General features: G+C 39.3%; 1 protein-coding gene across 1 annotated transcript; it reads left to right on the top strand.

Annotated features, from left to right (window-relative positions):
- Positions 1 to 37,311: 37,311 nt before the first annotated feature.
- On the top strand, positions 37,312 to 71,866 carry HAAO (3-hydroxyanthranilate 3,4-dioxygenase; the record flags this gene model as incomplete). Its single annotated transcript, XM_082048918.1, has 10 exons — positions 37,312 to 37,391; positions 41,036 to 41,114; positions 49,452 to 49,535; positions 51,443 to 51,549; positions 55,217 to 55,306; positions 56,008 to 56,051; positions 67,746 to 67,891; positions 69,053 to 69,121; positions 70,316 to 70,398; positions 71,788 to 71,866. 10 exons carry the CDS (start codon positions 37,312 to 37,314, stop codon positions 71,864 to 71,866), a joined length of 861 nt encoding a protein of 286 aa, XP_081905044.1.
- Positions 71,867 to 72,089: the final 223 nt, after the last annotated feature.

Raw genomic sequence — 72,089 nt, 5'->3', positions numbered from 1 at the left:
TTCCAGCCACTCTTTCCCAAGCCTGTAGCGCTGCCTGGGGTTGTTATGATCCAAGTGCAGGACCCAGCACTCAGCCTTGTTAAACCTCATACAACTGGCCTCAGCTCAAAGATCTATCTGGTCCTGATCCTTCTGTATGGCCTTCCCACTCTTCACCAGATCAACACTCCCACCCAACTTTGTGTTGTCCAAAAACTTACTGAGGGTGCACTTGATTCCCTTGTCTAGATCACTGATAAAGAGATTATCGATTCCTTCAAACCAGTCACAATGTGACAAAGAACTCCACAAAATGCACTTGTCCAGGATAGACAGGGAAACAAACCCAATATCTATAATCTCTGTTTACCAGTTTCTACAGAATTAATTAGGAAGAATACTTTTTCCTATATTTTTTCCAAAGTGTTTTGTTTGCTTGTGTTTTGTTTTTCTGGGGTGTTTTTGTTGTTTGTTTGGTTGAGGTTTTTCTGTCAGTGGTTGGGTTTTGTTTTGTGGGGGTTTATGTGTGGGTGAGTTTTTTTGTTTGTTTTTTAAATGTAAATTATCAATTCCCTACTCTACTACAGTATTTTTGCACTACCCTTACAAGGATTGAAAAAGCAAGGAACAACTATCATGACCCATTTCAGCAAAAGGGGAAAAAAAAGAAGGAGGGAAGGTGTCTCAAACATTTCCAACAGAACAGATATAAAGCTAGAATGGTCTGTTTCCATTTTATTTTTTTCTTATGTTTAGATTTGAAGGTCTGTTATATGAGAAACACAAAATCCAAACTGAAACACAACTAATAAAGGAATTATTAAAATACTTCTGCTCTCAAAAACAGATATATAGGAGACAAACAGTTGTAAGGAATTAGTTGCCAAAAATGTAAAGCTTCAATAGTTGTCTGCAATCAGTGGAAGGTTTGTAACAGTTCCTGGTGCACAAGGACAGCACCAAACAGCAGGCTGCACAAGGAGAGCATCACGCATCAGCTTAAGTGCTGCAGCTTTGCAGAAACTGGCCAAAAAAGGTGGTTTCTTTTCTCCCTTTTTAAAAGTCCTCAGTGTAACCCAAATATTCTGCAAGTGTTACATGACTCAGACTGTTATGATAAGTAGGCTTTTTTGTCTTTAAACTGTCACGAGTTTTCAGCATAATAATGTGTCTTCTAAACATTTCCAGTAGAAGAAGTGTAAAGCTGGAGCTCTGTTCCCACTCTAACCATGCTCAGGGATTTAGATTGCACACAATCCAGTCAGAATTCAAACCCTGTAATTTATCCTTCTCCAACAGTCAAAATGTGGTGACTTGCTGAATATTTCACAAAAGACAACTTTTTTCCATTTTTCATCTAGGATGATGATGGATGTCTTCAAGCATAAAAAGATTTAGCACTACCTTTTAGTTTAGATTAACTAAAAGAATTAACTTCATTCTAAGATGCTTATAAAACAAGTCTAAGGAGCCTAAATATAAAGGCAGCTGATTCTAAAGTGCTAAATACCTTTCCAAATCCTATTGAACCTTGGTTTAAATACACAGCAGTAAGTTGATATTTTTTTTCCAAAAGATTCTAGCATGCATTTATGTATTTGCACAGCTTTCACTAAGGTCAATCTCAAACGTACATGGTATGCCTTACACACTTCACATCCACCTCTTTTTGTTGTTGGGTGGGACACGCAGATAGTGTTGCAGGTCACCCCTCAGTATTAGCATTTGACTATTTGTGTATTTGGTTTGCTCTCTATGGAAAAATTCTAGTGTGATAAGTATGCCCTTATGAACACAAAGTACTCTTAAGTAAATCACGTTTCTGTCATGCTTAAATCTAAGTGCATACCCATTACAATACAGGTGCTCTTTGTAACCAAAACCAAATTAACTCCCGCTTAACCATAGAGAGAATAGAAAAAGTGAGTCCTTTGTGCATTTAAAAATAAAGTTATTTTATAATTGTCCCAAATCTATTCCTCAGCTGAACAAAAGCTTCTCAGCACAGGACAGAAGTATCAAACAAGCTGGGAAAGCAATGCCCATTCAAAGCTCCACAGAAAGATCTAGAAAATGGAAACTTCTAAACCAACTGTGTTGCGGAGCAAAACAATCTGTGTGGTTTAATTTGAAATTTCATTCTACAGAACGGCAAAAAGCTTAAGTAAAGTGGGTGGTGGAGGGAAAGTCTATGCTATGAACATTAAAAGCCTTCAGGTTTCCTGACCTGTCAGATTAGTTTACTAATGGTGAATTGTGCTTATTGCCAACTGAAGATGATAAAGATCATCTCTAGGATTTCCCTAGCACACCAGATTTTTCTCTTGCAGGGGCATAACTGAAAAGCACAGCTGGAATCAACTCAAAAGAAATCTTCAGGTGCTCATTGTGTGTCTTACAGTTTCAGTTGTGTTTTTTTTTCAGGAGGTGGAGTGAACAAGGGGACTTATTAATAGGTTTATATGAAACAAAAATTCATCAAACAAAATTCTAGTTACTTCAGCATGAATAGGAGACTTAAAAAGGTTGAACTGAAGTCAGGTAAGTTACACTAAAAAAGGTCATTCTTTCCTGTCTATATTTAGATTTTAACGTATTTTAAAATTTGAAGTGGTTCTTGGTTCCAGTATAAGTTGGGGAATGACCTATTAGAGAGCAGCATAGGGGAAAGGGACCTGGGGGTCCTGGGGGACAGCAGGATGACCATGAGCCAGCACTGTGCCCTTGTGGCTACAAAGGCCAATGGCATCCTGAGGTGTATTAGGAAGGGGGTGGTTAATAGGTCCAGAGAGGTTCTCCTCCCCTTGTACTCTGCCCTGGTGAAACCACACCTGGAATATTGTGTCCAGTTCTGGGCTCTTCAGTTCCAGAAGGACAGGGAACTGCTGGAGAGAGTCCAGTGCAGAGCAACAAAGATGATTAAGGGAGTGGAGCATCTCCCTTATGAGGAAAGGCTGAGGGAGCTGGGGCTCTTTAGTTTGGAGAAGAGGAGACTGAGGGGTGACCTTATTAATGTTTATAAATATGTAAAGGGTGAGTGTCACAAGGATGGAGCCAGGATCTTTTTGGTGACAATCAATAGTAGGACAAGAGGTATGGGTTCAAACTGGAACACAGGAGGTTCCACTTAAATATGAGAAGAAACTTCCAGAACACTGGAACAGGCTGCCCAGGGAGATTGTGGACTCTCCTTCTCTGGAGACATTCAAAACCCGCCTGGACACACTCCTGTGTAACCTCATCTGGGTGTTCCTGCTCTGGCGGGGGGATTGGACTAGATAATCTTTCGAGGTCCCTTCCAATCCCTGACATTCTGTGATTCTGTGAAATCCCAGCACTGTTCACAGACACAAAACAGAAGCCTCACCATTACTTTGCATACAAGTATGATCACGCTCATGGAAAATATCTTTTCAAGTGAAAATAATGATTTCTATCATGTTTTGTGGGGGTCTCTAATCTTCTACATTGCAACAGTGGAAGCCATATTAAATCACACTCTTGATGACATGAAGCACAGTGAGCAAGAACACTGAAACTGCCAACTGCTGGATCTCCACCCCCTGCAATAGACTTGGAGAAGTCTGTAAATAATTTGTGATCTTGAACTGAAAATACTGCGTATTTATGTTAACATACTGAGTGAATGCCAATCTGCAAGCCTTCAGCAAATCTTGCACAACACAAACTTAGTTTTCATTTGTAGACATAAATGCATATTGTAATATCTGAGTAACTTTGATGGTTCGTTTTATCAAGATCTTCGCAGTATTTGCAGTGTGCTGATACAAGACCCAGCCTAGACCATGACGTAGCATTTGAAACATACTCATGTCACATAGAGGTGAATAATTAGAGCCACAGACAGCCTGTAAACACTTGAAAATAATACAGTTAATGCAGATTTACAGTTACAAATCTTGTATGCATGTCAAAGGACTTAAAAATATGTTTGCTACATTATGAAAATGTTTCAGCATGGTTGTGTGCTTCATTTTTTAACCTATTTGAATGTTCTGCATCCTTCATTTGGTTCTGCTAACTGTCTTCTTCCCCTTTTAACCGAATACACTGAACATCCACATTGTAGGTTGCAGAACTGTATGTTAAAATGTAATTACTACATATAGACTTAATTGCTCTATTCATTCTATTCACTAGCAATCTCTTCCAAAATTTTATATCCAGCTTGGGCAGTGTACCAAAACCTCTGCCTTTAATTATGCTTGCTTTTACACAGTTGATGGGTAGATTTTCCATATGCTGTCTCTTGCAGCCCTGAGGCACACATTAATTCAGTTAGTGACTACTGTCTCACTGATGTTCCCTAGAATTAATTTCCTAACTCTTGTCTCCAAAGGTTCACATTTATGCAGCACAAGGAGGACATGGGCCAGACTTTTACAGACAGAATATAGGGAAGTCTCTGTCCATGGGATCATCCAGTACTGGTGTTTTTATTCCATGGTGATGGCACTTGGTGAGCTCTTACAGCATTAGTAGAACTGCTGGTCTGGATATAGAGCAAATTCACAGATGCTACCGCTCTTTCTGAGACATGGAGCAGCTTAAAGCACACTTTTATGTTAGGTAATTGCCAGAATATATTGAACAGTTATTCAACATAAACCCCAGTTTTCCCAAATTTGAGTACCTCTGTACCTGGACTATCACATATCACTAACACATTTCAGCGAGCAAGGCAGATGTTCACCATGTCTGCCCGAAACACCTGAATCCTGAAGCACATGAACATCCTGCCATTACGTGACTCCCTCCCCATTCCAAGAGACTTGCTTTCACAAATTGCTCCTCTGGCAGCCCATAAGGCACAAGTAATTCTAGCAAAAGGCATCTTTGCTTGAGGTACTCTGCCATATCCCTTCACGAAGCGTGCCAGACCAGAAGAACATGCTGTTAGCACGTTGCAAATTCAGGAGCGCCAATGCCACTCTGAATGGGGAAGTGATGGTTAGACACACTGTGTGCTGCTGCAGACCGTGGTTGTCTCCACGCCACCCTCTTCCTCTTTCATCTGAGTAACTAGCAAGTGACGCAAGAGAGATAGTGGAATGCTGCCACTGCTGTATAATTTGCTTGGAAAGTTATTTTTAACATTTCATGAGCTTTGAACTTCAGAAAAATCTCCTTCAAGGCTACCTCTGTGGTTGAAAACCTCTGGCATCAGAACTGAAACTCGTTGACACAGCGTGCAATGACTGCTGCTAAAATCCAACATCCAAGTAAAGAGACTAAAGAGATCTATTCTTTCTTAGTTGTGCCATGGAATTACTGGATCCCAACAGACATCCGTTAATGTTAACAGAAATTACATGAAATATTTCCACATATACCAATGAGAGAATATATCCCTAAATTTAGAACAAAAGTCTGCTGGAGAGGAAACACCCACTCTTGCTTATACAAAGAGAGAGTTGACTGAAAATTTGTTTGATGTACCATGGTACCCTGCAATTCCTTTGAGGTAATTTATGATTCTTGACTATTTCATAGCTTGTTAATTAATTCATGAAACAGTCTTCCCAGAAAAACTGAAATTAAGGAAGGACACAAAATATACCACTAAGTTAAACACCACAGAAGCAAAAACTTCCCTTCATGCACTGCAAAGAACAGTGAAGATTTCAATGTCTCCTCAGTGAGGTGTGATCTCTAGACAAAGAGCAGGATCACTGCCTGAAACCTCATTATTATATCTTCCAAGAAATCACTGCCTAAAGGAAAGTATACTAGATACATGCACAGTCTAAACCAAATTTATTCTGAAGGAAAAGATGAAATGTGAATAGTCGCTGTGACACAAAGTACCTTGTATGTCTCTGAAGACTTGAACAAACTTGACATTCAAGGTCTTCCTTCTAAATGTGTTTGGCCAGGAGAAGAAAGACAAAATATTTTAGACCTTACCTTCATACAGGGTACATTTAAAGACCACTCCAAGAAAAGTAACAGAGAAAACTCATAGGAAAGGGTATTAAAAATCAGAGAGTAGGAACATGGATTGTCATGTTACACACATAGCAGTAAAATCCATAAAGAGGAATTTTGTACCGAGCTCTCAATAAAATGTATACAGCTTGGAGTTTCTTCCTTACACAGAACATTTAGGTCAACAGGAGATTTGACAGGAGTGAAATCTGGATGTACTTCAAATAACTGGGCTGCTCAAAGTCTGTAACTTCCCTTATTCTGCCACAATGACTGTCTTGTGTTGCCAGAGAATACACCCTCCACCCTCAAGACAGCGGAGTTTCTTGCTGCTACATGCTACTAAGTGGGGGGGAGGGGAGAGATGTATTTGTTCTGTTCTAGTGAGAAGTACAACTTCTTCAGAAAACCTTGCAACCTCCATTAAGTCAGTGTTTAAAAACATAAGAAGGTGTGGGCCACAACTGAAGAGATCACAAAGGAACGTTATTTGGCAGCATTCTGACACAGCCAGGTACCTTCACTCATGCATGGGTCTGTCTTGAGAAAATGTAAAAAATATACTAAAACACAAAATTCCATATGAAATTAATGCATGCCAGTAGAGGCTGGCACAAAAGAGCAAGACAGCAGCAAACTTCCCAGAGCGAAACTTGATAGCCCAGTGTTTACCATGGTAAGCAAATCATAATTTATTGCAGGGGTGTCAAACTCATTTTCAGCATCCTAAAATTACATTTGGCCCTTTGAAGGCAACCGCGAGGCTGATGTGGCCCCCAGTGATAATGAGTTTGACACCCCTGATTTATTGTGTAGAATGATTACTTTTTCCACCTATCTAGTATCTCAAAAGTGAAGCTTGAGCACTGTGGTGTCTTCAGTTCAAAGACATAAAAAGGTCTAAGTACAAGATGAATTGTAGATCCCTTTCTGGACAATCCTACTCAATCAGACATGAGAATTAATAAAATGAGCACTGCCACCACTCCATACCACCCCCCAAACAAACAAAACAAAACAAAAAACAACCAAAACCAAACAAACAAACAAACAAAACACACACACACAAAAGACCAAAACACATACACAAAAAAAAGCCCACCCCCACCTCCCACCAACCACCACACCACCAATCAATCTGCTCTGAGACTTTCTCCTGGCTATGTCCCTTTCAAGGTGACCCACTGTATGTCTTGCCCTCCAGCCAGCAAGTCTGAAAGCCCACCCTCCCAGGCTGAGGAAATACAAACCAGTCACCCTGATAAAATAAGGAAAATTACAGGCTTTGAGTGGCCTAGCTATCTGAGGAGTATCCAGAGAATCACTGCCACTTATTCACATTAAGAAACACAAATAAGATTTATGTTTCATAATCTATAGACTACAAATGTTTAAAATATTAATTCAAGAGGCTCATTATATTAAAAGTACAGAATGCTGGAGGACAGAGACAAATGCATATTCACCACATTTTAAACAAACACTGTTTGAGCCTCCTGCTCATCAGGTTTGACTTTGTACTTGTATTAAACTAGAAATAACTTTGGCTTAAGCAGTTGCTGTGGGTGGTGTCCACCCTCACTCCCTAGCCTGAAAGCTGAGGAATACATAAATTAACATGAAGCTTCCTTCCCTTGAAGGTTTTGTTTAATTTTAGAAGTGTCAGGGAAATGTTAATGTTACATTTTGTTGCATATTTTCCAGAAGCATGTGGCATATGCCGAGAAGGGAAATAATGCAGTTTGTCATTATGACTTTACAGCCCAGAAGGAAGAAAAGAAAAAAAGGAACCGAATTAAACCTGTAATTCACAGATCTGTTAAATACTGCTCTCTGTTATCAAACTAGATTTAATAGTTTAAGGTGAATACAAGGTGCTTTTTCTGCTTGTCTGTACTGCTGATTTACTACAAACCAGTATAAAACAGTTTTCATCTAGAGAGTTTGCATGTGAAAAGTTTGACTTATCAAATTGGGAAGAAAGTTCTGACAATGGATTTGTCATTTTCAAACTAATCCTTATTTATGTGTCTTCTAATTTTAAACATTGTAGTAAGTGATAAAAATAAAAATCACTAACTGAAACAGAAGGGCTTGGGAATAAGTGAAGTCAACCAAGACATTTAAATATTTACAGATTCAAAATTTCATTAAATGGGAAAATTGTTTCCTATCCAGTTCAAGTGCCACTCAAGACACTCCTGCATAATAGAAATAAACTAAAGGAGACATTTAAGTGTGTACACACAAAAAATGAGAACTCCAATAACACATTCTGGTTTTCTCCCTTTGCTTAGGACAATGAGAAATACCTGTACAATTTTATTTGCCTTAGGCTTCATTAGAACAGAGACTAGAGTTTATCTGAGCATCAAGTTCTGACTAGTTGTCGTATTATTTCTTTTAATTCCTCCAGCTACCTTAAGACAGTCTCCTCCTTGCATCAGTCCTATGTCTAAGTTGATAAAATATTTGGTCCTCATTTTGCTTCCTCTTTTGAGGTCCACATCCAGTATAGGGAAATATTAGAAAATATACTAGCATGGTTCTTCTGGCATAAATTAATGCAAAGCTACATTTTCAACACTTTACTGTTTAAAGTAAAACAGAGATATGACTGCAAATTTGCCTGACTCTCATAGCAAAGCCAATCACTCCAATAAAAGCTTTTTTTTTATGCTGAAATGCATAAGAAAATTAATATTACAGGCCAAGAAAGGGCTTATTGTCTGTCTCTCTGTTTTCCATCAAGATTAGCAGCAAGTCTGACTGAGTTAGAGTCTACATTGTCATATTTTCTCTGAGATAACTGTATTACAGTCAATGGAGTTGTGCCAGAGAAAGAGAAGCACCAGTTTTCCACAAATATGGAGTGTATTTCAGAACATGATGATCTGAAAGAAGATAAGGAAGTAAAATTTCAATCCAAACCAGGTCGGTCTGCTTTGGTTAAACCAAGCTGCCTGTAAAGAGCATGACTTCCATTTCTTCCCAGCCCTAAAAAGATACAGCACAGCAACAGTGGAAACTGAACCCAATGCACAGCTGACATGACATGACTAAAAGTACTTCAAGTCAGAAAGCTCTTTCTTGCCCACTTCATTAGAGGCTTTGTTTTTACACACACACACATATTTAATAAATACAGACCTGTGACTCACTGCTCTATTCCATCAAAACACAGCGTCAGACCATTCTCCAAAGGATGGTTTCTTCATGTTTTCCCTCTTAAGCCATCTGCCTATCTATACCCAGAATCACTGGAGCAGACAGGTACTGACAACTACAAGTGCCAGAGATTCCGACTCGTGCTAAAAACCTTCAGACATTGATGCTGTCAACTGCTCAGAGCACCCTCAACTTCTACAAGCTTTGAGATTTAAGAGAGCTTGTATTCACGGTGTGCATTCACTTGCATTTACAAGAACTAGCATCTTACGTCTGTGGAGGTGATTTGCACCAGTGCCACTGCTCTGTGGCTGCAGCACACGGGCAGGCGCCTTGAGGGAACACAGATTGAAGGACCAGCACTTGCATCCATATACACTCATCAGTGCTGCTGGGTCTCTCTTTTAAGACTACATGACTTGCAGCTCACTGACCCACCAGCACAGCATCAGTATGTTGCAATCACTCTACTGCTGAGACACTCCACGCTACAGAAACCAGTTTTGTAGGAAGGAAGACCAGGGACTGAGGCGCAAAGCCAGGGAGAACAGCCACGAGGCAGTTCCTTGCCAACCCTTAGGCCTTCAACACAGCACCATTAACTAGCTTGCAGAGCTTATAAAATAAATTTGAATTAACATCTTAGGGAAATCAAGTGTTATTAGAGGGGCAAACATCCTATTATCTCCCCTTCATCTCAGTAAAGCAGTTCATCAGATGCTCTGCTGAGCTTTCCACAAAATACCTCCAGTGGATACAGAAACCAGAAACATGACCTTTCTCAGGCTTTCCAGCAGGATATTCCATGAATTTGGGTTTCAGACATCACCAGGCTCATTGCTGAAAAGATACTGGCCAGAAAGACTAAACCCCAGAACCCCAGAACATTCTGTAGTTGCAACTGGAAGATTTTGGAAAGAAAACAATTCAGAAAAGGAACTCCAATCCCATCATGATCATTCTCTCATAGAAGCTGGAGAAATTGCTTTCTGTAAAAATAAACAGAAGTGAACATTCTGTATAGGCTGTAAATGCCAGAACATTGAAGAAACAACTTTAATTTTGTAAGGACTGAAAGGATAAGTAATAAGTTGGCAGGGCTGCTTAGACAGTTGTGAACTCTCATAAATATTACCTACCACAAGTCTAAATCACTGCGAGCTCTGGCTTATGTTAGCCTACTTTAATATCTTACCAACTCCTCTGCCAGAGGATAACTGACCTTTTAAAGGTTTTCTTCTAGTGCATACAAGATAGTGTCAAGTAAGTGATTATCAGTTCTCGGAGAGACTGGAAATCTACAAATTTCATTCCTTATCTTTTGGACAGACCATTATCTCGAATCATGATTTATTGGCTTTTTAAGAGCTTTTTACCTTGATGAAATCCTAACATAAAGCTAAATGTTTTAGAGCAATAAGTCTTGCAATGAGTACCACTGTCCACAGAATAGATGAGTATTAGATTTATCAAAGCTGTATTATGGATTACCTAAAATAATAAACTTGTATAATAGCGAGCAACACTTTTCAGCTGGGTTCTTCTGTTTGCTAAGGTAAATTGACTGGCATACACACAAATCTACACAGATTCAAATATATATTGCACCCCCACTGATGTAGACTAAAATTAAACAGTATGATAGAATTTGAATCACCAACTTTTGATTCCTCTTCTGAATTTTCAAACTGTATCAGTATATCTGAACTAGCTAAAAAAAAAGAACACCACAGATAGGACAAAACTTAATACAATCATGCACCAGGTTGTAAAGCACATACATTGACAAATCCAGTAGCATCTATCAAGAATATAAAAAGGGCTGTGTGTTGTTTAAGTTTCTCTACTGGAAGAAGAGAAAAATGCAACCTGGAAACAAGAAGATGACTGGATCTTGGGAAGTTGCTTTAATTTTATTGAGGGGAAAAATAGTGTAACAATAACACTAATCAAATAAGATGATCTAATCTTCCTCTGAAAGACATATGGTAAAGAAAAAAGAAAAACAAAGAAGTAGAGTAGCCCACTTATATGTTTCCCCGTCTGCAGCAGAGGCCTGTGGCAAATCACTGTTGCATCCACTTTGATTTTTAACTGCAGGGAGAGAACAGTGAAACTTGGAACAGGAAAAACTCCACGGTTCCTGCAAAGGCCAGATGGAACTGGCTGCTTTCCCAAGCAGAAGAGTCTCCCTACTCCTGTTTCTGAGAAACCCTTGGCTCTGTAGATGTGCGCAGCCACACGATTTGCTGGGGCTTCAGATCTGCATGTCTTTCCACAGCAGCACTTCCCCTTGTCCATTTCTGAATTAAATGACAGAACTAAACATCAAAACTGCCATGGGGATGGCATAATGCTCTCTTCTTTGTCAGGGAACATATTCCTTAAGGTTTATGGAGGGGTTTTGTTGCTGTTGGTTTCAACTAAAGGGAAGGGTGAAATGGGTGCTAACCCATGCAGCTATCAGATGGCAATTGCTTAAAATTTCATGTAAATGAAAAAAGGAGTACAAATATGAATTGCAATTAGGGTTGTAAGTAGGACAATTATAACAAGGTTTTCTATACAACAATTTACTCTGATGCAACTCCACCCAGGATGTTGGGGGGGGAGGGAAGAAAAAAATCTGCCACAGAGTAGTATCTAATATTACAAATTCACTATCCTAATTTACAATTTTACTGTTAAGATAAGCTTTTAAGTTCCCATATCCTGCAAGGATAACAGTGTAGGCATAGCCTCATATTTCTACAGAGTCCTAATGATAAGAGTTTCAGATTGCTCGAATGTAGATATGAGACACGTGGCTTTATTAAGACTTTAAAACAAATAGTCTAGATATTAAAACCACCATATTAAAATACAGGGCTAAACAAATTCCAGAGCAATTCACTTTAATGTTCCCTGCATTTTCATGCTACACAACTGAGCCAGCAGAGTGCTCCATTTTCTCATTTGGAAGCTGTCTTCTCCATAAAGATGCTTTTCTGCTGGTAACTGGGATGTTTCAGAAGATACAAGCAGTCACTCAAGTACAACTGTAAAATCCTATGCTTCTAGAGTGACAAATATTACTTCTGCTATTCTTATTCCCACTGCAACTTTTATGTACAACTGCAGGGTGCAGCATGGCAAGACATATAGATTTTTAAATTGTAATAAGGAAAAAAGCCTGCATTGAAGCAAATACCATATTTTACAACACTTGTTCTGGTTTTGCTCAGAGAAGTTTAATATGCTAAATATCCAACTCCAAAGAGACAAATATACTTTGTTTTTTCCTCCCCTATCAGCATGAAGAGAATATTATAGCTTTATTTTGAAGGGATGCTCTTAGATAAATCCGTTTTATGTTTGTGCGATGTTGCAGCAGTAAGCTAACAGAGCCAGTGCATAGAAAATGTCAGCAGATGAGAGGACCACAGAAACAAGGTTGACCTACTGCTTTGGCTGAAAGCTAACACTTAAATGTTGATCCTCTCCATATGGTTATCACTTTCCTCATTTGAAAAATAAAACACTCTTATACTTCGTCTCTCATAGAGAGTGAAACAGAAACCATTTCTGTACACAGCACCAGAGTCCCAAACGGACCCTTCCATCAGTGACTATTACAGTTTCCTTGCCGGAGATGAAGCAGGATAAGTAATTTCCTTGATTCCATCAAACCTGAGGAGAATATAGACGTCTTAAAAATCCTTTAGATTTCCTTATTCTGTAAGACAGAAGTAACAACCATTCATATATATTATATTACATCATGACTTCATGCTATTACACTGAACAGTAATCCTGGAAAGTCAAAGTCACGGCGGTATGGGACACACTTGATACAGGGGTGACACATCTCCTCGACTTTCCCACACACAGCCTCTTCCCTATCCCTAAACAGAAGCTGTACACCTTTTTGTCTGCCAGAATCCCTTCCCACACCGAAACAGCTCCCTCCTTATTACTGCCCCTGTGGCTCAAGTGTCAGCTCTGCTCCACAGGTACGGAAAAAACATGGCTGCTTTTACCAGCTGTGCCCATCTGGCTACCAAGATGTAACCTCTGTCTGCAAACCTTGTCTTTCATCCTTGTGCCCTTAAACAGTTTTTGCCACACACAGCACAAAACAATAAAAAAATCCCAAAATGCTATGATTTACTCTCTCTGGAAAGAGAAAACAGATTTTGAATTTTCTGAATATATTTGTCCAGCCTCAGCATGTCAAACTTATTTAAAATTACCAGCCCAGTTCATGGTTTTAGCAGCTATAAGGATCTCTCCATTTTCCAAATGCTGAAGAGAGTTTTCCTAGCAGTCATTTAAATGTCTTATTTTGAAGAAGAAATGATGGCTATACAGGTCAGGAAATCATTTCTTCAAGCAAGTTCCAAAGTATGACAGGACCGAGATGCTTTGAAAGACGGTCTGCCTACTGACTTTGCCCCACTTTGGAGAAAAAAAAAAGAAAAGTAAAAAAAGGCAACCCTTTAGCTTAAAGCTGTTAATCCTTTAAAAAGAAACAATTCTTAAATTATCTGTCCTATAAAAGCAAACAGAGCCCAAGGGAGTCTTTCTGAATGGTTTACACAGCTATTTGAATAGGTTACTTCGAAAATGTATACAATATGCAAATTACCATTGCAGAGTTGTAACACATGAAAAAACATCCTTTATCCTGTTTTCTTGAACATGTAAATGAAGAACACTTACTTTGTATTCAGGAAATGTAGGCAACAATGACATATAATCGACTAAGAAAGAAGATATTTAGCAAACAAAGATCAAACTCATTGCCTTCAAAATTGCAGGCTTACTTGCTATTAAACAAACAAAAAACCCTACAAACAAAACAAAGAAAAAAAAAGGATCTGCAACACAAATTAATTCATTAGGAGTATTAAAGAGGAAACTGACGGCATCTTCTATCATACTCAGAGTACATAAAACGTAAACGTTGAGTATTCCACATGGTGCTGACCTGCCACATTCAGTTGCACACCCAGAACTCCCCCTACGGTATGAAGACTATCATCTGAAGTCATCTGGATTGGTCCTTAACTACTACATCGCCCATGTCAACTGTAATCGGGACTTGGGGAACTGCTAGATATCCACACATTCCACTCATTTTCACAGTAAGTGTTGCTCAGTATCTCAAAGATAAACCACATTATTTAAGCAGTTTACAATATCCTCTGAAAGACCAGAGTCACAAAATCCAGTATTTCATTAACATATAAAAACATGGTCATTCAGGCAGACCAGAATCAATTGGGTCATTCAATCCTGAAAAAGCACAGATAAATCCGTATTGCAGATGAGGAAGATTATTTTCATCTGTAAGATTTTATCTCTAATTCAGGATACACTCTATAGTGTTACTGAAGTGACACCATTAAGCCTGTTATTACAGTGGTGCAGCTTTTCTTGATGTAAAATGCTGTTGCAAAACAAGAGCTATATAGAGTAGAAGACATTTTTCCAGACAAAATTCCAGCAGCGGAAGCCACTGAAAGCAGCTGCCCTCCCCCTAATTGCTCATTCCAACACAGCAGAGAATCATCAACCATAGAACACCAGGCTGGAAGGGACCTCACGGGTCATCTGGTCCAACCTTTCTTGGCAAAACCACCATCTAGACAAGATGACCCAGCACCCTGTCCAGCTGAATCATAAAAGCGTCCAATGTTGGGGATTGTACCAGTTCCCTGGGGAGATTGTTCTAATGGCTGATTGTTCTCATTGTGAAAAACTTTCCTTGTGTCCAATCAGAACCTCCCCAGGAGGAATTTGTACCCATTGCCCCTCATCTTTTCCATGTGACTCCTTGTAAAAAGGGAGTCTCCATCTTCTTTGTAGCCACCCTTTAAATACTAGAACATGGTGACAAGGTCTCCCCTAAGCCTTCTTTTCTCAAGGCTGAACAAATCCAGTTCTCTAAGCCCTTCCTCACACGGCTGCTTCACAGTCCTTTGGTCATCTTTGTGGCCCTTCTCTGGATCCTCTACTAGCCTGGCCACATCTTTTTTGCATAGCGGGGACCAAAACTGAACAACGTATTCCAGGTGTGGCCTGACGGACACCGAGTAGAGTGGGATAATGACTCTGTCTCTGCTGATGATGCTGGTGATGTCGCTGTTGATGCAGCCCAGCACACCGCTGGCTTTCTTTGCCGCAGCAACCCACTGTTTGCTCACATTGAGCTTGTTGTCCACCAGGACCCCCAGATCCCTTTCCACAGAGCTGCTCCCCAGCCAGATAGGTCTGTGTTGCACTCTGGATTATGTTTTCCTAGGTGCAAGACCATGGACTTCTTCTTTAACTTCATAACTTCTTGTTAGCCCACTCTTCCAGGCTACCCAGGTCTTTCTGCAGGGTGGCTCTCCCTTCTGAAGTGTCCACTTCCCCACCCAGTTTGGTGTCATCAGCAAACTTCATCAGGGTACACTTGATCCCATCATCCAGATCACTTATGAAGATACTAAACAGCATTGGGCCCAATATCAATCCCTGGGGGATTCCACCTGTGACTGGTTGCCAGTTTGAAAAAGATCCATTTACCACCACCCCTGGGTGAGGCCTGTAAGCCTGTTCCCCACCCACCACAGAGACCACTTGTCTAGACCACAACTTGTCTAGACCATCCACAGTGCTGGAAGGACAAGCCTCTCTGAGACCTGACTTCGATTGGGGTGGGTTTTTTGGTTTTCTTTGGTTGGCTTGTTGGTTGGTTGGTTGTTGTTTGGTTTGGGATTTTTGTTGTTGTTGTTTGTTGTTTTATTGTTTAGTTTTTGAAAAGTATGTCTCATTAAAAAAAAAAAAAAATGTGCAACACTCAGAAATAATCTCTGAAGGCTGTTGAGAAAGAGTGACTTACCTCACAAACTTAATACCCAAAGAGACATGGGAGATGGATTGTCTGATTTAATTCCAGAACAAACAAAAACAAAACCAAAACCAAAAACAAAAACAGACTCCTGACATTTATTTGGCTTTCTGCAAGATCTTTGGAAGGGCAGTTAAGAGCTCTCTCCTCCCCCTGCCCCCACTTTAGGGGAAGGGGATGTTACAACAGAAACAATAGTGACTGCTTTTTACAAAGCATACATTGCTCCCTTGCATGAGAATACTAACAATAATATGTCTTTAACTGTAGAGAGCAGAAAGTAAAGGATGATACTACTCAAAGTATCTGAAATCTTCATGCCAAAGCTTTAAAATGTGACCAAGGTGAAAGATAATAATACCCTTTCACAGTACATGCACAGAGGACAGTGAATTCCAGTCTCTCAGTGCACATTTAAAGGATAAAATATAAAGTTTGCTATTTTTTTCAAACTACTTCCTCCTGCAACATTAACCAAGCAATTTGTTTTGTTTTAAACAGGCTTATGCAACTCCACTTAACTGTTGAAGAAGACAGGAAGTTAATTCCAATTCTTATTACTCTGGTCAAGTTGCAAGAGAAGTCCAGGTAGGCCAAACAGTCCCTTGCCACTGATTTCTACTACATAACATGCAACTTTTGTTCACTAATGCCTTTATGTAGGTTGGGGGGGGGGGCGGAAAAAGCATGCTTTAGACTGCTCTGACCACCAGACCATGTTCTGAGGATGTAAATAATATTCCCATGCTACTGATGTTCCTGAAAGTCTCCTATTCAAGTGAAGTTTGCATATGCTTAATGGGTTCCAGAATACTGAGCTGGTCACATCCTGACAGCATATAACTGAAAAACTGTTCATCCATCTTGGCAAAACAGTCTGGCACCTGCAATCTCGTACTTTGACCACAAAAAACAGAATCGTTCAAAATTTTCATTGTGATTCACTTAGATGACAAAAAGCAGAATTGTACCAGAGTTCAATCTAAATGATTCAGCCTGAACTTTGGTTTTACTTACACTATTATTTTGTCCTGCACGAGGGGGAAAAAGAAAAAAAAAAAAAATGGGAGGGAAAGAATAAAGGTTTCTTCATTCACTCTGATGCCAAACTCTGAAGTAGGTGCATAAACCTTCTTAAAGAGACCACTAATTTAATATATACTTGGTTCTACTCAACAGTTGTGGGGCATAATCTGCAAGAGAAGTAGGGTTCTTTTAACCTCTTCCTGAATGGCTGTAATGGTTGACCTAGTTTCCATTTATTGTTGCCTTGTGTTTTGTGTTGCCATATACATCAGTGCTAGCTGGTTGTAATGCAGTGCTCTCAAAGTGCATCTTGTGCCAAACCTAAGAATAGCTCTATATTCTCACTAAGAGAATAAAAACAACTACAAAAAAAGCAGCCTCTTTAGCAGTTTAAGATTATGTTTCTAGTGATACATCACAGACAGATGTCTATCTGGAACTAGAAAATTTTCTTCTGAAAAGGTCTCTGAATTCAGCCCTTTCCTTTAGTAGCAGGAACAGCTTTCATTTCTTCCACTGTCTTACTGGAAGTCTTATGAATCCATGGGGGAGGTGGGGCAGGGAGGGAGAACCCCTCCAATTTTGCCATAATTGCTATAAATTGACCAGACTGAATGTACAATCAAGCATGTGTGTTATATACAATGCAATATTTTTAAGTTCTCATAGACAAAAATTAACTATTAAATCTGAACCTTTGAACACTGTTAAACAGCTGATAATATTTAAAAAGGGTACATCCACTTGGCCATCTGCCTAGTTATGGGCTCTGATGATCAGGCTGCATGTTGTTTAAAAGGTATAGTACAAAAAGGACTAGGAAAGTCAGCATTTTTTTTTCTAAAGAAGGAATGGGGGAGCTTTGTAGTCTTAAAGACAAAATATGCAGTAAGTCACATCTCTACACACACGGCTCCAGTTTGAACTCTGGCATCTTTAAATGATTTGCTAATATTTTTACAAATGAGAACACTTTTATCAAACAGCCTTCTGGTGTCTCAAAGAAGTTACTAAAAGAGTTAACAGAAAAGACTTAGGTGTACTTGCATTGCTTTTTAGTATGATGTTTTCTTATGCACAGTGGTATTTTCCATATGAAAGCCTTGAGTCTGAAACAATACCCAGTTATCATAATCTACTAAGACCTGTATTTCAGAACATTTTAGAAGGGGCTTTGGATTACTCTTTAGCTGGCAGCCTTCTACCAGCCTAAAGTAAGAGTTGCAAAACCACTGCTGGCAAAATAAAGTTACAGAGTGCAATGCTGCCATCTGCTGAAAACTGTTTGTCTGAATGGTCTAAGTACTCTTTCCAAAGATTCAGTTACAGCGTTTGAACACTCAAAGCTATTCAGACCTGTTTAATCTTATCAATTTGAGGAAGAGTAACAAATATTTTTGGATCAACCATTTGTGCATAGAGATGCAAAGTCAACTGTAGTCAAGTATAGTAGCTCTACTTCCCTCTAATGGGAAATGGGATGGCCACCCAACACCCGGTAATAGCCTGCATTTCCCATGTGCTGCATACAGTGCAGCACCATAGGCTTCCAGAAGGTTCTCCCTGTCAGCAGCAGGCCCCAAAAGCAATGTTTCGTGCTTAGTGACAATTCTGGAATAGGATATTCAAGCCTGCAGGTTCCTCTGGCTATGCACAAAGGAAAGATGCATGTCAGGGTGGACACCATCCCCTCCAGCAGCCTGGGCTGGTGTTCCATTTCACAGGGCTGCAACCAAGGGTGGTAGACTTGTTGGAAAACTCAGGAGTCCATATTTTTAATTGATTTTTATTTCCCTACATCTAGTCATGGATGACGAGTTGTCCTCTCCTCCAAGTGACAGATATGTCCTACTGCAATTGCCAAAATTCCCATCCAGTTTGCCAGGAGACAACACTTTTCATCTACTGGCCAAAATTAGGTTGTATGGCTAGCAAAAGGTCACTACAGAAAAAAAATGAACTCATGTGAAAGTACCACAATGTCATTTTCACTATGATCTAGATTATCTGCAGTAACTTTAATAAAGGTACACATACAGAGATCTCATATAATATGGTCTGTCTTGCACAACCACTACCCACGAAGCAGTCTGACATTCATGCCCCTCTCCTCTATTGTTTGATTAGCACTTCTCAGATAAATGAGACTAAGGAGTTTATCCAACACTTTAAGCAGACGACAGATATTTTGTTCTCAGTTCACCAATATAAATCTGAAATAACTCTGCTTAGTTGAGTGAATATGGACCTCAATTTCTATCAGTGTAAACAAATCAAGAATGTGAGCCACTACACCAAATTTAGTCCCACATGGCTTTACCAGATACAGATGCCTAACAGCACAAGCCTGATTTGTCTGTGCCTTGCACTGAAGTAAACAGGAACAAAACTATAACACTACCACATTGGAATAGTACTTGACAGTCACTGTGAACAGACCGTAAGCAATCTAATGGGGAACACTGAACAGAAGAAATAAGTCTTTTCTATATAAAGGAGAACAAACTCATCAAATAAGGAATAGTACACAGCCTGCCCCTTTGTTACCATCTCTCATTTCTTAAAAAAAATCCATTGGAAAAAATGGGTCTCAATCATATAATCTAATTTGGTAGAGCTCCACAGTAATTATGATGGATTCATGCTGCATCACTTACATTGATAAAAGGAAATTACCAGGAGATTCCAGAAGCATTTTGCAGAACTTAATTCCAAGCATAAAAAATCTTAAGTGCTCCATTGATGTCTGTCAGTTTGATTAAGGTATGAATCACATACCAAGAAATACTATCAACTATGTATTTCAAGGCAGTTTTAGTTCTAGCAGTAGCATGAAGAAAAGGCAAAAAAGCCTTTGCTCAGAGATTAAAACATTCATCCTTTACTTCATTTTCTTATGGGATGAAGAAAGCCAAATTTTAGGAAAAAATTAAACGTTAGTCAAAAAAATTAGATGTAGTAAGATGACATTTTACACTTAAGTTGATAATTTGTGAATGTTACATTGTTTGTCACAGACACAAGATGAAAAGAGTTTCAGTAAAACAAGACACAAACAGAATGGGTGGGAAATGCAGTCAACAGCGACACTAAGCTACAGCAAAAACTCATTTACTCTGAGTAGCTCATAAATACCCACTCAGTAAAGAATGAAGAAGAAGCATTTTTGCCAGATCAACACTCATGTTTACAATTCCAAGCCAAGGAAACAGTAAAGACAGTAGATTTGATTACACAACAGAGAGAAACAGCTTTTTTTGGTGGTTCTTGTTGTTTTATTTTGTTTTGGATTTTTGTCCACAGTGCAACAAAAGCCAACGCAAGCTTGAAGCTACAGCCACCAGTGCTACAGGACAAAGGTTCAGAGGTCTGAAGCCACCTCAAGGTTTCTTGCAGACCACCACCATGGTTCGACTGATGAATCATATTTGAACTGACCACTAACTAGGACTTCATGGACCTTGGTGGTCCATGAACACCAAGAAAGTATCTGCCCCTGTTAAATCAAATGATCACACGAGATCCAAGTGCAGCATGTACAGAACACAAGGAACTGAAACATTAAAACACAGGGCCGAGTTCTCTTACTATTTCAGCAGCTGCAGTTCCTCTAACAGTGGTGTGGGTTTTTTGTTTTTGTGGGGGTTTTTGTTTGTTTTTTTACCAAAAAATCCCAACCAAACAAACAACATCAAAAAACCCCACCTCACACAGAAGCTAAGCCAGATGGCCAAATGCTGCTACTACTAATGCTGCTAACATCTCTTCAGGATTATTTATTGAATGAGACAGCTAGGACCAGCAATTTCATAGCTTGTCATCACTACCAGTTTTCTCCCCAAGTTTGTCTGTATCAGATATAGTTTTCTTTCAGGATATGGCTTGCTAGTCTCCAATGTGTATTGATCACATCTATTCTAAGATTATTATTTAGCTAATGTGAGTACAATTGAATTTAGATGTGTTGTTCTTATTTCAACTATATCCAAACCACAATTGTTACTGGAAACTTCTGGTCTATGTTACTTTCCAAATTGACCCTTAAACCCTTAAACCTCCTTATATTGTCCAGCATTTAATGCAGTAAGCTACAGGAATTTCCACCCCATTATATAATGGATTAGATTCCAGAGAAAACAAGCAACTTAGGAATAAACATTCCATATAAAAATTGAATACAGTCTGATTTGTATTTCAAACCAGCATTCAGTAGAGACATCAAGGAATTGTAGTTTTCCAGTTATCACACTGCACAAGGAAGCAACAGCCCACCATGGGCCACACCTTATCAATGCTGCTGGACGTTGTCCTCCACAACTCCTGGCTCTACAACGGTCACAACACACTCATAATACCCCTCCGCATTGTGAAAAGACTGGTACACATTAAGCCAAGACAATCCAAGCTCCAACAGTAACTAAAAGATGCCCAAGCTAGAAAAGTTGCTGTGCCATTCACCTTAATTTGCAGCTCACTTGTGGAAGGAACCTGTTGATTTCTGAATGTCCTCCGCATTCCAAATGAAGCAAATGGAAGCCAGATCACCCAGTCACAGTGCTAGCCAAACACATCTGTTGGGACTACCTTGGCTCTGTTTTTTGCCAGAAGGGAAAAAAAGTTACCCTATCAATGACATGCAAGAACATTGCTCAGATGTTCCTCTGTGTATAAGGCAGGAGATAAGCATTGCCTTATGTCGGCAGCCAAAGTCATTTAAATACTAAATAAAATGCAAAGTAAAAGATGAGAAAAACAACTTAGTATAAAGAAGTTCTCTTCTTCCAGTGCATGATGCATCTAGCCCCCCCCCAAAAAAAGGCTTTTAGAAGTCAGCTCACAGCCATTTATTAGATCATATACCAAAGCAGCATTATGCTGATTATATCCTCCAACCCAACAGCCACAGAACAGAAAGTCCCCTCCAAAAGGAAGTGTGCCAAATGTATTAGTCTTCACATGATTTAGTGGTCAGTGCACACACATACATACAAAGGAGACAATTATGGCCTTCTGATTTCTGGTGTCATCCAGGAAGATAATTTCCACAGGTTTAGTAGTGAACGTTACAAACTGCTGCTGTTCTTCTCAGCAATTTTATATTGTGGTTGTACTTCCATTTCCTTTACTATGTGTGCATGAACAGGAGGCCTCTCTTTGGCCTGAATTATTTACCCTATAATTTGTGCTTCTGTTTTCAACTAGTATTTACTGCTGAATCATGCCAAAAATCACACATACTGAATATTGCAGTGGGTCCTACTTTAAAGCCCCATGAATTTCCTGGTTTCCTTGCAGCCAGACATAAGCTTCCCATTATTTTGGGCCAATCTTTATTCTCTTATGGAACCTGAAGCAAATTCACTGACATCAGCAAAAATGCACCCATTTGTATTAGGCTTTAATACTACATGTCAAAACCAGGCTTGATTCCTTGACAGTTTGGCTTTTACTTTCAGAGTTATTTAGATGACAGAGGCTACTCCTGCAAGAATACTTCATATACATTACATCTGCAATGAGAGGCCTGTTTGCTAGATAACCTTTACAACATCCAGCTGCTTAGAAGCAGGTAGACAAATATCAACATCAGGTAGGCATCCCTATACAGCTCTGAAAATTTGTCCAAGTGTTGTAAGAATCTTGTCAAAGGGCTACAGTTATTAGGAACCTGAAGACAATAGGACAAGTACCCTACTTCTCTACTAACAAATTTGCCTTCAAACACAAAGACACACCATAGCACTCCTGGTACCCCCAATGAAACACATCTCCAACTCCAGAAAAAAATAGGATTTTCAAAGATACTATAGGTTAAGAACTTAAGAAATAATGACACGGCCACACCAAACATTTCCTTTATCATAATAAATAGTGGGGGTTTTTTGGCTATGTTATGCTGCAGGCACGGAGTAGCTAAATGAGAACAACAGACGCAATCAGATACACCCATCAGTCACAGCAGTATTTTAATCAGATGTAGGCTACCATAGGCTTTGCAAACAATTCAGCACTAGCAGTTAAAATTTCAAAGCTATTAGGGACTTAAATATATATGCAAGCACCTATGAATCTCAATAGATCTGAATGTAGGCATTTTTTTAATGGCATCAATTTCACTGGGACACAGCCACTAAGCTTAAGTGACTTTGTAAGTCTCAGGAAGAAACAAGTAACTCCTGACCAAGAGCACCCTCAAATCCAGCATCAGTTTCCAAAACTCCCCTAAATCCAAAGTGAGGCAGGCATATTTTCACTTTTAAGACACTTCCAGCCTGCTGCAACAACGCATGAGTTTTCACAAAAGTGACACAGCCATTTTCCAGAATTTAGCTCACTGGCAAAGCTACACAAACTTGCATTATTAACAGATTTTTAATATTGACTAGCCTTCATACATGCTGGCACAAGCCTGATGTGACCTTCCTTAAAGACAGATGTATGTCCTTCTTTAAACAGCACGTAGTGATTAAAATGAAGATGTATAGTTAACCAACTCTCATCCCCATTCCAATTAGTAGAATACATGGAAAATAAATGCAAGCAGTGAACTGATTCAGTGACCTTGCAAATCATTTTGGATGTTCATGTTTATGATTAAATTGACAGCCTCTCTTCACAAAACCAGAAAATCATCTAAGTCTCTATGTTAAATCATCTAGCCACATGATCTGCAGCACATTTGCCTCTTAGGAATTTTATAGACTTTTCAGAAGACAAATGTTTAAAAATTGCTGCTTTATCCTCCCCCCTAATCTTCATATGTGTAACTTTACAGTAAAATTTCTTAAGGTACTTCTTAGCACTACCGTAAATCTGCTATCCAGTGTATAAAGATTTCTCAACTAAAGCGGGCAGCATGGGCTCAACTACCTCCTTCAAGGGGGGCATCCCTCCTCCAAAATTTTAATTACAGACTCTGACTAACCCGTGCCATTTTAGCCACTTCCCCAGCTTGTTCTTTTTTTCTGGGTCTGGTTTAGTTTGTTTTGCTGTGTTTTGAGATTTTTCCAAGGTTTAAATATTTAGGCTGCACCAAAACTATTTGAAGAAACCAAGAGTCTTTTTTCCACCTTAAATGCAGAGCCTAACACAGCAAACTCAGCATAAGCAAGAAAATTAAATGGGCACAAAATCCAGCCCTGATTGTCCATTTCCTTCCTTTTCCAAACCAGAAAGCTGAGGCCTCTAGCCCTCCCAACACCAGCTTCCCTCCCTAAAGAGACCAAGGGGTCTCTTACATTGCCAGACTAAAGCAACCACATAAAACATACTGAGAAGAAAAACCTGCCTCTTGAGATCACTCTTTGCTCAAGCAAAATGCACAGGCCAGTTTGCTTTCTACAGCAACTCCATCTTTGCCTGGCTTGACTGACTAACACATTTGTTTTTCACTGTCCTAGGTAGCACATTCATATAGCTATAGCCAGACAACCCTTTTTTCTTTTTTTTTTTTTTTTTGAAGCTTCCTTACCTATGTTCTTCCACCTTCTCCCTCCTCCTTTTGTCTCCATCCCTTTTCTCTTCTGTTTTTGTTCCCTCCTTGTAACATCCCCTTCCTTGATTTTAGAGGCCAATGCATGAATTCTTTCTCTTTACGAGTTTGCTTTTCTACTGATCTTACATGTTTTTCTCACTTCTCTTCCTTCCATCAGCTTGCGTCAGCACAACTATCACCTTCATCTTTCAGCCCCTCACCAAGGAAGCTTCTGACTTTATTTTTTTTTTTTCCCCTCGCACCCTTAAATTATCTTTCTCCTCACAAAAGTAGCATTTTTCTACTTGGTTTAAAAGAGTCCTTCCCCACCATCTTCAAGCACCTACATTTTGTTCCTCTCCTCCTAGCTGCTGGTTCCAAGCCAAATACCTCCAGAGCATGGGCACCTATGGTGGGAAGTAGCTGCCTGGAATTTAGGCAGCACTACACAAAAGCCTCTACCACCAGCTATACTTTAAAAAAATCTGTTCCAGAGGATCTAAGCTGCTCCTGCTATGCTGGCACTTCAACACAGTACATGCAGACTTAAAAAAAACACACACACAAAAAAAAACTTGATACACCCTAACCACCTCTCTTACTCCAAACAAAACTAATCAATAGATTTTAATTTCAGAAAGGTCTTCAGGATGTTACATACAAGGGGAGGTCGGGAGGACAAACTCAAAACCCAAACACATCTATGCCTCCAGTGCACTTTGTTTTCTAAGCAACCCTTGGAATTTTTGCCTATTCTCTGCTTTGCACAAAGGAGCATTTGGCAAGTAATTTCTATTTTTAGGATGTCTGGGAATGCTTTGTATTTTTTCTTTTTCACTTTGTGGGACCACAGTGCCATCTATTGGAAAAGTTACAAAGCACAGACTCTCATTGGCTGTTTATTCTGTCAAGTTAAGAATAAAAATATTTATTATTTCAATTTCAAAACAACCAGGCGGGCAAAGTCTTTATGGTAGGCTTTTACAGGCATTTTTTTAGGATATACAAGCCCCAGTATTATGGAAAGTGGCAGACTGATGCACCTGAAAGAACTTAGTTAAGCAAACACTTAAGAAACACACAAACACCAAGACTGTACTAACACGCCAGAAACAGAAGTTTCCACTTTTAGAAGTCAGGAAGGGCTATCCTGCATGAGCCTGTCCTTCCTTCTCCTTGATTCTGCATCTCCTGTTCTAGTTTGAGCCTGTCAAGGTTTGATTGTGGGGTGCAGATGTATTGTTAACCCCCTTCTCCCCCCTTTAGCCCCTCCCTATCCCCGCTTCCCACTAAGGACAGGCAATTGGGAGGGAAAGGAGGACAGAGAGAAGAGTGTTGGAAAAATTAAAAAATGTTTTACTAATGCTGCTGATAAAATAGAGAAAATTATACAAAATATACAAAATCAATCTTGAAAATCCCGGCAACTGCTCCAGCAGATGTAGGGCTGGCACCCGAAGTCCTGGACTGGACGATGCAGCCAACTGGAGCTGGATTCAGTCTGTCACTAGGCCTCAATTTGCAGAGATGACTCGTAAGGTCCTCTCCTAATGTCGGCCATAGGCAAAAGGAACAAGATCCTTGTGATCTCCCACTTTTATATGAAGTATCATGTGAATGGGATGGAATACTTGGTTGGTCAGGTTTTGGTCACCTGTTTCAGTTCCCTGCTCTCAGGGGATGTGCATCCATCCTTATCATATGATCTTGCATACCATTGCTATTTCTACCAAAACATGTATCTAACTTTCAATAAAGCACAGTTAGTAAGAAGACTTTAGCTGACAGAAAAATTCACTAAAAGAGAAACTTGTTTTTAACAAAACCAGGACATTCCACCCCTTACAACATGCCATTCACGGCATACTTAGACCTTATCAATACAATCGAATTAATCATTACTACTATGCATACACATATGTACACATATACACAGGTGTAATTCATCATTCTCTTAGTCTGTGGACCATCCTTTGAAAAGTTACGTTCATTTATCATAACAGTCTTCCAAGGCAGGAAAAATGGTACATCTAGTGCATCTCATGACCATTGTTTGTGTGTTAAAAACATCAACTTCAAAGAAGTTGTCAGGCGCCATTTGAAGAAGCTAGCTCTGGTTTCATCACCGCTGTCTTGATCTGAAAGACACTTATTAAACACTGTTAGTATGGCAATTCACATCATGCAGTTCAGCATTGAATATCTTCACCTAAAATCAAAACCCCTTGAGATACACACTGAACTTCTCCATCCTTAAGTATTAGCCACCAGGTGCTGGCAGGTCCCTGGGCAAAAACAATCCCATGAATGGGCTCGCCTTTGCCTGAGGCAGGAGTAACCCAGACTGCCTTTCCTAATATATTTTTCATGTGTACTACAGGGACTTTATCTCCTTCTACAGTACGTAGAATTTCTGATTGGGCAGGCCCAGCTCGATTGGTTGATCCTCTAGTGTTGACCAACCAAGTGGCTTTTGCTAAATGTGAATCCCAGTTTTTAAAGGTTCCACCACCCAGTGCCTTTAGTGTAGTTTTTAAGAAACCATTGTACCTTTCAGTTTTCCCAGAGGCTGGTGCCTGATATAGAATATGATATACCCACTCAATACCATGTTCTTTGGCGCAGTTGTCTATAATACTGTTTTTGAAATGAGTACCATTATCTGACTCAATTCTTTCTGGTGTGCCATGTCACCACAGAACTTGCTTTTCCAGGCCCAAGATAGTATTTCTAGCTGTAGCATGGCGTATGGCATATGTTTCCAACCATTCAGTGGTTGCTTCCACCATTGTAAGTACATAGTGCTTACCTTGACAAGTTTGTGGAAGTATAATATAATCAATCTGCCAAGCCTCTCCATACTTATCCATACTAACCATCACCTCCCATACCACACAGGCTTTAACCGTTTAGTTTATTCAATTTTGGCACAAGTTTCACATTCATGAATAACCTGTGAAATAGTGTCCATAGTTAAGTCAACCCCTTGGTCACGAGCCCATTTATATGTTGCATCTCTGCCTCAATGCCTTGAAGCATCATGGACCCACCGAGCTAGGAGAAGTTCACCTTAATGTTGCCAGTCCAAGTCCACCTCAGCTACTTTGATCTTAGCAGCTTGATCTGCTTGCTGGCTGTTTTGATGTTCCTCAGTGGCTCGACTTTTAGGCACACAAGCATCTCCATGACGAACTTTTACAGGCAGGCTCTCTAGCCGAGCAGTAATGTCCTGCCATAGTGTGGCAGCCCAAATGGGTTTACCTCTGCGTCGCCAGTCGCTTTTCTTCCATTGCTGTAACCACCCCCACGAGGCATTTGCCACCATCCACGAGTCAGTGTAGAGATAAAGTACTGGCCACTTTTCTCATTCAGCAATGTCCAAAGCCAGCTGGATGGCTTTCACTTCTGCAAATTGACTAGATTCACCTTGTCCTTCAGTGGCTTCTGTAACTCATCATGTGGGACTCCACACAGCAGCCTTCCACCTTCAATGTTTTCCTAGAAGACAGCAGGATCCATTTGTGAACAGTGCACACTGCTTATCAGTCTCTGAAAGTGTATTATATGGTGGTGCTTCTCCAGCACGTGTTACTTCCTCCTCATCTGGAGACATCCCAAAGTCTTTACTTTCTGGCCAGTCTGTAATAACTTCTAAGATCCCTGGGCGATTGGGACTTCCAATTCAAGCTCGTGTGATTAATGCAATCCATTTACTCCAGGTAGCATCAGTTGCATGATGCGTAGAGGGAACCTTCCCTTTGAACATCCAGCTCAGCACCAGCAGTCAAGGTGCCAGGAGAAGCTGTGCTTCAGTACCAATCACTTCTGAAGCAGCTCAAACTCCTTCATATGCTGCTAATATCTCATTTTCAGTTGGAGGATAGTTGGCCTCAGATTCTTTGTATCCTCAACTCCAAAAACCTAAGGGTCGACCTCGAATTTCTCCTGATGCTTTCTGCTGGAGGCTCCAGGTAGGTCCATTATCTCCAGCTGTGGTGTAGAGCACATTTTTAACATCATGTAGGGATAAACACAAAGCCTGTTCCCAGACCTGATTACTATTGATTCTCCAAGATCAGGCAATTGTTAGATCTTTCCAACTTCTACTTTCAGCAATAAGCAACATCCACATGAAGTTTCTCTGTATCTATAAGCGAGCCTTCTTTCTTTCCACCGTCAGTAGGAACTCAGAGCAGCCACAAGCCTGCAGAGAATGCATAGTCCGTACTCAACATTAAATTAAAAGCAACACAAATTTTAAGAAGACAGACTTTTTTAAAATGGACCATGGAAGGATTGTCAGAGGAGTTAGAGTGATGCAGGTCTGCAGGTATGCCATCCACACCAGGAAAATTAATAGAGAAATAAAGAACATGGCATAGGCTAGGAGCAGCAGTACAGAAGACTCTCCGTAGGGAAACATGTCCTCCCGAGGACACTTCCAGAATCACCTATGGCCTGTCCAAGCCCCTCTCCAGCTGACAGCAGCCCCCAGGCTGAGGCCAGGGCTCCCCTGAAAGGAGAGCAATGGACTCTGGGCAGTGGCTCAGAGAAAAGAGAACAGGTGCTGGCAGTTGTTTTTCAAAGCAAGTGATAGGACGAGAGGAAATGGCCTCAGTTTGTGCCAGTGGAGATTTAGACTGGATATCAGGAAAAAATTCTTCACAGAAAGGGTTGTGAGCCATTGGAGCAGGCTGCCCAGGGAAGTGGTGGAGTCACCATCCCTGGATGTGTTTAAAAGGCATTCAGATGAGGTTCTTAGTGACATGGTTTAGTGCTAGAGTTAGGTTATGCTTGGACTCAATGATCCTGAGGGTGTCTGTCACCTGAAATGATTCTATGATATATAAAAACCATTGCCAACTAGCATTAAAACATTAACCAACAACTAAGGACCAAACATTAACCAACAACTAAGGACCAAAAAGCCATTGCCAAAAAAAAAAAAAAACCAAACAGAACCAGCTTAGTGTAAACAAAAGCATATACTTTCTTTTCTTCTTCCTGTAAGACACCTAATTTTCAGGAAAAAGTTGCAAAAACAAGCAACAGCCCAGGACACTACCCACTTCACCCTGTCAGAGATGGCGATGCCGCGGCAGCGGGGCCATGGCTGCCCCAGTGCGGCACCACACAAAAACAGGCTCCTCACACGCCTGGAGAAACCGCACCGAGGCCCAAACCTCATCCCCCTCCCTGGGCACAGCTGCTCCCCCGGGGACACCCGGACTCACCAGCTCCCCAGGGAAGGAAATAAAAGACAGTCTCACTAAACTCAGCTCCAACATAGCACCCTTCTTCCTCAGGCTCTGTGAGGGTTCCCTAGCACCAGCCCCACAGCAGTGACTTGATGGGGCCACCCCATGGCCAAGATCACCATGAGCTGCTCTGCTCCATTATGGTTTATTCCACCTTACTTCACAGCCCTGACTCCATCAGGAAGTCCATGTGCTTCAGCAGTGGTTCACTTTGTTTTGTAAATACCCATTAGATAATAACATTCTGTTGCTGTACAGGGATTTCTAGTAAATCTCTATAAATTATCCTGATCTAGCATGATTTTCAGTGTGAAATTCACATCTCGGAGTAAAAGTCAGGGTAGGATCAAGGGAATGAAGGAGATCTTGTGGAGAAGGCCACAGCACCATGCAGCTCTCATTGGCTGCTCTCTGGCACCTCAGAAGCAAGTTGCAAAAAAGGTGTGAATGCAACAAATACCTGCTTTGTTCACCTCATATTTGGCAACAATTGCGTGATCACCCCCCCCAGCACACCACATCAAGACCCCAAATGCAACCAGCAGGTCCTCCCTTGGGAGGGAGGGCAAGAGCCAGTGCACACACACAGGGGACAGGAGACAGGGAGGCCAGAGCAGCGCTGCCTATACTCAGTTTCTGAAAAAAAGGTAGTTTCTGTCCAGGGAATGGAATCCCTCTCCCTCTGCTAGTTTTGTTTTTCCCAGTTACACCAAAGCAGAATTTTCATTCTTCAGTATTTCTAGTACTTCTGCAAAATGTTCATCCATACTGTCTGTGCTCCTCAGCACAGGGACCTGGCATTCCTGCATGAAGGAAAAAACATGAAAATGAATTTTATTTACCTTTTGCTACGTTACAGGTCTCTCTTGTTGATTTACACCTCCTTGTACTGATATGTCGTACACCTCAGGCATGACTGCACTGTCACTGAAATCAATAGCAAAGTTAATACAAAATTCAGAGGGGACAATGTGGTAACTAGAATAGGGAAAAAACGGCAGTTTAAAACCTTGAAGTGCTACTTCAGGGAGTTAACACCTGTGATACAGACATGAAGGGACTGATTTGAGAAACAAAGGCACCTCTGGCTGCATGACCCCAGGGTCTTGCTGAACTTTTTAGTATAAATTGCACTGTTTCAATCGTAGATTGGATGTCAACACATGTTCGCCAGATCTGGGCCTAAACGCTCAGGCAGTGCCCCCCAGCTTTCTCTTTCAGGAAGCTGCCCTTTTCCTGTGGCCCTGTGACCTCTCAAATTGTGAAAATAAATCTGCAATTATTTGAATTATTTTCTTTCCTGCTGTGGCCCACACATTTGTAAAGCATTGCCAAGGCAGTGAGCAGTTACAAAGACTGCTGCTGCCCAAGCAGGCAAAGTAAGGGGAAGATTTCGTTACCCTTCAGTTGTAGTGACCACACCAATTTGTACTTGCACTCTGTACTGAATAACACAGTATAAAATAACCTTTATTTCCTGCAAGTTCACACAAGCAGCTTTTACTGGGAAAGCATTTGTTGTTCCATACTGAAAAGCTTCTCCGAACACACCAAACTCAGGCTGATACATGAGCCCATGTCTATATAACCATATACAAGCAAACTTTAACTCAAACAACCCACCCACCCCCCGCCCCGATTGTTCCAATTGTGTGCTGCTGTGACCAACACCCGTGGCTCCCCACGGCAAGGCCCGCCCCACTCGCAGACCCCACGGCCGCAGCTCACCAGCGCGGGCTACACGCGCGGGCCACGCTGCTGCTGCTACGGCTACACAATTTTTCCGTCAACTTTTTTTTTTTTTTTTTCTCTTTCTCCTGGCGCGTGGAGCCGAGTCCCAAAAAAAGCCCGTTTTCCCTCTCAAAAAGCTCTGTGCTCCAGGTGAGGCTCGAACTCACAACCTCGGCATTGCTCGACTTTGTACTGCTGTATAAGTACCGCGCGCTAACCGATTGCGCCACTGGAGCCCTGACACCAACTCCTCCCGAAAGCTTTATCAAGCACTCGCCTGGCCCGGCGGGGGAAGGGTAACCTGACGCCCTGGGCTGCTCCAGGTCTCTGCCTGAGCCGCGCTCGGCGTTAATGGCCGCTAAGAGCAGGGCGGAAAGAAATGAGTTAGTGGCCGCTGCGCCGCTCGGGGAAGGCGGCGCCCCCGAGCACGAGAGGAAGGAGATCGGCGGCGGCGCCCAGGGCAGAGCCACTACACCCCCGCCTCCCCGCCCGCAGGGACGACGGGCCGCGACAGCGGGCAGCCCGGCCCCTGCGCCGCTCTGGCGGGGCCCGCCGTGGGGGGCGGGGCAGGGAGCGCGGCCCGCGGCCGGCCTGGTGCGGAACCACCGCCGCCCAACCTCCGGCCTCGCCCTCTCCGCCACCCCGGCCATCGCTGCCTGCTGGGGCGGTCCCCGCAGGCCCGTGGTCGTGCTGGGGCAAACCTGCTGACGGCCGCGGGTGGAAGGCATTAGGCTGGAGGTCAGCGAGGATTATCCTCATGCTAATTCACACCGGGGGGGCAATAATGCACTCGTCTGTCGTGCTCGGCTTCAGGCCAGAGAAAAACAACTAAGTACCGCCAATAAATGAATGTCCCTGTCGTATCACTAACTGCACGCCCTTTAGCTTGGCACAGTCCCCTTGCTGCTCCACCAGCACCGTGCGCAGCACCAGGGAAGCTGCGGCACTTTCCAAATAAGTAATACGGGTTATAAGGAATCCTCACAAATTGGTTTTGAATGATGCTTAATAGAAATAACCAAAAATACTGGGGTTTATCCTGTATGGATAATTCACTAAGGAAGCACTTTATCTCTGGACTGACTTCATTTTACTTTACTGTAGTACAAGTACTTTGCTAAATACGGAGCATCCATAATATAAAGACATCACATATACGGAGTGTAAACTGCTTGTTTCAATACCTGAAGGTTTTGGCTTGCTATTTCTTAAACTTCGAGGATGAAGGTAGGTGCTCTGGTATGAAAATCCTGAATAGATCTAACAGACTAACATTACTTATACATGGAAACATTACAGTGTATATGATGTATTACATGCTTAGAAACAGCTATTAGAAGAAAACACAGCCCTATGCACATCTGTTGTTAAAGTATACTGCTAACATGGATTTATTCCGCAGTCAGACCTGTCTTTAAGTGGCACAAGATGGTAGACATTCCATGGCCTTTAAAAATGAACTGTTGGTGGCCCAGCCGCAGGTGACGGGCACTCAGTCGGGTTTTAAGTAAATAGCACTGATCTCCAACTCCTGCTGGCAGACGAAGTGGCAGTTGTGTGTGACTTCATTACTCCTCCCCCCACCACTTATCCATAAATGAGCTGAAACCTTTGGAGACTGTTTTGAATGGAGGCGAGGTGCTTCTCACTTGTCAAGAAAGTTGTTCCGTTGCTGGTAATATTACTGTGGGCATTACTTAGAATATGTTTTGGTGCTATACACCATTGACAGGTGAAGTAACATGCAGTTGCTGTCTCTGACCATTGATGAAGGTGGCTGGCATGGAGGAAAAGAGAAAACTGACAGTTCATTTCTTGGAGAAATCTTCCATCATCACATAGGTATAGCTGGTGTACCAGAAAATGGCAGCTGCCTTCACTACCCTTAGCAGTGCATCGTTACACTAGAAACTAAAATATTCTATCCCACACAAAGATTGTTGTGAATGTAATTTCATCCAAACAATTACTTTTTTGGGAAATACAAAAATGTCAGGAAGAACCAAAGCTGAAGCTATGAATGTACAGACAGGCTTTTTGTTGCAGATTTAACCTCAGACTCAGGCAAGAGGGAGGACTCAGTGACTCTAGTTTTGGTGTTTATATAGATGATAATCACTGCTGCTTGTATTTTAATCAGCCTTCCCATAAAAGTAACAGTGATAACCGTGAAGTTTTTTTTCGGGGGATCTTTAACTCTTCTGTTGTGCTACATAATTCACGTGCTTCTTATTTTTGTCACCACAGAGTCCTTGATAGTATGTTTATGGATACAGCAGTGAAATTTGGCCACGTGAACTAGTTTGTGGGAACATAACTCTGCTTGGGTTCAAGTAGTAGGTTTGTTACTGATTTGAATTTGTTTTCAGCAACTATGTAGGGGTTTTTAATTCATTTTTTTTAAAGTACGTCATTTATATTCTCAATGAACAAACAGAAAAAGCACAGAATTGACCTAAAATAGCAAGTGTATTTAGCTGGGTGAAATGGATTATTTAGTCATATTTATGTCCTCCTTTTTCCATGTCTTCACACTATTAAAAAAAAAAAAAAGGATAAAAAGCAAAAGTTAAAGCTGTCCTAATGCCACAGGAAGTTACTGCTTCCTGGTGTTTGCAGAATCTCCAGATTATCACTTCAGTGTGGGTCCATTATTTTAACACCAATGTAGATAAATCAGTCTCTGTATTGCACAGAGACAGAAAGACAAAGTTGAAACAATACAAAAAGGATTTTGTCCTCAGATTGTTGGTGAATGCAAACCTCTCCTGGTGAAGATTATTCAGAATACTTCTTTGCAGTAGGTATGAAAAAACCAAGGCTTAAGAGGCGATTTTCACAATGCTGTCTGTTTGCAAGAGTAGAATGGGCAGATCAAAGCAGGCAGCCTCCATACCTGCTGGCTCTATGGTGTGTTTCCCTCTCCCCTTCCAGCAGTTCTAACTATTCTAGGCCTTTATGAAAAAGAAAATTATATTGGGAATAACAGAAAAATGACCGACACAATAGCTTTAATACAGATTAAAATTCTGGCTGACAAAACTGAATACTCTTAACTAGAAACACAGTATTTAGCTCATGTGCTTTTTTTTTAACATATGCTGCTTGCTGGACACCAGCTAATAACTATGTCTTTAATAGGTCTGGCGGTTGAGGAAATTAAAAAAATAGGTGTTGTCCTAAACTCAGTTTTTTAGTTTTTCCCACTAGCACTTTTTTTCCTATACCCTCAATGCAGAAGATTATAGATTATTTTTGTGTAGCACTTTTGTGCCTCAGTAGTCTTGTGCTTCTCTGGCAGCAAAAGCTGGCAAATTGAGCCCTTACCTTTACAGAAAGGGAAGGATCTGAGCCAAAAGTGAGAGCAGAAACCCGGCTGCTGGAACAGGCTTTGATGGATGAGAAGAGTCATTGTGAAGCAGACTGGCAAGAAAAATCCAGGCCCCCGTCTGGTCACGAGATGCGCGTATTTGAGTCCCACAGAGGCTGCAGCGCTGGCTCTTTTCTTTGCCTCTCCAATACACAGAAATAGGGCTTCATGGCCCAGTACTTCCAGGCTATATAGACTATTTCTTAGCCCTCTGAAAAAAAAACAATGTTTCCTTATACCTGTCAGATGCATGAAGAGGCCATTAACTGTGTTTTTCAAAACGTGTTTATTTCAGAAAGTCACAGAAAATGCTACCCCGTGATAATAACCTCAGCTTCATACTGATGGTGAATTTTATAAAAGAACTTCATTTGTTTCCTCCCTGAGTAGGTCTAGCTATCAGGTTTTTATACCTCACTTGAGTCACCAAATGGATTTATCAGCCTGCATCTGAGATTATTTTCTCTGCAGGTAATACTACCTTTTATTCTACTTACTGGAAAGAAGTGGAGACTAGGGATTAGAGTAGGGGTGGCAGACAACAGCCCTGTGGTTAAAACCAGCGTGTTAATGGTGTGCTGAACAAGGCCTGGCCATGTCAGTTCCAGGATCTGTGTCTTTTTCCTGCTGTGGCTTTGTACAATCTCTTGGTTTTCATGCCCAGCAAACTGAATCCTGCTCTACAACACATGTTGCTAATGATGAGGCAGAGCTTTACAAAACCATGGTCATTAAAATAGAGTGTGTTCAGTTCTCCTGATCTCACCAGGCTGGGTCACAATCCCCTAAGTACATTTTAAACAGAAGATCTCTTTTCTTTGCAGCTAAATAGTGTGCCAGGAGCCTACAATACAAAAAGCACTGAAATGGTCCTGTCTGTCGGTCCAAAACCAGGCCTAATGACTTTGCTGTGTATGGGTGTCTCACCACAGCCATTCCGATGGTAGAAATGTTGTGTGCTAAATAAATCATGTGGGGTTATTTTTATAATTGAGTTAAATGATAATTACTTTATGCTTATTACCGAGGAAATTATTGCCAGTCCTATTGTGATTGTATTAATGTGGTAGAACTAATTTACATGTGGAAGTTTTTATCCCAAAATAAATGGTTTTTGCTCTTATCAAGTATATAGTTAGTTTAAACTAAACTGCAAGGAAGTGATAGCAATGAAGGTAAAACAGAGTCACCCTAACACATACTGGAATAAAAGCATGGTATGAGTTCAAAGTCACAATCCATTGCTTTTTTGCATTGGAATATTATAATGGCATAAGGTAAAGAACTCCCAAATTTGTACTGTTCCAGCATACTGACTCTTCAGTCCAGCAGCTGCACTGCTCTTATGCCATGGAGGATGTACTGCTTAATTTGAACACATCATTATAACCTTATGCATGTTCACCCACTAAGCAGAGTGTAGATATAATCAGAAGACTAAGCTGTGTCAAGAGCAACTGAAATGTACTAAAATTCTGTCATGTCTTGAGGTTTTTTGTTTACCACCTATTTCATGTATTTCAGGTCTGAAAATAAATGTTTATACATTTACTTATTAAACAAGGGGGGTGGCAGGGAACAGAGTGAGCAATCCTGTAGGAACTACATAAATGTTGAAGAGCATCTAGTGAGACAATACAGTCTTCTACAGATCTGGAATGCCTGGGAGTTTTCAGTTTCTTGTTTGCCTGATAATTTGATAACAATATACTCCACTTTCCCAAAGGACATCACAGAACCCCGTTCAGCTCTCCAACATGCCCTGCTACAGCCATGGCCAAAGTGGATCCAATTAAAAAGGGTATTTATGGACAGTTGCTTTTGGTCTTACAAATGCAAGAGACATCTTTGTTTTGTTATCTGGCAGAATAAAATCACAGTATTTTCAAACACATGCCCCTAAATATTCAGCCTAACAAAATTGAGGAGAGGAGGGAAAAGGAAATGGGGCTCTTATCAAGCCTGGAACGCCTATATATAGTTACACATGCTTAAAAATACTCCTTATATATATTATACATAACTAAACTTTGAGCAACTGCTCTCAACTTGCATATAGCTTTGAAACATGTTCCTATATTAGACCTGAAGGGTATGCATGCCCCAGTCTTACCTGTTTTCCTATCAGTTTGTCTATGTAACAAGGCAACTTTTGTAGAGCGGTAACATACACACTCCAGTTGATGCAGTAAAGAGAATTAAGAAACCTCCCATGGGCAGAATAAGTCTCTGATGAAAATACGTATTTTAAAAACACCTGTCAATTATTAGCCAAGCTGCTGAAGCATTATTACCCTTTACCAAGTAACCTTTGGCTGATGGACCTGTCCCCTTTGACACTCAGTCCTGAAGACACCTCTTCCACCAGCCAATCCCCAAGCTCTGAAGCTCTGGGGATGGAGTCACATGCAGTTTCCTCACCGAAAGAGCCCTCTGCAAACCCTAACATCTGCCTCAAAATTTTCATAGCTGCCACGCCATGGAGCTTCTTGTAAATGTGAGAAAATGGATAGAAGAAAACAAAACTGCCTTTTTGCCACCTGTGTGCAATAAGCTTATGTAAGTAAATGAAGATTATTTTTTTAAAAAAATGCAGTTCTTAGATACATAAATATTCTTAGCTGTAAGAGGAAGGTGCTAAAATGCATAAGTGGTAAATATGAGTAAGGAACTGTAGTTCATCTCAGACTGCAGAATGTGGTTTCAAAGAACAGAAAATGACTGAAATCTCTTTTGCAGTAACTCAGCAGAAGCCGTAAAGATCAGCTTGAATACAAAATATTTGCCTCAACTCAAAGTCTCTTGTAGGCAGTTAGGCTGAGTTAAGGGAATTTGTGTCAGACCCTGTGACAAAAAACTCATAGAAATAGAGGAGATGGCGTCACATTCGCAAATATATTTTGTCCAAAGATCTAGATACAAAGGCTTTCATGAGAAAGGATTCTCTCTAAAGAGTGATATAAAAACAGGTTCTATAAAGAAAATTAAAAGCATTTTCCCTGCTTTTACTTTTTTAAAAAATCTTGCTTTACAATTCTAATAATTAAAAAAGCATCAGAGAATTTGCCTCTTGCCCTACCCTGAGTTGCTACAACTAATCAAAAGCTGAATGGGCAGTACGGTAGCAATGACATTAATTTCCATTCACAGTTTCAAGGGATACTTTTCAAAGTAATGGCTACAAGACAAAGGCTACAACATCCTTCCTGAGGTGTCTGTGTTGAAACTACAGTTGCATGTTTAACTGAGAAATTATGAAACTTGAATCACTACAATAGTTTTACAGTGGGAGAGAATGAGGAAAGTGTCTTCTCCTTATGAGTGTTTTCATTTCTTTCATTTCCAAAATGGATTTAGGAAGCGTTTTGTAAAGTTCATCCATTTCTAAAGCTTACCAATGATGGTGGTAAAATTTTAGTATTTTACATATATGGAATAGTCATGCTTTTCTTTCCTTATTAGTAAGATCAACCTTTTTGTTATTACTGCACTGTTCTCTACCTCCTATCAGCAATTCTGTGTAATCCTGAAGTAACTCTGGAACATGACATCTATCAGAGCTCTTCCCCATAAACACTGCAAGAAGCCACAGTGAAACAAGTAACATTTTTTTTATTATGAAAATTGCATAGATCAAAAAAAAAATCTATTTTTTCAATCTAGCTTCAGCCTATGGAGGAGAGGAAAACCATCTACTAGGTGGATTCTGAGTCCCTCACCACCTGTTCCTTGTACTACCTAAATGTTATCAGGATTTACCAAAAAGGTTTTAGGTGGTTTTCTGAGAACTGACTAATAGGTTTCCAACATTTTTTCAAAGGCTTGATCCTTTATCTGCTAGGTGGAGATAAGGCAATCTGCTCACTGCCTTCTACCTGACTGGAAGGCAACCACCTCAAAATATTTAAGTAACTTATGATCATATGTTTCAAGACAGAATTAATGGTTAAAATCTAGGTCTTACAGCAAATCAGCAGGACTTTTTGTGTCTAAATTTGTTACGGCTTTCAAGCTTTTATTCAGGTGTGTTCCCTACAGTTGAGAGGATCAAAAGTTTTAAGTACCTATTTGGAACTTCAAAACAAAGTTTCAGTTCCTGAATCACTTCCTGTTTAGAGTTTTACCAGAGTCAAGAAAAGGGTACAATGCAAGAGCTGCCATTTAATTAGATATATTTTAATGACACTATCTTGCAAGTTGAAATGCTTTTTAACTTCAAGAATGAGCACATAGTGCAAAACCAGAACCCTTGGCATAGCCGATTTTTACAAGATAGCTGTGACATGTTTAAAGCTTTTTTTTTTAAATTCAGACTACGATACTCACCATAAGGACTCCTAACGGTGGTCATGGACTATCTGATTGATGGTCTTGAAATGTTTTTAGAAGGTTGCCTGCTGGTACCATTTTCTTGATGCGATTAAGAAGAGAAATATAAGAGTATATAAAACTTAATAGACCACTGATTAGCACTGCATTCTAAAAATAGTTCAATCAAGAAATTTTTCATACCCCTGAAACTTTTGTGATACTTTAACTGCATTTTGTCAGTCTTCTCTGCAATTACTTTGTGATTTTTCTCCTTAACTTAATGCAGCTATATTAACGAGACAACTTTATTTAGCAATATGGACAAACAAGCCTATTTGAGTTCCTGCTTCTATTTCATAGCTGGAATTTTTTTGTGGTGTCATTATATAATTCTTAATGATAGGAATGTTAAATCCATAGTTGCCTGTTTATTATGTAAAACCTGCTAAATCCATAGGGTAACAGAATTAATGGTAGGCTTGTCAAACAAAAAGTTAAGCAACAGTGATTTTTAGGGCAATATTTTCACTTTTAGGTATTGAACTATTAACAAAACGGTATGTGTTTCTATTAAAAATTAACTAATTTTAACAGTAGGCTACTAGATACCCATAGATTGTGTCTTATTTTATTCTCTAGGGTTGATTTTCATTTCTTTCATTAATTATTTGGTGTGTTGTTACTGGTTTAGTCTTCTTGCCCTTCTTTAGTAGAAATGTTCATTAATGCAGAAGTACTACAGTGTGTTCTTGAAAACAAATATTAAATCTGCATGGTACAACCAGTTCTGATTTCAGTTCCTTATTTTAGGATACGGGCATGAAGCCAAGTGCTATAACATATGCAGCTTCCTATGGTGAAAATAGCCAATTTAAGAATTGTAATCTAATTTCATTCTTTAGACTTTCATTCGACCAACTGATTTGTCACTGTTACTTGTTATTTCTGCTTTACAAGTCCCTGTTGTGTTATTCATTATCATTTAAATACTTTTCCAAGTAAATATGATAAGGGTAGCAGATCAAATAGATATGTTCAGCCATTCAGAATAGCTTATTTCAGTCAAGGCTTACGAAGTGCTGACACAGAGCCACATGATTCTGTGTTACCAGGATCTCCTCTTAGCCCAAGGATTGCCCAGAATCTCCTCCCCGAAGAGTAGAGGTCAACACCCCCAGTTAACACCTCAGAAGAGCTTAAGGACAAATTTTGAATCACAGCTAACAGGCCTGATTTATAGGGTTTTTTTAGAAAATGAAAACTTGCTACCTTACCTACTCATTAGTCTAAGTGGACTGGTAGATAATTGGGGTGACATCTATTCTTTGTGACAGCTGAGAGAAGTGCTCACTGGGGCTCTTGGAAGGGGCAGAGTTAAGATAAAGGACCTGAAGCTCCTTTTCTGAATTAGCCACAACCACAACAAAACCATTGTATAAATAGGAGAGAAATTAGCTGATAATTCCTACCAGTAGTATCTCTGGTAATTCTACCAATGTGAGGGACAGGGGGGAAGTATGTTTTTACCTTTATTAATATTTAAAAGTGTTTTACCTTTACAGAATCGTGATCTGATCAGCTCAGGTTGGAAAGACATTTTCCTGTCATTCCCGTCTCTTATGTAGCATCCTTTATCTTTGCAGTTCAAAGCTTTCTCCACAGCTGGTAACTATCATTGTCCCCTTTTCACAGCTGGAGGCCTCAGGTCACCCAGAAGGACACTGGCAGAGCAGAGATACATCCAAGGTCTTTTGAGTTCTTGTTCTGGTTGTTGCTTGTCACTCAGCATTGTTTCATTGACTAACTGTCCTCAAAGAATTAAAAAAATCAACCAACCAAAAAAACTTACATTGTGAGTGGAGATAGCTTTAAAATGTCACTTTCTTTTCTAGGCATCGCCATCAGTTAAATGTGATGTTTGTTGGAGGGCCAAATGAAAGGAAGGATTATCATATTGAAGAAGGAGAAGAGGTAACCTATAGGGTGGTTATATCTTGCTGGTTTAATTGATCTATAATTATTAAAGAGCAACTAGTTTTGAAGCTACAGATTAGCAATGCCAGGCTCAGTGATGTTGTATTTATTAGATCTATTCAAAGACTTAAACAGAATCATTCATCAGAACCATACACCATCTGTGCATTTCCTTTGAAACAAACACATGAGATCACATCTATTTTGCTGTAATTCATTTCCAACAGGAAACTAGAGAAAGTGTCCTGACACATCAAAATGTCTCATTTCAACATTTTGTAACAAAACTTTGGAAAGGTAACAATATTTTTGAAGTGCTGTTTTGTCGCAAAAGATGAATCTATAATTCAAAGTATTTTTGAGACTCAAAAATAAAAATTATGTATTTTGATTGGCTTGAAATTATGTTTTTTTGGTCTTTGTGGAAAAATACTAGCATTTTCAGCTTTCATTCAGGTTTGGTTAAAGAATAGAGTCTCTAAATATTGTTCAAATCAGTACCCATCTCTTCACATCTTCTGAATCAAAAGCAAGCCATCCCACCACTTTGGGTTGTGAGTAGCCATTGTGCCAAATGCAGAACATAGGGAGAAAGAGTAAAAATCTATCAGAATTATAACAATTTATATCTGCTTTCTTTATTGCCTTTTTCATGGGATTATCCTCTTGGCCTGAGGACTCCCCTGCTTGTATGAGGGCAGAGGTACCACAACTGGCTCTGAAGGAACCCTAAGAGGATAGGGGACAGTAGAGACCTGGCAGTAAGGACTGCAGGATGGGAGACAATTTGCCTTGCTTTTCAGCAGAGTAATTTGATTTTGTGTAATTTCAATAAAATTTTGCCACTGGTTTTAAGTACCTTTGGGAAACCCAGGCCTAAGCGTCTCCATAGACCGTTCCAATGCCTGACAGGAATGAGGCAAGCCAGGTCTCAGGGAAGCGTGTGTGAAGTGATTGTTGCTAAGCAGAATTCAACGTCCATCATATATTTACAAGGACATTCCAGAGGTACTTAGCTGAGGAAAACAAAGCGTGGTTTTGTCAACATTGTTACATCCCTGGGAAAGGAGCGATCACGTCTGTAGGGTGACTGCCCAGAAAGCCCTAAGGAGGACATCTCATCTAGACACCGCTCTTATGGCATATTGTTAATGCATAACATTAACAAAGAGTGAGTGAATTTTATTATCAAGATCAACAACATTAAGGCTTGGTAAAGCATAAAATGAAGGTGGGAGAAGGTATCTATGGAAGTTAATGATTCCAAAAATTTTTATCTGTAACTTAACCTTTTTGGTTGTATCAAATCAAATTGTTTTCTTGCTCTGAATAATTTGTTGGAGCTCTAAACTAAGAATGGAACACACAAAAAACTAGCTGTAGTTTAACGGGTACGCTAGCCTGTAATACTAAATATATTGGTTTGTTGTTGTCATTCTTGTATTTTTGTTGTTGTTGTTGTTTTTCTCCTTGTTGGTTGGTTGGTTTTCTTTATGGTCTTCTCTCTGCCTGCATCTCTGACCCACTGGTCCCTGATCCATCCTGTCCTGTTTAATTTTTGAAATTTATCTCCTCTTCTCTTCCCTTAAAATGAAAGTCAGATGAATATGATTTACTTCCAATTTTTTTTCTCTCCAAGTTATGCACGTTTGAAAAGACTGTGACCTACTTTTAATAAGCCTAAACCCATTACATGACTTTCCAACAGTATAAAGAGTTAGCCATATCTGTGAAGGCATAATCTATATCAATATGCAACAGTATAGTAAATTATTGATAATTCAACTGGATATAATATTTTTTAGGTATTTAGCTGCCATTTACATAGCAAATTTCCCACAATTTCCCAGCAACATAGAAACATAAAATTCCTATCAGATAGGAAAACTGACAATATGCACCTCAGAAGTGCTATCACCTACATCTCAGTTTAAAATATGGGCCAATTTTGTCCACTTTTAGGGAAATACAATATAGTCATCAGTTGCATTTTATCATAGCTTTTACCAGACACAATTGCACTTTCCTGTGATCTAATTTAGACCCATGTTTTTCACTAGTGAAGAATTGTGAAGCAGAGAGTATCCTAGTAAAAGGGCATATTCCTAAATTAGATTTGGGATTTTAGTAATAATAATAATCATAATAATTCCAACTGCAAAACCATGTTCAGCTCATTATTTTGGCAGGCAAAAGGTCATTTATAGTTCTGAGTGATAATTTGGAAGACAAACTATATAGACATACTGTTAAAAGGAGAAGACACAATTGCAAAAACCGAGAAATCATTTACGTAAATTTAGCTGATGATATTCCACTAGTATTATAGTGAAGACATGCTGGTTTAGAGAAGAAAGTTAAATTTAGGATTGTTTATATCTGTTCACTCATTATTTTATGCCTGTTACCACAGAGCTCAGTGTGCCCTGTGGCACAACTTGCACTTGTCACGCTGCAGTTCCCAGCAGCGAGGGGTTCACACGCAGAGATGAGGGCACAGGAGCATCCTCCTGCTGTTCCCGGCTGGTGAGAACAGCATCTTGTTAATGTGCAGGTGTACCGGGAAGATCAGTTCTGACTGGCTAATTATGAGAAAAAACAGAGGCTTGTTTTGGACTCTCTTCAAAGCCTTTTAGGATCGTCTCCTAAACAGTCATTTAGGCTAAAATGACAGCTGGTCTAGCACATTTTTTTTTCCTCCTCTCAACAAGCAGGAGTTTCCTAAATATGTAACTCAACATTTTCTTCCTTCTTAGATTTCTCTGCACTACTTCACATCTTTTTTAATTTTCTGTGTGCTATTTATTTGCCATTCTTCTGCATGGAAGTACTGCCTCATGCCTGAGAATTGTTTTCCATTAGACAGGTTTTACAAGGAGACAAATCAAGCTGCACCTTACAAGAGATAAAACATTCACATTCTTTGGCTTGACTTTATCACTACATCATATTCATTCTTTTTCCTAGTTATAATATTAAGTTCTTCCTTGCTCCCTTCTCCATCAGAACATAAATAGAGTCAAACAAACATCTACTTGAACATTCTCTGCCTCTAAATCAGACTCACTCTAAAAATGAAACTGAATTGCTTTGGGAAATGCATTTTCTGTTGTCAAAAAACCTACTGTGAGAACGCACCTAATATAGCTATACAGACAAAACTTTCTAAATATGCACTAAAAAGAAAGTGTTTTGTGCTATATAGCTAGTTTTGTGAGGTTTTCATATGAATCACTATTCCAATGTATCTTGTTTGTCTAGAGAACTCTGGATTATGTGGACTAATGTCTACAATTCATGTAGACATACATTCACTTCTCATCTTATCTTGTAGGTTCATCATACAACTTCCAAAGAAATAAGTGTTTCCTAGTTCAGTCCACCACTTAAACACAATGTATTTCAACTAGCCAGCTTTGATTTCTTAACAGTTTATATTCTGATGTTCAGTCTACATAAAACTGTGCAGTTCCACGCAGAGAAATTAAAATCAGCCTTTCATCTACCACCTGCAACACATTTGCATTGGCACAATATTCTGGTTGGTTTTAAAAGCCCTGCATCTCATTGTGCTGTGTGTATTTTACCCTGAGTTTCTGCACTCAGCATCTCTGTTGTTTCCTGTGGGTGCAGCCACATAAGTACTGATGCAGCCCCACAGATCAGAGCCCTTACACTGCAGTCCTAAAGGGGACTCTCAGAACAGAAATTCCCTCTACTTTGATCATCTAGTCCAATCCCACTGCTGGAGCGGGAACATCCAGATGAGGTTACACAGGAATGTGTCCAGGCGGGTTTTGAATGTCTCCAGAGTAGGAGACTCCACAACCTCCCTAGGCAGCCTGTTCCAGTGCTCTGTCGCCCTCACCATCACAAGACTTGGCTCCAAGTTCTGACAAATTACCTGCTTAAATGAAGCCTGACACCTTCTTCTAGCATATGCTGCTCTCTAGTCAGCAGCTCTTCCCCAGCAGCTCAGTTCTCCCCTTGCACTGAGTGGGGATACTGGATGCATAAGGCAGAGGGGGAAGAGGGGCCAGGTAAGCATTCCAGTAGGTGGTATTGCAGTGCTTATCTCCCAAACAAAACTGAGACTATGAGTTGCAGCAAAGCAAGAGGAGCATTTTTTCTTATTTACATTAAAAACCCCACACATTTATCTGATGAAAACTCTTTGAATATTTTAATAAGAAACAAAGCTATTACAAGCTAATGAGAGTGATGGTCCTTTTGCATCAGATAGAGATTGTGTCTTCAGACATAAGTTTGTTGCAGAAAATTGTTGGGATGAGTCATGGCTAGTACTTAGGTTTCAGAGATGACATGTAAATAAGCAGAGGGGGAAAAACATCCCACAACATAGTTTTTTCTTTATTCCTCATTTGTTTGCCTTCTAGACTTCTAATGGCTAAAACTCCTTGTGAGGAGAGAGGGAAAAAGTTGTTCTGTGCTTAAATAGATCAGTCACCACTGAAGTCTGGAGAAAACCCAGGCTCTACTCCCACATTAAAATTGGATTTGCTTTCCAAATTTAGTACTTAGCAATCTGACTAGCCATACAAGCCAGGATATGCCACATCAGAGCCCAATCCCAGAAGTGGCTGAGCAATCCCAAATACCACTTTCAGAAGCAGGCAGTACTCAAAGTACACTGCAAATTGCAGGTCTCTTTAGAGGTCTGTGAATAAGTTCTCAGCCACAAAAGCCATCACAGATTTCTGGGCTCCCACTTCTAGGCCGAATTTGATATCAAAAGTGGATCTAAATTAAATTACATATATTGCTGTACATAAAATAGACTTGTTTTATAATTGGCCTGTACAAACCAATTAGAAATACTGCGTTCTTCCCCTACTATGTACTTTGTTCTTTAATAGGATATACACTCCTGGGTGAAGAAGCAATACAGTTGTCACCAGGTTAATATGGTGAGGATGATAGTGCTCTTTTTAAGGATACCCATACTTTCTACTGCTCTGTTCAAATGAATTCCTACCAAGACAAGCAGCTTCAGTGATGCTTCCATTGAAGGAAACAGTGAACTCCTACATCTTTGCATCTTCACAAGTGCCTGCATAATTTATTTTATGAGTTTGCATAATTGAGTGAAATACCCCTGTACAGACTTGACAATGATTCATCACTGGTCATGCTGTCTTTCACTGCAGCTTCACACAATACTATCAGGTTTGATGCATGATCAAGAAGCATGAAGCAGACTAAGGAACAAGGATGTAGTTCTCCTACAGAAAAAGAGATTTTATGAAAAATTAAATGAGTCAAAAAACAAACTGTCAAGGGGCTTTCAGTTTAGTTTTCATAAGCCTAACTGCAGTTTTAATTATCATACCGAACAATGTTATGAAAAAATGTTCTGTTTAAGGTAAAGAATGACTTCTAGGTGGCTCATAATTTCTAGAGGTAATGTGAGAATTAATAAGAGGAAGTGTTTTTAGTATCATCTGAATGAGAACATGCCACATAGTAAGCAGTAAAGCTAAATGAAAGGCAAAAGTCTAGAAAAAATGAAAGGAAAAAAAGAATAAAAATAATGGTATAAAAATAAATAAAAATAAAAATAAAAGGTATAAAAATAATAAAAAAACATCCCAATAAGCACATTTAGCAACGAAAGGGGTAAAAAGACGGGGGAACAACCTTTGTTTCTTCCTTGAGCCACATTCTTCAACCAGAAAGATGAATCTGTGCCTCATTTTGTCCTGTTATGCAGTAGTAATGTACAAATCTAGGCTTTCTGCAAGGCTACCATATATATTACGTGTAAGAAGAGACCTTGCCATTAGTAAGATCCTAATAGAGTAAAAATGTTACATATTTTTTCAGTTTTTAGTACTACTGTAGAGATTGGATACCAGATTATCCTAGTAAAAACAAATCAATGGGGAAATCTTATATTTTGAGGTAGCCTGAACTCTACTGACTTTCTATCTATATTTGCATACATATTTGTGTATATACATACATATACACATGTGCATACATCCACACACATCAGTACTTCCTTACTCAAGCCTCTATTTTTCCAGGAGATACTTAGGAAAAGGTTAGATCTGCCCAGAAGGCAAAGCTCTATCAGCATTTAGAAAAAATAACGTTCTAGCAAAAAGACAGTACAACATGATATTGTCAAACTGTCCTGTGAAATGGGCAAGGACTGTAAATCACTGAGATATTAAACAGTTGACAGTTTTCTTGATAAAAGTTCAGAGTACAATATAAGCACAGCAGTAGATTCAGTAATTACTGCCACTTGTATTAATCACAGTTACATCAGATGATTTATGGATGAGTGAAGTACTCAGACATTTTTTAAAAGAAATTTGAAGACTAGACCACAATTTACAGTGAAAGGCACTATTTAAATTCAGTCAGAAAAATATTTTTATTGCCAATGCATAGCCCACCTCATTCCTCCTTTCCCATTGCAAAGTGATTCTTTTAATTAAAAATGTAGCGTTCAGAATCTTTCCTTATGACTGCAATGCTCAACTACTGAACTGGATGGCCCCTTTCCCCTCTCCAGTCTTTCTTTACCAGAAAGTTTCCATAGCCATGTGATTCACGGTCACAAGCAGAATAAAACTCTACGTCTGTTATCCCTTCCCTCACCTACATGTTCTGTGCATGTGGTCAGTAATAGCTCCCTCAGTAGCTATAGGGAAGATAACACCCCAAAGCTCAACGTTTCAAGAAAGGATTTTTCAATTTCAGCATTGCCAGTGCCATATTACCAATGGCCTGTTTGATAATCCATCAGGATCTTAAAGTCTTAGATGAGTCTTTTCTGAGATGAAGGAGGGATCATTTCCTCACTCAAATGACTTCATGCTGTACAACAAGCAATTGGCCTTGCCCCGTGTGCTCTGTAATGAGGGCTACTAAAGCATTTTATACAGTCATTCAGTAACACCGAAGAAAATGACAAGAAAAGAACATGGGAAAAGGGAGTGCAGGGAGAATAAGCAACCAGGCACTGTGGCTATCTAGGCAAGAGTTATAATTTATCAATCTTGATGTCCTTGGCACAGGGTGACCTTTTCACTCATGTAAGAGCTGTCAGCTTGAGCCCCTTTCCAGCACATCTTCAGGTCTCTCTACTGCTTAATTCCCTTTGCAGTATATTTATTCTTTCTTATGTTCATAAAGGCATTTATTGAATCCTTAGGTACATGTATCGATCAGTATTTCAAAACTATTTTGTAAATAACCCTGATTCAAGGAACTGATTAAGTTTTTCTGATGGTGGAAAATGTCAGGTTCAGGGGGTTTATATACTTTGATGGTATTTATTTTCCATTTTTGCGAAAATTGTAGTGAATTAATATAACTGATGTTATTTTCATTATAGTTCTAACTTCTAATCGAGGTTTCAGACAGTTTCAGCTGCACTAGCAGTTATATGAATTAATCTGCTTGGTTTCTAGGTATGGCAAACAGAACATGAAAAGTATGTAAAATCTTGGCAGAGAGTGGCAGAAAAGTTAATTTTTTTGAAGTGTTGTTTCTTTGTATTATATAAAATGAGGAAAAATGTGCCCATTGTTCCAGGTCAAAGAGATCCCTGCTTAGAGACCATAGCACAGTTCTGCCACAAAACATGAGGCCAGGCCTGAGCACCTCAGAGCCCCCACAAAGCTGCTCTGAAAACAGAGCTGTGGAAAGGTCACTGAAGTCAGAATTATGGGTTCAGCGGTTCTGTCCTTATATATGCTTCGAATGTAATCCTTTAACAGACACAGTAGGAAGAGGAGCAGCTGTTGCTGGGCTTCGAGAGTATTCACAGAAATTAAGCAGAACAGTTTCCAAATGGGCAATTATTCCCATATGAGAAACTCCATTAATAAAAATGAAAAAAGAAAAAACAAAAACAAAAAAACACACTCGAAAACCTATGCATGCATGTTTGGAACTTATTTGGAAAAGTGACATCTGATTGGACTGAATGTAATAGTGAAGACCCTGCCACTTCTGACCTGAAAACCCAACTGAAATGAACAGCCACAACATCCGACCCCTACAAAGAGTAATCCCCAGGAGTAGACACAGCTCAGTGGAATTCCATCAGATGCACACAATAGCTCTACAAGCAGTTATGGACCTCTTAGATAGATTGTCAAATGTATGTAAAATAAGGGAAATAATAGATATTCAGTTACATTTTCAAAAAGTCTGTTATTTATTGTTAGGAAAAAATCTGCAAATATTTGCAATTACAGATGGAATGTATTTGTTTATATACCCTTTATTATACAGAATAGGAAGTACAGAATGTTTTGGAGTGGTTTCGTAAATGTTATTTTTCTATTCCTGCAGCTTTTTTACCAGATTAAAGGAGATCTGTGTTTGAAGATAATTGAAAATGGGAAACGAAAAGACATTGTCATCCGAGAAGGGGAGGTAAAAACAGGGTTGTTATTCTGTTATTGTTGTACATAGGTATGTTAAATGAATATTTTATGAAGTATTTAAAGATCAATTTATCTCTGCTGTGTAGAGATGGCATGAGGATTAAAAAAAAAAATCTTGAATACAGCAAGTTCCCTGTAATTAAAAACATATTACAATACACTCTGTTCAACATTTCATGCTTTCAGTATCAGGGAAAAATCTCTGGGGGCATTTGAGATGCCCTTTTAGATAGTAAGGAATATCAGAGGAGTTAATAACATGGAATCTGCCATGTGAATTCCAGGGAACCAGTTGTTTGTTTGCACACTGTCAAATACATACTGCTTACCCACCCGAACACATCATTAAGCAAACTGCCTAGAACTTGGAAAGTTAAGAGATTCAGTTATGCTCAGCCTTTTTCTTTAGTCCTCACAGCTACCCTTCACAATATGAGAACAGTTTTAAAAGAGCAATTTAGGGATAAAATTATCCAGCTGCACTCAGTTGTTATTCCTTATAGAACTGTAGGATCATTTGGGTTGGAAGAGACCCTCAAGATCATCGAGTCCAACCATTAACCTAATACTAGCACTAAACCATGTCCCTAAGAAGCTCATCTATAAGTCGTTTAAACACCTCCAGGGATGGTGACTCAACCACCTCCCTGGGCAGCCTCTTTCAGTGCTTGACAACCCCTTCCATGAAGAAATTTTTCCTAATATGCAATCTAAACCTCCCTTAGTATAGTGTATATATATATATACACTATGTATAGTATAGATAGTAGTATAGTATAGTGGCATAGTGTAGTAGTAGTGGACTTGATAAAGCATGGATTTCAATGCTTTCAATGACAGTGTGACTAGATACTTTACTTGGTGTTCCTGCAAGTTATTACATGTGCTACAGCTGCCACTCATTATTATTGTCACATACTTGAACTGCACTCAGTCTTTGAAAGGGTTATTACATCTAGCGGGGCCAGCCTTACAATGGAAAACATATTATACCCAATAGCTTGATATCATCAAAAGTATTACAACATTTTCAATCAACAGATCTATGTTTTCAAACCTATAGATGGTGAGAATCTGGTAATACATTTCACACTGGAGTACATCCATCTGAGATCTCAGCATGTACCAGAAGCATTAATGAAGAGGAGCACACTATCCTTACTGAGTAGACTGACACCAGTCATGGTGGGGCACTGTCATTAGCTCTGCTTTGTAGACAGAGAAATTGCAATGACTTGCCCAAACTTGGCTAGGAAATCCATAGCACTGAAGAATAGCACAGGCTTACCACCTTCCTACATAGTCAGATAGCTGCCAAAAAAATGTTTATTCTCAAACTTCGGTAATAGACTTTTCCAAACCAAATGTTGTTTATTCACTTTGTCACTTGCATGAGTAAGTAGCCCCTCATATTTTTTGATTGTTTCTGGAGAGAATAACACTCCTCATCATGCAATCACAGGTGCTCACTGTTTTGGAGGGATACATGTGGATGATTAGTTTAGACATCTTGAGTTGACAACAAACTTTTATTTCCATTTTCATTTCTGCTATTCAGAAATTGCAGTAAATTTATAAATTCCAGATGAGTAACTTATTAGATTTTCATTTAGACTGTGTGATGCAATGAGGATCAAACCAGGAAGAGAGCACCTGACTGCCATAAAGGCAATGCTGATTGCAGAATCAATTGTCACCATTCACTGAGAACACACGAAACAGCATCTCCTCGCCTATTGGTACCAAAGTGGGTGCAGCTGCAAAGGAACAAAACAGGATCAACAAAGAGCAGGGAAAAAGTCGGGCAATGAGCAGAGGATTTTGCAGGTTGAGGGGCAGAGGATGAACAACCCAAAGAATTTCCTGACACTGATGCTTTCCCATTTTTTTGAACAGATGTTCCTCCTACCTGCTAGGATACCTCATTCTCCTCAGAGATATGCAAACACTGTGGGTCTTGTGATTGAGAGGGCAAGATTAAAGACCGAAATGGATGGGCTCAGGTGAAGTATAAACTATTGGCTAATCTGTTAGGATATGTAATATAAACTAATTTATCATGTCAATACAATACAGTATTTTACTTTCCTGATGCTTTATGAGATTCATCCTGGCACATTTGTAGCAATTACAGCCACACATCTATTTATCTATGCACACACATAAGCAGAGGTATCATTTAGCATTTGATTTAGCTAAACAAGGAACCTGTTGAAATGTCTTTAAATGCATGTTATCTACTTACGTATAGCATACTCCTATCACCTTAAGTTTTAAAATCTCAGAGTTCTGTAACAATACAAATCAAAAGAAGATTTTTTTTTAATCAGTTCCGGCAAGCAGAACATTAATTCCTTTGTAAGCACTGAAAGCAAAAAGACAAAGAAGAGGTTTCTTGGCAAGCCTGTGGGAAGCTGGAAAAAAAAAGTCAATTTCCTTAACACTAACCCCTCTACATTGTACACATCTCTGCCTGGCTTTTATTGCCTCATGAGACCATCTTCAAATAAATTAGTATTTTACTTTGTATTCTAGTAGGAGCAGGACTAAGCTTTGTCCTGTGGTCATACAGAATTCGAAAGTCCAAGAAGGCAAGTTGCAGCAGTAACTTTAGCCAGATTAGAAAAGATGTTTAGATAATAACTGGATACAACTGACCAAAGAGAGTTTACCGCTGTTTGTGTAATCTATAATGACTTAAAACTGTAGTAATATCCATACTGTTTCTGCCCTTTTGCCTACAGTTCTGTTTGTTGCATGGGCGGTGTCACAGCAGGAGGATTGTGAATGTGCAGAGCTAGAAATATATACTTTTTCATTCAAACAAAAAAAGTCTAAAGAAAGGAATAAGAAACTAAGAAAAGAACTATTCAAAAAATCACCTAAATGGATTCCAAGCAAAAGACATATCCCGTTCATTTAAAACATCCTTAATCTATGCACTTGTCCTTTTTTATTCTTTCATAACAGGTCTGTGAATCATAAGCACTTGCATTATTAAAATAAAAAAAAAAAAGAAAGAAAAAAAACCCTTATTTTGAACTAGAAACAATTTGCCAGTCATTCAGATATCAATATTTGTACTAAAGGAACTTAAGTAGCTTTAGGTAACTTTAAGTAAAATACCCTATCTTGTATATGATGTCTGTGAATGGTATGAGTCAGAGAAATGCTGAATGGCTTTTTAGCGATCCCAGGTATATCTAGAGATTTACACTCTAGTGTAGTCATGCTCTTGAAGAGAAATTAAACTAAAAGCGTGGTTTGCAGGTGGAAAAAATAATTGGTTTTTAGTGCTCTTGTTTTCACACTGCCTGATGAACAAAAATACCTGAAGTTTCGGAAGTGAACCATCATGTCATACTTTTGAACCTGCATTGTCTGTGAGCTTCTGGGAGAGATGGGGATTTACAACCAGAACCTCAAATCTTCTCAAATTGTATTCACTCTCAGTCACCTACAGCAAAGACTGTACAAGAGGAAGTTATAATGAACTTTGAAGTATGCTGACTCAAGCTCTAATATCACATTACTGGTCCATTATTTACCATGCCTACAAGCCTCGGTCATAAATCAGAGGCCTCAACATGCCTATTATTGTACAAGTGAAGAATAAGTAGCCTGTCCCAGTGTTTCAACCTAAGTAATAATTACATGCTTTGCACTGTAAGAAAAATGAACTAGCTAATCTTAATCCTATGGCAAACAAGCGCAGAAACAACTCAGGTGGCTGTTGGTTGTGTGATTGGTTTCTTTAACACCTGGTAAGGTGCAAAGTCCATCCTAGCTGCAAAGCGTTTTCCCAGCAGAGACATTTGTAACATCTCTGTTCTCTGCAGATTCTCTGTGTTTAAAACTTGTGCTCATAGCACAGCTTTTTTCATTTTAGAGGCATTAATAACGTTACTCTCTTCCAAGTACCCCGTTTTTGCAAAATGTGAGAACCAGTATAATTATATAAGCTTTGCTTCCTCTCTTCAAACACACATTCCAGTCACTTTAACACTGTCGTGGTTGAACCTCAGCTGGCACCTAAGCACCACCCAGCCACTCGCTCAATCCCCCCAGTGGGATAGGGGAGAGAATCAGAAGAATAAAAATGAGAAAACTCATGGGCTGAGATAAAGGCAGTTTAATAGGTAAAGCAAAAGCTGCACATGTAAGCAAAGCAAAACAAGTGATTTGCTCACTGCTTCCACGAAATCAGGGCTCAGTCGCATGTAATCATTACTTGGGAAGAAAAATGCTGTAACGCTAGATGTCCCCTCCTTCCTTATTCCCTGAGCTTTGTATACTGAGCATGATGTCATATGGTATGGAATATCCCTTTGGTCATTTGGGGTCAGCTGTCCCAGCTGTGTCCCCTCCCAACTTCTTGTACACCCCCAGCCCACTGGCTGGTGGGGTATGCTCAGCATTAAGGAAGACATCCCTGTACTCTGAACATTGTTTCCAGCACAAATCCAAAGCCCAGCCCCATACTGGCCACTATGAAGAAAATTAACTCTATCCCAGCCAAAATCAGCACATTCTCCACCCCTTGTTCCACACCATTTATATCATGCTCAGGTCTCACACTATCCAGTACATTCTCATTACCCACCACCATCCTTCCCATCCTTTGATGTAATACACTGCTACCATTCTCTTCGTCTATGCCTGTGTAAAATGTCCAAAAGTCTCCACAAAATATCCATTGAGTTCATTTAGTCCATGACATTGGGGTCTGTCTGTTCTGGTGGTCACTCAGGACAGGAGAGGTGGTGAGTTGCTTGGAGTTATGGGGCACCAAACGCAACTCAGGTCTGGTCACTGCTGCACTTGCACTGCTCCTTGTAAGGCTTGTCCTCTAGTGGTTCAGATGGTTTCTGCTGTAGTGATTCCTATGATGCGAACTCAAATCATGGGGCACAAAGACACAGCATCTATTTACAATCAGTCACAATATGAGTGGCTGTACTGGAGCATCACTCCCCGGCTACTCCATGGAGTCTTCCTTTATTTCTGTAGGTAAATTCTATATTTTCCATTCCATAGATTACAGCAACCTTAACCTATTGATCTCAGCACAGTTAATTTATTTCTTAAGACATAAAATACTGCAAGGGAAGCACTAAGTTCCTCTTCACATGGGTGAGGCTAAACAACACTCCCCATACTTATGCAGCTGACAACCATCCATTTTTTTTTCAAACAAGTCCATAAGCCACCTTGTATTCTTATCAGTCCATGCGTGGACAACATGCAAGCCAACTCTCTTAAATATGAGCATTTATCTTCTAGCTGCATGGAAGCAATTACTGGAAATGGTATTTGGGGCCGGTTATTTTTGCAATAACTACATCCACAATGAGAGCTATTGGTCCCAAGGGACTACAGCACCAATCGGTTTCTAAGACTAAATCTGGAAAGCTCACTCAAGGAATTTGGTGACCTATCTGTGGCTGATCAGCAGAACTATAGGCCCCTCAACAGAAATTTGAGCATTCCACCCACCAGTCATCTAATGAGGGAAACAGAAAGCTTTCCTAAATAAGCATTCTTCAGAATAAAGTACTCTAGGCTTCAGAATAACAAGCTCTTACACACATCAAGTAGCTATTTTCTTGGAAAGTCTGAAGCTGTGCGATCAGTTAATAGAAGGACTGTCTAATGTTTTTACTTTGTCAGATACTATGTTGGTGAATCAACTAATGTCCTCTTTGAAAAATGGTTTCACTGTGAAGATCTCGGCACTCAGCTTAAACCAATAATTCAAGAGTAAGCTTTTCTTCTGCGTAAATTTTAAAATAACAGTTAAAATGATTTAATACATCTTAGTCTGTGACTTGCATGGTTAATTTTCTGTTTATGCTGTATTTTACATAGACTTGTTAAAAATTAATTGCTGCTCTACAGATTTTTAATCATATCTTGTATACCTCAAACTCTTTTTTTTTTAATTTAAAAATCAAGTGTTCTTCAGATCTATCTGGAACATAAATTTTGAACAAGTGAAAGAACATTGCTGCTAAGTGCAAAAAGAACTGAATGAAAAATTAACACTGAATTGATGGTAGGTTAACTAGGTAAAACATTAAATTGCCTTAGGGCTTGTTTCACTCTTGCTTTACTCTAAGTACTTTTAATCGGTATTATTCATGAATAATCAGGACATTGGCAAATTTGGTAGAGAGATGCTTTCTAGGAAATTTGTGAATGTCATCATTAACTCATTGATTTGTTAAGCAGTTGCTAAAAGTGAACACGGAAATTGGTTAGTGACACAAATTTTGGAAGACTTTCAGACAAACCCTCTATCAATAAAATAAGCATAGTCCTGTTGAGTACATGTGACACCACTTGAGGATCTGGCACATCCATTCTCAGCACAAAGCTTAATGGCCAGCATTACTGCCTGGGTTTTGTTAACCTACGCAACATGACTTTTTTTACTGGTGTTTAAATGTTTATTATTCCAGGTTTTTCAATTCAAGACAATATCAAACTGGGAAACCAAATCCAGGTAATGCAAATTTATTTCAGAATTAGAACAATTATTGTATCTGATGGAACAATGATAATTCTGTCCAGATAAAATGACTAAGTTTCAGGAATTCCTTTTAGTACCCTAGCCACAAATAAAATCCATGTACATGATTACCAACAGCATCTTGGTTGTTCATGTGATGCCATCATAATGGCCTGTCAGGTAACTGTACAGTGCAACATCTCATTATCTCTACCCTTGCATGCCATTTAAGACTTATACTAACAAAATTTCATTTCTGACTGTGCAGAATGAGATTTTTGTGAGTTGAGTCTACACACTCTATACCTACTTGTACTCCTTTGTCTATAACTATACACTGCCATCTGCTCTCGGGAAATAAGTACACCTAGAGAAAAAGAGATATTTTTAATTCATGTAGGGTCTGATCCATTTAACATTTTATTACCATGCCACCTTGCCCTATTTTTTTATTTTGCCTCTGTTTGTGGATAGTGATTGCAACTTCCACAATGGAGCAGATACTCCAGTTGTAACTCTACTCTTGAGTCTGTTAGACAGAGATAAAGGACACAGAGTGACTCTTAAAGAAAACTATTAGTATCTTTTTGAATCAGATCTCTCAAACATGATGGTTGCTTCCTGTATTTCAACCAAAGTCTCTATTGCAAGGATACTTGCAACACCACCTTCAATGGGAAACTTGTTTTGCTGAAATCTTACAGAACTGTTGGCTGACAGCTCTACATAAACATTCAGCATGTGTATGATCCATTGCTATTGATAAATGTAAACAATGTGCAAAATACCACCCACCTATCTTAACTATGTGCAAAAGACTTCACTATGTGACCATTTCTGCACCTGCAGGAAAGTTTCTATGGACTACTTGCAAATGGTTTAGTTAGGAGCAACCTGGTTAGTTCTGCTGCAGAACTACTTGGAGGGTCTCCATGACTTTGCCACATCCTTAATGAACACGTGAGAAAGTACAAATCAGCGTAAGCCCAGCAGAACCTGCCTGCGGGATCTCCAGGACAGCCCGAGATTCCCACCTGGAGAGTTCCTGCACCAGTTAGTGAAATGCTGTTCAGTCAATCCTGTTGCTCAGCTAGGTTTGTTGTTTCAAATCAATCTGTTGTCACATCTATGCAGATGACTTATTGGCGGATATCCTGCACCAACCAAGAAACTTATGGCTCAGGTGCACTGCATGTGCACACATAAACAGCCATAATACCCAGTTACACCACTCTTACCACTACATGATGAACTTTAATATCATCCTTCAGTCACACTCATAACTTCAATTCCATAGCTCTTGCTGCAAGTTGAATTTAGTTCACCTCTCCAAGAAGTTTTTGGAACCAGCTCTCCTTCATCTCCATGTTCATTCCCAAATATCTTAAGTAGGATGATTTTTATTAATTACTCTATGAGAGGCAAAAGTTCTAGTGAAGCATTATTTCCACGTCTATCCCATTTCTCAGCTTGATAGTCACCATAAAAATGTCACTGCCTGCCATCTGAGAACAAAGTTCAAGAACAAGCTTCTTACTCAAATCCTAAAATTGAGGAAAGATGTTTTTTGCATGAGCATCACCTTTCTTAAAAATAGTTGACTAAATGATCATCACCAAAATGAAAAGTTCACAGAAGATACTTATGTATGGAATAGCAATCTTACAAGCCTTTGCAATTAAGAAATGGTAAACCAGTCAGAAACTGTGCCCAAAAGCCTTCGCAGCTGAACCAGATTTGGGCATTGGCTCTTTGGCTGACTAGGAAATGTACTTCTCAGAAAAAGGTTCTGTTTCTTACAGACAAAATATTGTCATTTTCAAGATTTTACTTTTTTTTTACTTTCACCAAAGTGAGTTATTTTAATTTGAGAATGTCACCTGTGTGACATGTTTGGGTGTTGGTGGTTTTGTTGTTGTGGTGGTGGTGGTGGTGTGTTTGGTTTTTTGTGGTTGTGTGTGTTTGTTTGTATTTGTTGTTGTCGTTGTTGTTTTTCTGTGTGCATTTTTTTAGGTGTGTTTGTTTGTTTGTCAAGTTTGTGGGGGTTTTGTGTTTGTGTTTTGTTTGGGTTTTTTTGCAAGGGGGTGGGGGTACGTAAGGCAGGTGCTCTCTCTCATTGTGTGTTCATACAGTGTCTAGCAGAGACAAAATAATTTCAAATGAAGCCTCTAGATGCTGCTGTAATAACAAAAATATCTCACACATACTGACTATCCTTGTTCAATACAGTGATTTCCAATAAGCATCCCTCACCAGTCTGAGCTAAGAGCTTATATGTCAGTAACAAATTAATTATAGCAGTGCAGAAAAAAAAGAACATTAAAGATTTATATTGTTAATATTTTTGCAGATTAGAGCTAAAGAACAAACCTGACAATCAATCAGAAGCTATGATACATCTTGAAACTTTTTTTAAACACAGAACTCTGAGACATTGTTATTGATAAATCCAGTACAGAAGCTTTTCCCTTGTAATTTATTCAGAAGCTGTAAAAAGAGCACAAGGCATGAGAGATTTCCATTAAAGCCAGGAAAAAGAAAAAAACAAGTAAATGTAGTTATTTTGCTCAGAGGTCAATACATGTTTTTCCCCTGAATGGCTTCTCCTCTTGGACTAGCTGCTAAGTCAAGGCAACAAATATTTGAAATGCTTATGGCTTAACTCTTGCTATAAGAAAAAAAAAAGATATAAAAGAAAATCAATGAACAAAGCTACACGGCTTTCAGCCTGGGGAGGAGCTCCAGGTTTTCAAACTTTAGTTCTCATGGACAATAAGAAGCTTAAAGACTCAGTGATGTCTTATACATGAGGAAAATACCCCAGATTTTTAGTTACAGAAGTTTTAGCTAGCAGCTCCTGTAAATAACTGAGATTTGTGTTTAAAAAAAAAAAAAAATCAAACAAAGTTTGACTGAAATATAAGTAAGCTGGTAATATGTTTCTTCTGGAGGCATATCCAACTGATAGAGAAAAAAGGCTTAGATTTATTTCTTCAGCATCTCTCTTTTTCCTTAAGAGGCAGAATTCAACAACCAGCACGACACTTGTAACATGCAACAAGCTACTACCGCTTTCTCATGACGTTTCACTCAAGACACGTTTAAAAGATTTGAGCTGGCCTAGGCGGAGGACTGGGTTTCAGCCTTTTTTTATTCCCCAGTTTCTCCTCTGAAAATCCAGAAACCCCTCAGTTTAAAAGTGCCAGCTGAAACACTCTCAGGTTCATCTCTACATAAGCCTGAACTCGTGCCTCTCCTTTTTAGAGAGAAATGGAATAAAATTGAAGAAAAACATCTTGAAAGAAACCCTTGACTGCAGCTCACTCATAGGGGAAAGCTATAAATAGAATCAATCAAGCCACAATTGCTTTTAAAAAAGTAAGTCCAGGCTTTATTTATGGGTTGTGGCTCAGCCAACAATAGGACAAATCCCTCTGAAAGCAAGGTACTCAGAACATATGAAGAGGCAGAAGAACCTATTAAAAAGATACATTTTTCTAAGAGGGACTCAAATACCAACAGGTGAAATACAATCAGAAAAAATATATTCCATGCAATCCTTACTTGAGGCATCTTCCCTGGAACTGTTTTGTACTAAATTACTGGCCTCTTCTGTTACCACATGTAGAAATAAAGCCTGAAAAAACTCTTCCCTCCTTCTGTCAATGAGGGTGAACATATTAGGGTATAATCTAAACATGGAATACTCAAGATAGTTTAATATGGTTTACATTACACAATTTTTGACATGAGGAATCACAGTTACCAAAAAAACTCCTGCTACTTTCAGGTGAATCAGACTAGAAGCAAGATTCTCACAAGGTTTCAAATTCTTCCTAATTTTATAGTCAAGAGGACAAAAGAAAGTTCAGACAGACAAACCCCAGTTCTAATAAACAGTGATGGCTGAATGTTGTTTGTAAAAGTGTCCAGAAATTCAAAAGTTTATCCTGCCGTGCTCATTGAAATAATCCAGGCTCCCTTTATGGGATATTTTATGGGGAAAAAAAAACCAAAACAAAACAAAATAACCCAAAAACCACAGAGAGAAAAGACTTTTCGTAAGTTTGGCTTTTTTAAAAATTATGTTTAAGAACATGAATGGCATAGGGTAGAATGTTAGACTTTTGTTTATCCAAATTAAGCAATCTACTTCTAATCATCAGTGAAATTTTAATTCTCCCAGAAGTTTTATTGTCAGCGGACACAGAGACATATAATACAAGTATCAGTCCTGTGGTGACTTCACTAGCAAAACTTTCGTCAGTTCTAGAGGTATCTAGGGTAATTTACAGTCTGGACTTAAAATCTGGTTAGTATTGTCAGAATACAGCACAGTACTATGCTTGTGATTCAGAGCAGATAAATGCTAAGGGTCTGAAAGAGTATGAAAAATTGGGTGCTTTCTTCTGTCAGTTGGAGTAGGAATACCATGGGCATGGTCTATAAACAACTGTTTTCTGGTTTTAGTAATGCTATTAAAAAAAAGCTGTAAGGGTGAGCTCAGCGCTATAAAAATCTGCTTCTGTACTGTCATCCTCTGTAGCTAATCCAGTGCAACCTCTGTAGACAATATTTGCTGTTCAGTCTTGTTTCACTGGTGTATAAAAACAACTAGATCAACAGAGAAGAGTGTTAATAACTGAAAATAGGAAAAAGCTAAGGAATAAAGATTACTGGCTAGTGAACAATATTAATTCAATTAAAACTACCTCAGAAAACTAAAAACAGGGAGAAGAAGAAATTGTGTCTTCTTTTACATTAGGGTAAACATAGGGCCATTCTTCTGACCTTAAAATAACCGTATAGACACTTGTGCATTTCTGCTGTAGGTACATTAAAATAATTCTAAAGAAACTATCATTGTGAGGTTTCTGTGGTTTCTTTGTGTGTGTGGTTTTATTTTATTTTAATATGAATCATGATTTTGGAAATGAGTCTTATTTGCTATGAAGCTCTTTAGAAAACAGAGTATTTGATTCTCTTTTCTCATATCTTTTAAGTACTTCAAACATCTAGATAGATTGCTCCTTCTCTTCTGTAATATGTTACTTACTTCTTCTCTAAGTACTTGTAAAAAAAGAAATGGCATTTACATATTAAGGAGTGTTCCTCTAGGGAATTTATTGTGCAATTAGCCACCAAGAGGTCTCTAGAACTGAAAAGTATTCAAACTGACACACAAACATTTTAAACTAGCTAGACCCACCATAATTGCACAATTCTCTGAGACACCGTCTCTATAACTTTATCAAGAACTCGAATCTAGTCCTTTTTTTAGGTCATCCTCATTGTCTCTATTCTGGCAAAGATGCCCACATCGGTACGCTGCTCATCTTTATCCCCTCACACCTAAATCCTTTAAGCAACTTCCAGGTCATGTTCATATCTCTCCTGAAGCCCACCTGAACTGCAAAGGGTACATAGGTGGAATAAAGGGGCAGAATACACCAGAATACACAGAATACAATACACCATGCAACCTCTAACTGGCTTAATTCATTTCCCCTCCCTTCACATTTAACAACTTTCCACACCACACCGGTCCTAAATGAGTATATGGTCAGTAGTGGAGATTAAGAGCTCAGATGAACCAACCTAAGTCAGCAACATTTAATACATAAATAGAGTCACAACATCTGGAATGTGGCCACTATAATTTGCCATGTGAAAACTTCTACCAAATTTTGTAATCCCAAACTATAATCCAAAAACCAGGACTGCAGGCTGCTTGTTCTCTGGAGCCAGGACCTCTCCCAAAAGTTCATTAGGCTCCCAGAGCCCAGAACTGCTAATGACAACATTCACCAAAGGAAAGTCTCCAGGAAGACTGCGGCTTCTCCCACAATATTCTCAGCTGAGCCTCCTCAAAGAGAGGCAGAACATAAACTGTAATATTGTCGAGCTCTCCTAATGCCTCACCATGGGAACCAAGGCACTACTGACCCTTAGTACACAATGTATACAATAAACCTACCAGGGAAACTGGAAGAAATGCCCTATAAATTTGTTTTCCTTTCTGTTTAGACTTTAGTGAAAAATATCTAATATTTTTAAGAGCTCTAAAGCTCAGAGCAGTTTCACAGCAGTTTTGTCTTCTCTAATAAGATGGCTTCTTTCTTCCTTATGCTCTTAAATGCTCCCCAGACAGCAACATTTGAAACAGAAAACTCACTAATGGAGTCTGTCTGACATTTTCACTAGTGTTTCTAAGTCTATTTAGTAGTAATAGCTCACACATGCTCTACAAATCCTTATTTCACACATGTAGTGAGGTCTGAACACTTGTTATAATGAAATATCCTGTTCCTCTTCCATGGTTGCAGAAGTTAAGCACAAAGATGATTAATGAAATGCCCACAGTCACATAAAAGGCAGATTCAGAAACAAAAATTAAGATTCCTGATTTTGGGATTGGAACAGTGGTCAGTATTTCTCAATACAATTTATAATTCTTAATTACCTAGCTGTATCATGAAGATCCTTTTAACAGAATAATGGGCTAAATCTTGCAATTTTGTTGTTCTAATTTATTTCATTCCTTCTGGCTGGTGATATCTCCTTTTGAAAAAGCTATATTTCTTTATTACAAAATATTTTTTTCAAAGCTTTCCTCAAACTTGCTTCAATTAGGGGAAGGAAAGAAAAAAAAAAGTGGTGTTTAGTTTCCAGCATAGATTTAATGACACAAAGAAAAATGTGCCTAGAAATAATTACAGGGACAAGTCATAAATTAGCAGTCATGCCAATTCTCAGGGCATGCTACAAAAACAAATACAGTTACATAGGGAAATGTATGATTACACCAAGTGCTGTATTTTCAGCTAAATGTTTCTGCATCTATACTGAACAACAATGAAATGAACCAACTACCCCCAAAGTAATCAGTCATTGTCAATGCTGGATTTTTGTATGGAATGAGCTAATTACATGATTTTTCAAACCTAGATGCCTGAAATTACGTCCCTCAGTCCACAGGTTTTCTCTGCAGAGGTATTAACTCCTACTAGTCTCATTGACATTCCTGTTAACATTGAGAATAAAGCAGACTGTTCATAGGAATTAGGTAGGCACATGTGGGAAAAACATCCCAGGTTTTATATTATTGCTGTCATTGGCAGTTAAAAGTGAAATGCTGCAAAACTGTTGCATCAGAATTGTTCATCATGATGTAGTATTCTTTAATAGTTGGAAGGGATGATTACAAAGTGGACAGAAATAAATGAATACATAATTCTAACATAACTTATGAGCTCCTTATCCCTAGTCTGGACCATTTTATCCTCAGTTAAAGGATTACAAAACAAAGAGGATATAACTGCTCCACTTTGGCTAAGGATGTCTTTTGCTTTCACAGAGGGAGACACCATTTGCAAGGGACTTTCTCACGTTCTTGCATGGAGATGGGGCTACTGCGTGCAGGGATAGACTGTTTCTGAGGCAGCACAGGGTGGAGGCACTTTCATCATTAGTAAGAACATGTGAGGTGATTTAAAGATGTGAAGATTTTTCCATCTAGAATGTGCTGCCTAGAAGTGAAGGATGGCATGCCACTGGAAAATATAGTTTTTCATAAAGCAAACATGTAATCAGTTTGAGAGTTGACACTATTCGACATATTGTATTTCATGTGCTTTATTTCTCTTTGCAACAAATCACAAAGGAACAAGGTTTGCAAGGGAGCTATGGGAAGAGCCTGGGGATACTAGTGCTCAAGAAAAACACTCTGGGAGAACAATAGTCTGATTTCTTGACAAGAAAGCTTAGGCACGTCACTGGGGTATGGAAGGGGGAGCTTCCGTGTAATACACAAGTTTGGGGTAAGCAAATATACCTGCATATACCTGAAAGGCCAGTGGTAGTCCTCTTTTACCTGTCCTCTTCATTGCTGTCAGAAGTACACTACTCACAGCAAGTTCAAACTCTTCCTTAGATGGCCTTGCTTGAGCCATTCAATGGCTATTTTCTTGGAAGCTGTTCTCTCCATTTTTGCACAGCTTCATATTCTCAGTCTCAGTATGGTCTCTATTGTTTAACTGAAATCAGCTTCCTCTAAAACCTGTGAATTCCTTTTTAAATATTTACAAATTCATTCAGTAGATATCATGTATTTTTCAGCTTCACATGATATCATCACATTCTAATTTAAAGCTGAAAAGAGCTATAAACCCCATAAAGAACACATTGCTATGATAAGAATATTTAATAGTGATGATCTAGAAAAAGAGACTTTACTATTGAACTATTTAGATGGGTCTCCTCAACATGTAAGACAATATTAGATTTGATGTTCCACTTAGCGATACATCACTTGAAGATAAATACAAAAGAATTTGAGCTCACTAGCTTAGAATTGCTGTCTTCTTGCACTTTGCTGGCATATTTTTACCCTTATCATTATTAAATACATTGTCTCTTTGTCTCACAGTACTACTAAAACATAAGAACTCTAGAAACACACCAGCTCACACTTCTTGAGATATTGTTGAAAGCTAATGTACAGGCTGAGCAATATAATCCATTAGGCTGATAAGGCACACTCAGTTCCTTTGGGAGCACCAGGCTTCAACTCTGATGTGTGTGGGATCGCAAAATACTGGATCCCCCTCATGGTAGCTCATTAGCTCGAGTTCACAAGGGCACCTGCAGCTTTCAGCATCATGGAAGGGATAAGTCTCAGGGCTAAATGAGGACTCAGTCAAGTAGGCTATTAACAATGTCACACATATGTCATACACTTCATCATCACAGTGCTTTCTTGTTTGTTCTGCAGTAACAGGTAATCAAATCATCGTATTGGATCACATTAAAGGTTCATTTCATCCAGACTCAGTTTTCAGATGCTGTTGTGCTATTACTGGCCAAGTGTCATTAACATCAAAATTAGTAATAAGCTAAAACCACATCACAGACCAGGGCCTGCTGACAAGTGTCACAAGACAGCTCTTGTCCCAAAGACTCAAAGTCTAAATAAAAGTCCACCTGTGCTTGGAAGTAAATGAAACTGTTAGAAAAGTGCCTGTACATCACAAGCATCACTCCATAGTAAGTGTAAGTTGTATTACACTTTACACTGGCCCTAGGGATGCATAGGCCACTGTTTACTGTTGTTGGGTGCGTATTGTCCCAGTTGATCGGGACAGCTGGAGTCAGTGATCACTAAAAAGAGGAAAACTAGCAAAATTATATCTATGGGGAAGAAGTGACAGAAGCTAAATTACAAACTTCTAAGTTTATTTTTCATTGTTAGACTTGTGTTGCTTCTTGGTCATAACACAAACAAGTACACTGGCATTTTTGTACCCCAAAATCCTTGCAACTCATGGGGAGCGTTCATAGTTCTGCTTGCCTAAAACATCACAGTGCCCACCCTACAGCCTTGGCTTTTTGCTGTCCACTCCCCAGCATATGAGATCCAAACTTGCTTGCTAGCTTAATGCTGGAACTTTTTACCTGTGGAGAAGATACAACTCTATGAGCTGATCAGGATACCCATGGCATCTTGGTATTTGTCTCAGCCTACTGGGTGCTATATAGCTTTTTATTTTTTTAACTGTCTCAACCAGGACATGCATTTTAGTGCCAATGGGTAACCTTTTTGTATTGCAAAAGGCTTTTCGAAATTCAAGAGTGACCTATTGTATTCTGGTAACAAGAAAACTCTTCATCTTCATATTACTTTAGAAGGTAAAGATTGCTACTATTAATGAAACAAAATATTTTAAAATCTTTACAGTATTTTAAAATTGCAATGAGTACCTTCTGATAAAATCGTCTCCTCTGCTGTGTGTGAATATATGTTATAATATTTTAGACCATTATTTTCTATCTTGCCTTAGTCAAAAAACAACTTTCCAATACAGCTATAGTTAAGCATATTCATAATTTAAGATAAAAGTATTTAAGTATATAAGTATTCCTAATTACCTATAAAGCAAATTTGATGACCTCATGAAAATTAAGGAAAAAAAAAAAAACAAGACCAACAAACACCACCACACAAAAAAACCCAATCAAACAAAACCACAAAATACATATTGCAGTATGAAAATAAATAATCAATGACCTTGACACTACTTTTTGGTGTTATCGAACAATAAAATGTAGAATGTTCAGACTAGATTTTGTTAATGTTTGCAGGCCCATATTAGAATAAAACTATTGTAGATATTTCCTTTTTCCTTCTGATACTTCTTAATTTCTCTGGAGGAGTTTGCTTTTCAGTAAAAGCATGTTAAGTATTTGAATTAAAAAATGTAAAATAGGATGCTTTTTTATAAATTAAAAAAAAAAAACAACAAACACCAAACTTGGAGGCAAAAAGCTTTCAAACAAAAAATTGCTTCTTTTGCTGCAGATTTCTTCAGATTGCTTTCAGTATTTCCTGAAATATGCACTGCTGAGACAAAATTTGCAGAAACATTTTGATTTCTTCCATTTAATGTAGTATAATGGAGAAGAAATTTGAATGGCAAAACCTGTTTCTACAATAAAAGAGTTACCATCCCACCCAGGTTGTCTGCAGATGGATATAGATACTTGGTACTTACTGTGACCTGTTAAACAGCAGTAGCTTATTCAGTACGCTGCTATCCCTTAGATGCACAGACTTTCTCACATATTGTTCAGAGACTGCATACAAAATGGCCTTCCATGAAAAACTGAATTGATACATTCAAACCACTGCAGAGCAGTGAAATACAACTTTAGAAAATAACCAGAAGAACACTGTGTAATGAAATACACTAATACTTCAAAAAGACCTACTCTATTACTAGCACCGAGACTAATATTTGGCTGCAAGTTTATTCCCTCAATGCATTTGGGAGACAGCCATCTAGTGAGTTTTTCCTGCATCTAGTTGCCATTATTACTTGAAATTACTCTATGGTCGTTCTCCCATGGCATCTCAGAACAAACTACTTAGGATCACCAAGGCGATTGCACTGTCTCTGCACTTCACTGTGAGCTGGTAAATAACTAAAGCTGATTTCATATACCAGCAACATACAGAACAAATCTTGAATTTCACCAGCTACACTGAAATTGCATTCAGTTCTCCAGCTATTTAAAATGAAATCAAAGAGAATTAGTGGAAATTAAATACAGCTACAACTCCAAAAACAACACACAAAAAAGGCATTTTATAAAATTTAAGATTGCAATAACCAGTTTGCTTCACTTTGGTCAGTGTATTTAAAAACACAGATGAGAGAAGAAACATAAAAGCCAATACTAACTGTGTAAAAAATGGAGAGTAAGCTGGTTCTATGGGCCTAATTCCACTTACGTGGGGGTATGTAAGAGGTGACTCTGGAAAGGCTCAGAGATGGTACACCATATTTTAACAGTGCAAAGCTTGGCCTGAAAGAGAATGAAGAGCATGCCAGGAAGAAGTTGGTAGTCTACCGCATACTGTTTGAATGCATTTTTAACAAGTGTGGATGCACAACAGTTCTGACATCAGCTTCAAAGAAGCAGCTTCATAAAGAGACGCAAATAACACATGCATCTTACATCCTCAAGCAAGAAGTCCCGATAATCACCATAGCACTGTTTGCTATTACAACTGACTTCTGGCTCGATGATAACTGTAAATTGAACCCTTCAGGCTGTAAACAACAGTAAAACATTTGCAAATATCAAGGAAGGCAAGCGTTACTGATAGCCCCTCTGCCTTGCTTACAGATGAACTCCTGAAAGAAACACCTTTCCCACTAAATTCCACTTCTGTTATGGAGCCATTTTCCTTCCAAGGCTGGTTAAATAACCATCAGGGTGAAATAAAACAGAAGAAATCCTTGAGTGTGTTCGGAGATAAATTTGAAACAGAGGTAGGTGGGGTCTAATTTCTCTGAAAGATGGGAATATTTTTAAAGGTCAGAAAATAGGTGCCTGTTGTTCAGACAGAGGGAGTCCAGGCCTGGGAACAATATGCAGTCAGCAGAGAAAATTATGCAGCCCTACAGAAGAACTCAGTCTCAGCCTGCCCTGCCGTTTGGGGTGTCTGTCTGCCTCTATTGATTTGACTATTTTAGGGCAGGGGCTTCCTAGCTCAGATACTTCCATTTGCAGAATGTACCTGAACCTTATTTCCATCCATTTATTTTGGGATTAAACCATCTCTCTCTCTCTCTCCACATCCCTTACCCCCCCCCATATTTCCCAAATCAGAAATACCAGCATGATGCAAATGCTACTCACAAGTGTGTTTGGCTTCCCTATATGTTTGAAGAGCATTCTTGGTAACAAGTCTAATCCGTGTGTGTAAATACACTTTTTTTTACTCCTCCTTAATCTACATAAGGTGGAAACAAGGAAAACTGGACGGCACCAGAGAGCTGCACTTTGCAGTTTAGTCAACCACAGTCTAGCTCAGCTGTCACCACTTGATATCTGTGCCATATGCATGATGATAGTTTACCAAACATATTCTTTCCCTGGGTTACCTGGAGTCACACTCTGAAGAACCCAATATATTTGACAGCGAAGTGTCAGAAAGAACACAGAAAGAGCATATAATGAGAAAAATAAGGTCCGGTATTCAGCTTTTTTAAGGTTAATGGAAAAATCTTTTTATTGTTAATGGAAGAATCTTTTTTAATATTAATGGAAGAATCTTTCCTACTTCCCCAGGCTCTTGACAGGGCCCAGAGTTCATGAGGAGGAAGTGGCTGTTCCAGGAACAGAAGCAGGAAGGATATAGATGCAAAGCAGAGAGTGGGAGGAGGCAGAAGGAATATATAAGTGAGGATGCAGGGGACCATAAGGAGTGGCAGGTGTGATCAGTTCCCTTTTTATCAGTAGGAATCAATATGAGAATACCAAACGTAGCATGAATTTTAATGTCTGTAAAAGTAACGTCATCTTCTATGAATATTTTTCTGTAAAAATAGAATGTTTTAAATGCTGTAGGAAGAAGAATATGTACACTTTGGTCACTGGGATTAATCAATTACTTTCTTGCCTGATTTTTTGTTTGTTTGCTTTTTAAGGTTATAGTTTATGGACCAGGAACAACTGAGAAAAGTAAAAAGAATTCAGATATCTGGATATGGCAGCTGGTACGTGACATTTTGCACTTGTTAACTGGCAAGTTCATGTTTCAGTTCAAAGCAGACTGAACAGTAGTAAAGCCTTCTAGCACCAGCAACAGAAATTGATATGATTACCTTCCTTCTCATAGAAAAGATCATCAACAGGCACCACCCTTCAGCTTTGAACTATGATTAAAAATAACTAAACTCCTGCCAACCTAAAAATAGTCTCTCCTTGTATGTTGAGGACAGAGACACTGTCATCCTCCATCAGGTCTTTGTGGGGATTTTAATATAACTTGCCTAGGGTATAGCCTGTAAATACATCAGAATGCCTCCAAGTGATAAAAAAACATCACCTGTTACTTCGGCCTTGAAGCATTTGTCCTTGTACTGAAGTCAAACTGGAATCAGGTAGACCAAGATAATATTATAAAAATCCAAGAACTTGTTTATACGAAAGCACAGTGGTAGGTGATCCAGATGCTCTTCATTCAGCTGGCTTGTGGGAAAAGAAAAAAATGGCCTGTAGGAAAAAGAAAGAGAGAGAAAAGCTAGTTTTCATTTTCAGAAGTGAACTAGTTTGGGAGGCAGATATTTCCATCAGTTCTTGTTCTGATGAAATCCGTGGGGACTATCAAATACTAATTCAATACAGAATAATCTTGAAAGACATTTGGTTACACTGCAGCTTACAGCAGCCTATGCAGTCAAGCCCTTGTTGCTGGGAAGAGCCTGGCTTCTCTGCTCGACAAGATAATGATGAGTCCAGTCCAGTGCAGACGGACTCCTATTAGCGATTTCTGTCAACTCCCTGCTGACTCGTGAACTGCTTTTCAATAGTTAAAAAGATATTAGGAATCCAAAAAGTAGAAGAGGAGCTTGAAGTACTCCAGGAGGTTATCTCTGTAATTTCCACAGCTGTAGCAGCTTGCAGGCTGCTAGGTTAGATTGGTAGCAATGTAACCCCAAGAGTCGGGCAACAGGTTGTTGCTTTATGACGGGGAACAATGAACCATGAAGAATGTTTTTATTGATGCTAATAATAATAACAGTGCCAGACAGGGAGGATCAGCTGAATAATTAGATAGGCTTCATGAAACAAAGCAGGTTTGAAGTGCTCTTTCGGGGGGAAGATTTCCATACTTCCTGTGGTATTTTCTTTCTGCTAGTGACAAGACATGGAAAATTAAAAACTGGTTATCTGTTCTTTCCCTTCAGGAGGGCACATCGAGTGTTATCATGGATGGTAAAACGCTGACTCTATCTGCTGGTGACAGCCTGCTTGTCTGTGCCCAGTCTACGTGAGTGGAGATAAAGTAGTTCAACACGTGATTTCCCAGCTTCCAACAAGAAGTTCTGTGTATTTGTCCCACACCAGCCTGGGCATCAGCTGGGGCAGAAACACAGCATTTGAAAATGCAGGACTTAGAGTAGCCTTCATTATTCCTCAGGGCAGAATTGTCTTCAGGAGGAAACAAAGCCGGACATCCATTCTAGTTCACCTCTTATGATGGGGTAAATAAAAAAGATAAGCACTACCAAGAAAAAGCAGCATGTGAAAAACGAAGCATAAAGGTAGACAGCACAGCTACATCAATCAGCAATCACAGCAGATCCTCTAAGCCTCAGACCAGGCTTAATCAACATCACTGCAGCAAGATTTGGGGTTCAGATGAAGAGCACAGCTCTCTTCCTGTAGTAGGGATGCATATCACTGTTTCATAATCATGACACACACTATATATGTAAAGAAAAGAAAAAATGAAAATAAGTTTCCAGAGAGAAGAGAAAGGGAAAGCACTTGCTAACTCTTGTGAAGATGGCATAAGCTGATAAAGCGCCCACCATGAAGAAGATGAAGGATGATGTGTACTCACTGGTAATGTAATGCAGTGCAGCAGATTATAGGCAGATGATAAAAATGGTCTTCTTTCCTACAGGAAAAATATCTAATAAGTAGTAGCACTGACATTTTCACCTTTTGTACCACACTGAAAACATTTGCTGACAGAGCTGAAGCCCTCCAGCTGTGCACAGAACTGTTCTCTGCACCTGTGAATCCAGCACATAGCCACCTCCTCCTTTCTCCATTACTTCCACCACTTCTGTGGAATCGCTTATCTTAAATTAATCCCCAGTCTTCCAGTCCAATCAATAAATGTGTGTTTTCAAAATCATGGCATGATGCACAGGCAGAGATCTGCCAGCATAGTTCATATTGGATTAAGACGTTTATCAGATCTGTACAGCAGGCATCTCTTATTGCACGTGTCGCTGCTGCACACTGATTGATCTCTGCCCATCTCTGCGACTGGCACAGAAACAGCTAATATAGAAGTCATGACCACAAGAAAAATTCCATTGAATTCATAGATACTTATTTCTTTAAAATAATATCTCTACTGAGATTATTCTGTTCCAGTCCTCATGTCACCAGGATCAGAATAGGTGCCTTTGCCCTTGTTTAATCCACAATCAGATATACATTCTTCCCCATCATGTCATGATGTATTAGTGACGGTGAAGAGTAATTCCCTGAAATATCACAAGATATACCAATAAGGAAAGAGAACAAGTATAATCAGGAAAGAACCTGTTCTGTTTCCCTTAGTATCAATGTTTTCATTTTTTTGTTTGAGTGTGTGGTTCCTCCCCAAACACATTGGGTCATTTCTCTTTCTATTTTCCAGGTACTTCTGGAAGAGAGCAGAAGAATGCATTGCGCTCTGCATCGCTCAGGATCCAAAACGCAAGCAGCCTTATACTTAAGTTTTATCTTACTTGTCTTATCTTAATGATCTTTCAGTCAAAATGCCTGGAAATTGCAATAGTCTAATGCAATGATTACACTGAATTAAGTGCAGTCTAGTGCTGTGCACAGTTAAATTTTTTTCCACAAGTAATTCAAGTTTCAGCAATATCTACAATTTAAAAAACAAACAAAACCCAGAACAATCTTATCTGAAAGGAAATGAAAAGAGATCCAAGTAGC

Source organism: Streptopelia decaocto (genome assembly GCF_964273445.1).
Source record: "Streptopelia decaocto genome assembly, chromosome: 3".
In the NCBI taxonomy this organism is placed as follows: Eukaryota; Metazoa; Chordata; class Aves; order Columbiformes; family Columbidae; genus Streptopelia; species Streptopelia decaocto.
Note: the sequence above shows the minus strand (reverse complement) of the source record. Positions and strands in the feature narration are given on the sequence as shown.